Source organism: Argiope bruennichi, chromosome 7 (genome assembly GCF_947563725.1).
Source record: "Argiope bruennichi chromosome 7, qqArgBrue1.1, whole genome shotgun sequence".
Lineage (NCBI taxonomy): Eukaryota > Metazoa > Arthropoda > Arachnida > Araneae > Araneidae > Argiope > Argiope bruennichi.
The window spans coordinates 6918414-6986091 of record NC_079157.1 but is presented as its reverse complement, the minus strand read 5'-3'; the positions used below and the strand labels follow the sequence as shown (position 1 = coordinate 6986091).

At 31.6% G+C, this 67678-nt stretch overlaps 2 protein-coding genes across 3 annotated transcripts; both read right to left on the bottom strand.

Moving 5' to 3' along the window:
- Positions 1 to 15649: 15649 nt before the first annotated feature.
- On the bottom strand, positions 15650 to 31492 carry LOC129976577 (zinc finger protein 845-like). The gene is made up of 2 exons (XM_056090211.1): positions 31382 to 31492; positions 15650 to 19137 (listed from the first exon to the last, which is right to left on the bottom strand). The coding sequence occupies exon 2, from the start codon at positions 18552 to 18554 to the stop codon at positions 16371 to 16373; it is 2184 nt and encodes a 727-aa protein (XP_055946186.1). The 5' UTR covers positions 18555 to 19137; positions 31382 to 31492; the 3' UTR covers positions 15650 to 16370.
- Positions 31493 to 37093: 5601 nt separating this feature from the next.
- LOC129976234 (uncharacterized) lies at positions 37094 to 64098 on the bottom strand. Of its 2 annotated transcripts, XM_056089711.1 has the most exons (8): positions 64061 to 64098; positions 63869 to 63967; positions 63656 to 63752; positions 58920 to 58995; positions 46078 to 46129; positions 44443 to 44471; positions 40012 to 40084; positions 37094 to 37397 (listed from the first exon to the last, which is right to left on the bottom strand). In XM_056089711.1, exons 3-8 carry the CDS (start codon positions 63750 to 63752, stop codon positions 37188 to 37190), a joined length of 537 nt encoding a protein of 178 aa, XP_055945686.1. In that variant the 5' UTR covers positions 63869 to 63967; positions 64061 to 64098; the 3' UTR covers positions 37094 to 37187. The 2 variants fall into 2 exon arrangements, with proteins under 2 accessions (XP_055945686.1, XP_055945685.1); XM_056089710.1 differs by lacking the exons at positions 63869 to 63967; positions 64061 to 64098 and having other exon boundaries at positions 63656 to 63815.
- Positions 64099 to 67678: the final 3580 nt, after the last annotated feature.

Genomic DNA, 67678 nt, shown 5'->3' with positions numbered 1-67678 from the left:
CATAGATTTCTTCATCTCAGCCAACAGAGCCAGTAACTCACGATTACCGCTATCAGCTATTTTTGCTTGGGGTCTCGTCAGCACTATACACTATTAACCACTACCCCACTTCTGACACCGAATATTACGAAATTTCCGGGTTCATTTGGATAGTGGAAGTTATATGGTGTGAAGAACGCTCAATCAGCAGGCGGCAGTAGAAAATAAAACAACGACGTTTATTTACACGAAGACACACAGGACAGCAAAAAGACGACAACTATATACAGCATAGAAGACGATTATCTTCAGCCGAGACGTGCAGCATACAACAAGACTCTACTGCAGACAGTGGCGCACAGCTTAGTTCAGCACTAGCTTGACTCCGTCGCTGCTCCGCTAATACCTGGAAGACCAGTTCTTCACCGTCGATTCCGACTACTCTACTCCAGCAGCTGCCTCCTTTTATAGGTCTCAGGAGGCGGGGCTAGAAGCCTCTCAACCAATCAGGAACGTTCGAGGCGTATCTCGGTTCCTAATGGACAGATCGGGAAAATTCTCGATGTTTCAGGTATAATCTGTTTTGGTGCCAAAGTCGCCAAATTCGTCACCATGTCGCCAAACTCCGGGACCTCCAACGCAACACCCGGACTCCGTCCAATGCAGATGACTGTAAAACATTCTTTCTGATGATGGAACCAACTATGCTGGGAAGCAGCATTACAGATTCGTAACAATATATATATATAGCTTGTTCCTAAAACACGTGGACAAAATGACATGGCAGATCAGTCATACAACAAGGATCAAAAATCTCATAGGAACATGGGACCTATGCGATTTTTGTAGAGGTACATCGCAAACGCCTGTAGAGGGCGCGAGAAGCACGAGAGGGCGTTGGGGTGCAGACACGAGCCGAGCAAAAGGAGATGGAATTCATTCGAGTCGTGGATGCGTTGGGCGTAACATGTCTAGTTACACGCACCGCGAATTGGCTGACATGCATTTAGTTTACGGCATGACCAACTGCAATGGACGAGAAGCCTTGCGAATGTATCGTCAAAAATATCCTAGTAGGAAGATGCCTAGCCGCTCATTCTTTGCCACTATTCACCGAAGATTGTGTGAAACCAGCTCGTTAGACGTGAACAAGCCAGATTCAGGTCGCCAACGAATATCTCGGACAGTTGATGCTGAAAAAAGAGTTGTCCAAGCACTTCAGCGTAATCCTTCAACAAGTATACAAGTGGTATCCCGAGAGACCCATATTCCCCAAACTATTGTCTGGCGCATTGAACACGACGAAGGAATTTACCCATATCATTTACAACGCGTCCAGGCACTTCAACCGGGAGACTACAGCAGTCGTATGGATTTTGCGCGGTGGTATGTGCAAGAAAAGGCTGCCGACCGACATTTCGCTGCAAGTGTTCTGTTCACTGATGAGGCTGCATTCTCATTAGAGGGTGTGATGAATTGTCACAACTTGCATCGGTGGGCAGATGAAAACCCGCATGCTACACGTCCGCACGCCGCACAACGAAGATTTTCCGTGAACGTGTGTGCTGGCATTGTAGGAGACTGTTTACTTGGTCCGTACATTCTACCAGACAGACTGAACGGCTCCACGTATCTAACATTCTTGCAAGAGGGTCTGCCAGACATGCTGAATAATGTTCCGATGCCTATTCGTCGACGCATTCAATTTCAACACGATGGCGCTCCCGCACATTTCAGTACACACGTAAGAACACATTTGCAGGCTACTTTTCCTGGCGGCTATATTGGTCGCGGTGGACCAATTGCATGGCCATCACGATCACTAGATCTGTCTCCCGTGGATTTCTTCTTATGGGGCTGTTTAAAAGGACTTGTGTATGAAACACCTGTTGAAACGCCAGAAGACTTGGTAGGAAGAATCGTTGAGGCAGCGGGATGTGTTCGAGATACACCTGGTATCTTTGAGAAGGTGCGCAATTCCATGCAACGTCGATGCATCTGGTAAACACTTTGAGCACCTCCTGTAGGCGCAACGTTTGGCATGCATAAGTCGATTCTCAGTAGGTAATTATCAATAAAATGTTCTGTATTGATTTTGTTTCTTCTCTTTGTGCTATGTATTATTTTAGATGCCCTTTAGCGGCTCCGCATCGCAGTTGCGACCCCATGTTCCTATGAAATTTCTGATCCTTGTTGTATGACTGATCTGCCATGTCATTTTGTCCCCGTTTTTTCGGAACACCCATACAGTGTATATATATATATATATATATGATTTTTTTTCCTATATATGTTTAGCTTTGTTTTTGATAAAATAAGATTTATTCTCTGTTAAGAAAGCTTGATCACTAAACATTGTTCGGTAAATATCATAATCTAAATCTGTTAATAGACATATAGCAGGCGATTCCTTTTCAAACATTTTATAACTGCTAAGTTTTTATTTTGTTAAAATATTATTAAAAAGTAAAAGCAAACGATTTTTTCTTTGATAAACATATTTTGTTAATATTATTTCGTTTATTTTTTGTATAATAGCTGATGATCAATTATAAACCTTTTGGAATCTGGCAATGTTTGTAATATACGCTGTTAAGTTTAAAGAACAAACAAGCCGATGGAATTCTAAAATGCTTGGAGTATTATTTTAGTTTTAAGAATTTAAGATGCTCTGCAAACTATGGTTTGAAGCTTAAGAAAACGGGTAGTTTTCTAGAAGGAATATCACTTTTTTGTGGCATTCCTTTTTGTGAGAAAATGATGCTTTGGTTAGCGGGTTTTGAAGCCCGAAATCGCATAGGCAATGAATAAAGCATAAATGGCAATTCTTATTTACAATTTTTTCTTGGCTGGCAAAAAATTTTTGGAGCTCTCGTAAACCGGCTGAAGCGGGTTAATAAATGAATTAAGATAAATAATGACTTAAAAATAATAATGTTCTCACATGATAACTTGAAATTTGCTATCGTAGATTTCATTTTTAATATTATTGTTTTGTTATCTGTATCTTTCAGTTGTTTTTATTTGTATGTTTCTTCATTTTGTTCTTTCTGTATTTTTTTTCATTGAAAAATAAAATTCTAGTCCATCCATCCAAACCGTGAAAATTTAGTTAGGTTCTAAAAAGAGGAATGTAAATTGTGTGATGTGAGTACCAATTACAAACAATACTGAGGCAAAAATAATGTAAGAAAATACACAAAATCATATACAAAAACACTTACACGAATATATATTACAGTTCACCTACATAGTTGTTAAACGGCTTAAGAAATCTGAATTTTTATTGTCTTTGCCTGCTGTATGAGATATTTCAAAATTAAGTGATTGGAGGGCTAATGTCCATCGCACTAGTCGTTGGTTGGAACTACAGTTCTTTTGCAACCAGATTAGAGGGTTATGATCTGTTTGAATTTAAAAATTTTTCCCATCTAAATAATAATGTAATTTTTTAATAGCCAAAATGATACTAGCAGATTTTTTCTCAGTGGTCCCGTACCATTTTTTTTTTCGTTGATTATTACAGTTTGGGGCAGCATAGCCAACATCATGGCTCTTGTGCCAATAAAATCCACAAAATCGTTGATTATTAAACTTTCAGCATGTATTTTCCAACAATTTCTAAGGCAAAACAGTTTTAAAAGTAAAATAAAATAAAATACCGTCTAAATTTCGAAAATAATGTTCATTCAAGCATTTCAAAATCCTCTAAATCACTCTCACAAGTTTCAGTTTCTTCTGAATCAGAATCATCATTGGTATCAATTTGAAATGACAGTTCGTCCACTAAATCTTCTAACAGTCCAGTGGGGTTTTCGACAGTCGTATGATACGGTGCATTATCCATGCATACGACACTGTTTGGTTGCAAATTTGGAAGAAGTTTTTCCAACACCCATTTTTTAAAGTTTTCATAGTTCATTTGCCCGTGATAGTCGCCTCTTTTTGTTGATGCTTTATATACTAGTAAAGCACCCGTAAGGAAACCCGTTTATGACCCAGCATGAACAACTATAAGTCTATTTTTCGAATTAACATTTGCTGTAGCTCCCAAAACTGTGTCATCTTGCCAACATTTCTTAAATGTCAAATTGCTGTCTACCCAAATTTCATCAATATAGACAATCGGTCGTCCAGCTTTTCTGTGACATCTCATTTCTCTCAAATATCTGTGTCTCCAAAAAACAATATCTGGTCTTTCCATGAGTACTTTTCTATTATTCATGCACTTCTTCCATCGGAAATTCATTGAATGTAAGACTTTGCACAATGTGTCTTTTTGCCACGAAAATCCAATTTTTTCTTTCAACACGGGTAGTAATTTTCTGATGGATGGTACTTTCCTTTCTTTTATGTAAAAGTCTTGAATTGTTTGCCGTATAACACACTTGTCAAAGTCGTCTATTTCACAGTTTCGCTCACTAGGTCTTTTACGGTGTTTACCGGGTGATTTTAAAACTGTCGATGAGCCCGATGATGAAACTTCCTTTCTTATTTTTTTTATTGTAGCTTCAGAAATTCCAGTTGCTTGAGAAGCCCTTTTCAGAGCTTGTGGGAGTGGAATTAACGCAGATTTCGCTGAAGCTTCACTGGAACAAAATTCCGCAACATTATATACAATTTTATGTGCCTGTGATTTCAAAATTTCACCCTTCCTTAACTTAAAGGCCATCTTGCAAGTTTAGCAAATTAGCAAAATCAATTAAACCAGTAACGAACAAATAATTATAAAAGCAAAAGCAAAATAAACACAAGGATAAGATAACGCGCGCAACTCTTTTAAATCCGAGAAGACGAATGACGTGATGCAACCTTTAATTCCGCCAATTCCCTACACGCTTAATCCCCATTAGAATTGAACTAGTCTTGTTACTACAGCAACCGCCACTAGACAGACTTCTTTGCGGGAGCTATTCTTGTGATCGATAGACAGTATGCATATTTTTCTTCACTCGATCAATAACTGATATAAACAAAAAGTTTCTCCCTTTACATTCATACGAAAATAAAATAAAATATACGTTCTCTTTAATCAGTATGTAACACAATTCAGCAAAATATTAAAAAAAAAAAAAACAACATCCTATTAGAAATAAATCAAAAATTTCTAAATGTATCTTCACGGCAAAAAAAAAAAAAAAAAAAAAAAAACCCTCAGAACATTAATTTCCGGTGATGGAAGGGATTATTCATTTGACTGGCGTCCAATGATCTCTTTAGAATTGCAATAAATTTACTCAGACAATTACAAAAAAGAAAAAAGCATAGCTCTTTTCACTAAACATATATGCAAAAACAATTTTTTCATCAGCAATAAAAGATTACTGCTTCTTTTAAATGATTCACACATATAAAATAATATAATTATGAATGTACAAAGAAAAATAAAGCCTAAGCAAAATTGCAAGTTTCAGTACCTTGATAAGCTTTTAGTGTTTACAAAATACTTTCGTTTCACAAAGCACTGGCGTACATTTACTTTTGTTTTAATATTACTTTAATTTTTCAATGGTACTGGCGTACTCAATATACATATTTCTAAATTGACAATTCAATACTATAGTAACATTTACAAAGCACTGGCGTACATATATATATAATTCTGAAAATGATCTTTCAGTTAATACTAATTTATATTAATTGAAATACAAAATAACTTTAACAAAGCACTGACGTACTTAATAATGTATATTATGATTTATTTTGTAATTGTATTGCACTGACGTACATTTCTATTTCAGAAGTACTAAACTTCTAACAACACTGACGTGTTAGTTTATAAAATAACTTGAAAGTGACCTTCTAAAATGTGTACTGGCGTACAAACAGAAAATAAGTACTTCGAAATTTTTCACAAAACAAAATAGAATCAATCTACAATTGATATCACTTTTACATAAATTAATAATATTTTATTCAATTCGAAATAACAACTAGTACTTCAAAATTATTTCTTTTGCATAGTTTGAAAATTAATTTTAATTTTTGTTAGGAATTGACATATCCCAATGGGGTCAATTCATGTGACGTAAAAGTCACATGTCATGAGCTATCCGCGCATGGCATTTAAGTTTCATCCTCCCCGCTTTCTTCGATTAGTCTGCCATTAACGTTCTCCGCCGAGTATGAAGCGGATTTTTTTGTTTATATTTGAAGTTATAATTTTTGAGTCATTTTCTTTCCTCTTATTATGTGTTAAAAGAGGAAATACTGGTGTACTGATGGATGCTTTAATGCGCAACACAAGAGTGACTGTCATGATAAAATTTATTCTTATTTTCCTTTCAACAATCCTGCCAAGGGTTGGTACCTTTGGTATAGATTTTTTCAAGCCTTCGAAGTCGGTTATATGCTTCGATCATTTTGAAGAATTCATTCAGTGTGTGTTCATTTATTAAGTCGTAAATGGAATTCCAGTAATCGCAAATGTTTCAGTAATTTTTTAGAAAATATCTTCGAAAAAAAGAAATCGGTAAGCGATTTGCCAACACAAACAATCAAACAAAATCGTGAGAGCATTTCTAATTCACTTAATTCACATTTGATGAAATTTCCAATAATTTGAAATATGTGTAGAAGGTTTTAAAATGTTTACATGAATATCACATTGCATTTTCTAAAAAATCTTATCTAAATTTAATTAATGTAAGTAAACAAACTCCTGCTGCAAAAATAACCACTGCTATAATGCTAAACGTAGGTGGAAGTGAATAAATTTCTTAAAGATTTATTTAATAAGTGAAATTTTTACTAACTACTGAAAATTGAATTTTCTTATTGACTGTTATAGTATATATATAATTGATGTATTTTATTAAACGTGTTCTTAATTTGATAAATTGAATGCTATATATAAGAAATATATATATTAAATATATATATATAAGTTTTGAAAACATGTGTCATTTAATTAAGTATGTAAATTAGTTAAGTATAAAAACCATTAATTAACATCAAATAATTTTTTGCATTTGATTTCTAGTTTTTGGCATTATAATAAAATGCATTATGAGGTTTTACTTTTTTATTATGAACCTTAAAGTTTTCTTTATCTCTTAGTAATTCATGTTATTCAGTTATTGCTGGGTAATCATGTCTAATAACAAAAGAGCAAAATGGATGGCTCCAGAAAGCATTATTACTAGTTTTCTAATTACATTTACAGATTTGTGATGGATTCAAAGTGAATTTATATCAAACAACTTTTCTATTGTTAAAAATGAAATGTCAATAGTTTATTATATTTAAACTCAAATTGACTGTTATCATAATATCATGTTATACCATTGTGCACCACAGTGATTTCTGTTTTAATAAATACAGGTCTTTTCATTGAAAATCAATTTCCATATCAGCATTTATTATATAATTTTTATTCCCAACTTCATTGCTACATGCATGTTTCACTTTTTTTTTTTTCTATTTCTTTAACCTATCAATTTTGAATTATAAAATTCTGTGAAAGCATAAAAGTGTTTCTTTCAACTCCTCTTTATATCCTATTTAACTTCTCTCTCTCTGTATATATATATATATATATATATATATATATATATATATCATGGCCTTATTCTTGTTTATTAAATTTACTGTATTGTATGTTTTATTTTATGTTATTCATTCAATGTAATTTTTATCAATGTAACTTTAACATTTAAAAAAAATTTCATAAATGTTCTGCTTTAAAAGTATATTGTTCAACATAATGTTTTTATTCGTGATAAAAAAAAAAACTGTTGTTTAGTATTTAGAATGTTTCTGTTGAATAAAATTGATTTCATCATTTACATTGACATTCTTGTCATACTGTGTTTATATTTTTTCTAAGTGTCTAGAAAAATAAATGTTGATAAATAGTTTTTTGAATTAGTGAGTACATTGAAACATCCATTTGATCACATTTTTTTCAAATAATTATCATATATATATATATATATATATATATATATATATTTGTAATGTGTAAATAAAAAATATGAAAGTGTAATTTTGTTTGTTTTCCTTTAATGATCTCTACAAATTAAAATGAAATAACTGATTCATAAGTTGTATAGATTTAAAAAAAGGTATCTATACCTTTTATATTTCATAATTTGAAATTGTAAACATAATTTATTCAATATATTCTAATTTGAATTTCATGTTCTTTCCTCTGAGCAAATGGAAAACACTAAAGTCTCAATATTAATAAAAATCATTACATAAGAAAAAAAATGTAATAATTTTATTAGTAAGCTTTAAAATATTAACTTATCTAAGAGTAATAATTTATTTTTAAAAAGAACTACATTTATAAGATTCAACATTCAATAATATTTAAATAATATGTAAAAAAAAGAACATATGTAATTTTTCAAAAACACTGCCATAGTCATTTGTCAACATGTATCCTTTGGATAAAAAAAAAGGGGGGGAGGATATGGTAAAGGAAAGAATAAAGCAGCACCAAACGAATTAAAAAGCGACGTTAATTAACTATGCAAAAACAATAATTCCATTGAAAATACTAATTAAAATTTTAATATAAGAAATAAATTATATAACTACGAAAATTTGGAGAAAATAATTCAAAATAATATCTTTTAAAAAAAATCAGAAGTTTTTAATAATTGATCGGCTAGCGTAACATTTACTAAACAATGGTTTTATCAACGTTATCAGCAGACATCCCAACATGCGCAGAACGGTTGAAAATTGAACACAAACGGTTTGTTTGGTACCTGACACGTGACCGTAAATTGACCCCATTCTTGTTTTTTTTTTTTTTTTTTTTTTTTTTTTAGAACAAGAATATGAAGCACACGATGTTATTTCGTTTTGGTTTTGCCTCAGTACGAAAATTTTTGGCACTCACCCATTTAGCCGAAACACAACTTTGAAGATAATCCATACGTGGATCTTTCATTTTTTTATTATTTATGGAATCCGAGGGCTGCCACCGTTTATTAGGTTGTGACGTCTCTTAAGAGCAATAATGGTCAAAAACCTTTTAGTGCAATATTTTTTTAATAGGCAATTACTTGCACACATCACATACACATATATAAAGTGGTTTCCGCATTTAAATTTGTTAACAGGAGGCCATATTCCTCGAAACACATTACAGACACCGTTTACCACACAACACATTTTCACATCACTCCATCATGCCGTCTTTCGTCCTGGTCTTTTTTAGATTTCGTTCATAGAGGGTGCTAGTCAGTACACTACCTACAAATAGAGACATTGCTGGGAAAAGGCTCGTTTCTACTAGCATGAAGTTGTTAAAGGGCAATCAGTTCGAGTGTTATGATCTTCGAAGAATGGAAGAAAGAAGATTCTGATAAGGGTGGTCACTACCTACATCATCGAGGAGTATTTAAGAATGATTCTACCACCGGCCAGTTTTTGACGCTTCTTGCAAGTCTAGATGTAATCTCACACTGAATGATTGTTTGATGAAAGGATCAAATTTTATAGAGACGATACCTTCCTTACTTATGAAATTTCGGAAGAGAAATTTTGGTGATGTATCAGACATCAAAAATGCTTTTCTTCAAATATCTGTTGCTAAAGAAGATAAAAAAATACTTGAAATTTCTGTGGTGGAAGAATGAGAGCAGAGATGCCATTAAGGTTTATCAGCATGCTAGAGTAGTGTTTGGTCTGAATTTCAGCCCTTTTCTGTTGAGTGCTGTCATCCACCGTCATTTGGGTCTACTTATCTTCTCCTTACCATGATACAGCTGTGAAGTTAAAGAACTCATTTTATGTCGATAATTGTGTGAAATCTGTAAATTTAGAGCAGGAATTGCTACACTTTATTGAAGATTCAATAAAGCTGATGGCACAAGCCAAGTTTGACTTTAGAGGTTGGGAATTCACAGCAGAGGCAATTTCATTAAAAGATCCCAAACCAATTCCTGTTTTAGAACTTTAGTGGGAAAAAATCAGAAGATGTGCTTTTTTTGTGATAATTCTTTACTGGAAATGCCTCCTGATACAATTACTAAACGTGTGATTTTATCTTATGCCACTAGAGATTTTGATCCGATTGGTTTTACTTGCCCAATCTCTTTGAAACCTAAAATATTATTGCAAGACAGTTGGCGATAGAAGAAAAGCTGGGATTCGGAAGTATCAACGGATATAAAGGAAAATTTTCTTAAATGGATAGAAGATATAAAAATGTTACATCTTGTGAAAATTCGAGGAAAATTTTCAGCAGTAATATTTCTTCCTTTAGCTTTCACGTATTTTGTGATGCTTGCGGCATTTCATATGCAGCATTTGTATTCATCCGATGCCAATCAGTCTATGGAACCTCTGTACAATTACTAGCTGCTAAATCTAGAGTAGCTCCATTAAAATCCATTACTATACCGAGAATGGAACTGCTTGCCTGTTGCATTGGTGCAAGACTCAAAATTTGTAAAAGAGAGTTTAAATATTGGAAATGTGAAAACACGATTTTGAGATCGATTCTACCACAGCCCTTCAATGGATCAGACGAGACGATACTTGGAGCGTTTTTTCCGCAATCGAGCGAATGAAATTCGGAAGCTGTCAAATATAGACGACTGGAGACATATTCCGGGACCATTAAACCCCGCCGATTTTCCCTCTTGTGGATGTTCTGTTTTGAAGCTTCTGAGTTCTAAATGGTGGGAGAGATCCAAATGGTTACTCGTACGCGAGGATTTAGGGCCAGAATGGAATCATCATACTAATAAAGAAATTGTCTCTGTAGAAAAATGTGGCAAATCAATTAGTCTTGTAAACCACTCACCTGCTACTGCAAGTCTTTTCTCTCGTGTTTCTAATTACTCTAAAATCATAAAAAAATTGGGTTGGATTTCAAGATTTCAGCATAATTCTAAGACCGAAAAGGAATGCAGAAGAGAGGGATGTTTGACTACATCTGAAATAAATGAAGCAAAATGTCTTTAGAGATGAGGTTTGAAGACCCTCAATGTCGTAAGAGATGAGGAGAGTATTTTAAGGATTAAAACACAATTAACTGAGAAGGACGCCTTGCGAAATTTTAGATACCCCATTCTTCTTCCTGGAAAACATAAGTTAGTAGAGCTTTTTATCAGAGAAGCTCATATGGAAAACTCTCAAGTTGGAGCGCAGATTCTATTATCAAAATTGCGAGAAAATTTCTGGATTATAAAAAGAGAAATTATCAAATGCTTAAGATGCAAGAGATACAATTCCAGGAACATACAGATTCAACCTATCAGTTTGTCTCAGGACAGAGTAAATGAATCAGCTGCGTTTGAAGTGAGCGGTGTAAATTTCGCTGGACCTCTTACGCTTAAGGGAGGTGAAAAATGTTGGATTGTTCTTTTCACGTGTGCTGTCTATCGTGCAATACACCTCTAACTGACGCTGTCATTTCATACTAGTTCCTTTCTCCATTGCCTTCGGCGGTTCATAGCCAGCCGAGGCCGATCAAATATTATTTACAGCGATAATGGCACAAATTTTGTAGGCGCTGAAAATTTGCTGCAAAAACTGATCGAAAGAGAAACTTCTATCCAAAGAATAACATGGAAATTCATAGTACCCTCAGTACCTAGGTGAGGTGGGTTTTGGGAACGGATTGTACAAATAGTGAAAAAACTTCTCAGACGTGTTCTAGGGAATTGCCTGCTTGTACTATGAAGATTTAGTTACTATCTTATGTGATTGTGAAGCGGTCATTAACTCCAGTCCTCTTACGTACTTATCCGAAGATCCCAATGACATCGTTCCGTCAATGTTTATACAAAATATTCCGACGATAGGAGTGCGCGCTTTAGATAAACTCGACACTACCGATGTTAAAAGGCCTCTGAAATATTGATGTGAATTATTATGAAGTAAAACCTGGAGAAATTGTCTTAATTCAAGATGAATCAAAGAAAAGATTTATGTGGCCAATGGTTAAAATTCTTGAGGTTTATCAATGTAAGGATAAAAACGTTAGAGTAGTGCGATTGAAAACACCACGCGGTGAGATTGTACGTCAGCACCTTGTACGTCAGTTCATCGGATTTATCCACTTGAGATAAAGTGTACAGAAGATGAAAGCCCTCTTAGTGAGAAACCTCTTACAAGAGGTAGAATTGTAAAAGTGCCTGCAAGATTTTTGAGGACTTGAACAATGCTAATTACTTTGTTATCCAATGCTTATTTACCTTTTTTGTTGTTTGATTATTAACGAATAATCAAAGATGGGAGTGCTCGGTAAATATCATAATCTAAATCTGTTAAAAGACATTTGGCAGACGATTCCTTCTCAGACATTTGATGACTGCTACTACTTTTATTTAATTAAAATATTATTAAAATGAAAAAGCAAACGATGTTTTCTTTGATAAACATATTTTATTAATATTTTTTCGTTTATTTTTTGTATAATAGCTGATATCAATTGTAAAACTTTTGGAATCTGGTAATGTTTGTAAAATATGCTGTTCAGTTGAAAAAAATAAACGAGCCGATGGAATTCTAAACTGCTTGAAGTAATATTTTAGTTTTGTAGAATTTAAGATGATCTGCAAGCTATAGTTTGAAGCTTAAGAAAACGGATAATTTTCTAGAAAGCATGCAAAAAATAACATCTTCAAATGAATCACTAAAATTCCCAATACTTTCAATTTATAAAAACTAATTTTTTTTCTTAAAATAAGATTTATATTGAATTAAAAATCAATATATATATTAGCTGATTAATATTATGTGATTTAAAAAGGTACTTTTTTTATATGCGTAAATATCATATTCCAAATTTTTTTGTTTCATAAATGTTTAATATTTTAGATTTATTTATGCATACCAGAATTTAATTCCTCTATTAATCTTATATCAAAATCAGAATTTTGATAGAAAGAAGCCAAACTAAATCTGTAAAGGTAATATAATGAATTCTTTATAATTATACTCCGGATGCAATAACTTAAAAGAAACTTGTACTAAAAATTTCTTATATCTTGGATATTTTAACTATTTTCCCACATGCTTATAAATTTGCTCAAAATGCTGAAACTTCCACTCTTATCATGCACAGAAGTAAAATCGTTTAAAGACAATTTGGATTTTAATTTAAAGAGAAAAATTATTTTTTAATTTAATATAGAAATCTTTGTTCATTCTAAACTAGTGCGATGGAATTTTCAATTAATATTGTAAAAAAATCAAATGCTTATTTTTGTATAGTATTTATGTCGTATTTTTTTCAACACTGTTACATTTTCTCAAGAAATTTGTCTTTTCTCAGTTTTATGGAAGCTTAATATTTTCTCATTTTGATTTTCCAACAATTATTCAAGAAATAAAAATAGTCTGTTCATAAGCAATCATTATTGTAATATACTAATGTATATTAGTTAATCAAACCGTTAACAAAATGAAAGACATTGCTCCAGCTTAAAAAAAGGCTATAATATTGTTTTAAGTAATTAAAATGATGCCAAGTCAGTGGTGAATATTTTTGGGGTATTGTGTAAAAAGAAAAATATTGAGGATGATGAAAAATCTTAAAAACCTATAGAATTTATAGTTTATATAATAGATTATATAACTATATACTATTATAAAATTTTATAAATACATTACTTTTTAATAATGTCGATCAAATTATTAAAAAAAGACAAATTCTATGAGAATATAGAATAAAATGTAGAAAAATGGAATGGAAGGATAAATGTTACTGTTTTAAAATTATGATAATTACTATGGATGAATATCTTTTTAAAACAACTTCCATTGTCTCCATTACAAAAATATGAAGAAAGGTTAATTTCTAAAAATAATTTGGTATTGATCCAATTTCCCTTCAGTAAAGGTTTTAAGACTTAATTACACAAGTAGGTTGAAACTGTCTGACCGACTTCATGGTTTAACTTACATTTATCAATTATGTCAATAAATGAAAATAGACAGCAATGAATTGAAGACAGATTTTATTTATTAAAGAAAAAAGGATGAATGGGGAATGAAAAATGTGAGAAGGATTATAAAATATATTTGTAGGAAAAAAACAAGTATTTTAAAAATCAAAGCAATTTTGTACATTTTAAATGCAACTGAAAGAACTTCCCGTGCCATTATATTCATAGAAGAAAAAAGTAACCATTTCGCATATCAAAGACCAGTAGAATTTGGATATGCATAATATAATTGGAAACTTCTAAAGAGATGAAGACAACTTGGAACATAGAAACTGAATTTAAAGAACAAAGAAAATGCAAGATAATTTTACAAATTGAATATATTATATTCCACACGATATTTATAAAAGCAGATAATCTGCACATTCTGATAAGGCCTTAAAGGGGATGAAATGGGAGCAAAGCCCTTTTAGATTTTTCTACCATAACTTCAGAAAACATCTTTAGAAAGAAATACCTTATATCATCTTAAATTTTTTTAAAAATTAGTCTTTCAGTCAAATCAATTATATGCATCTTCACGTAATTTTTCATTCACTCTTAATTTTTCAATGTTCATTAGAATAAAACTTAAAATAATTCTATTCTTTCGCCAAAATGTTAAACATATAACCTTATTTTCATGTTTATTTTTCGTATACGTTTTTGCCAGTGTTAAAGTTAAGTTGCTGTCTATTGACTTTTTCCATATTTGCTTTTATTATATAGAACAAAACAAAATAATTTTAATATACTTGTAAATTAATTCACTATTATACACTGTATTTTATAATTTTAATGTGCCCAGATCATCATTATCACATATCATTTCTTTTTTCCAGCTATTGTTATAGTTTTTTGCTTGATGGATTAAGAGCATATTGATAGCTTGCAAGTGAGAGAGGAGTATTGAAGATAACATACATGAAAATTTAAGTTTTTTTTTTCTTTCTCAAGAGTTAAGTCGAACTAGGTATAACTTTGTAAACAATGGGAACTAGGGACGGATGGCACATTTTCAATAACAATATTTCACATATATTACTTTGTACTAGCATGTTCAATATTTACAATTATAGCATAACTTGAAATATTACAATTTGATAGTAATTATTAGGGTATTAGTTTATAAACTATTTAAAATAGAAAAAAAAATCCACTCTTTCTTTAAGTAAGGAAGAAATGAGACACAGCTTTAAAAGTTAACAGAATATAAGCTTAGCCTAAAAGTAGCATGTTTGTATTAATAAGATTTTATAGAAATAATCTGTTGAAAATATCATAAGTGGTTGTTTGTTTCCTGTACAAGTTCGTAATTCCTAACCAGTAACTTTAGAAATGATACATCAATATTTCTATCATTTGCTTAATTGCTGAAATATAACGAGTTTGCAAGCAATATTAAAAAACTCAAAACGAGACATTTTGCCATTTTTACCAGACAATAGTTTATTTAACTTATCGTTTTTAAAAGCTGTTTAATAAAGTGTATCATAAGGAAACTTTCTTTTCTTTTCTGAAAGATGCCACATAAATGGATGAAAGTTGACTTTGACAATAAAAAAGTTCTACATCATGTGTATATGCAATACGAATCGTCGTGTGTGTGTGTGGGGGGGGGGGGAGTAAAGAATTGGCAAAGGTAATAAATATTTTTAAATCAGTCCTGGAAAGAAACATGATAATGGATCCAATAAAAATACTTATGCAAAGTTACAGATGTTACTTTATTTAAAAAAAAATAATAATAATAAAATTACAAGCATGTAAAGTTCGATGCATTTGTATACGTCAGTAAAAGCATAATTAAATAAGACTTCGGGGGAAAAAGTGTACGAAAAAAAAAAAAAAGTCATCATTTATATTACAGATAGGTCAACAAATTTTTCTTTTAAAAAAATTTATCATATCAGATGTTTTACATTTTAAAAAATATAGAACATCCCGCTGGCTTACAATTTCTCTTTCGTATGCTCCAGTAAATGTCTTTTCGAATTTCCCAGTTGAGAAAAGGCTTTATAACACAGGTCACAGATACACGGTCTTTCTTTAACTGTTTGCTTAAAATGCTTTGATGACAAAACGCTTTATTTCATATACACAAACATGGGTTCTTCTTCGTGTATGTTTTTAAAATTCTCATTAGAGAAAACGCGTTACTGAAGATACTACACACAGATTTTTTCTCATGCATCAATAAATGTTTCCTAAAAGTGTTTCGTCAAGAAAATACTTTATTACACACATGGTTTTTCTTTTGTATGGGTCAGTAAATGTTGTTTTAAATTTCCATTCATCGAAAATGCTTTATTACACATATTGCAAACATACGGTTTCTCTTCTGTATTGGTCTGTGAATGTCTGTTCAAATTTATCAGTAAAGGAAATGCTTTATTACACACATCACAGACATAGTTTCTATTTTATATAGGACCGTAAATGATGCCTTAAATTTCCCTTGCGAGAAAAAGCTGTGTTGCATACATCACAAACTTACGGTTTCTCTTTTGTATGGGTGAGTAAATGTATTTTCAAATTACCCTTTAAAGAAAACGCTTTATTACACAGATCACAGACATACGGCTTTTCTTTTGTATGGGTCAAAAAATGTAGTTTTAAATTGCCCTTCCACGAAAATGCTTTATTACACATATTGCAAACATACGGTTTCTCTCCTGTATGGGTCACAAAATGTCTTTTCAAATTTATCAGCAAACGAAATGCTTTATTACACACATCACAGACATACGGTTTCTCTTTTGTATGGATCAGTAAATGCTGTTTTAAATTTCCCTTCTGAGAAAAAGCTTTGTAGCACACATCACAAACATACGGTTTCTCTTTTGCATTGGTCAGTAAATGTATTTTCAAATTACACTTCTGAGAAAACACTTTATTACACATATTGCAAACATGTGCTTTCTCTTTTGTATGGGTAAGTAAATGAGTTTTCAAATTGTTTCGGTAAGAAAACGATTTATTACACACATCACAGACATACGGTTTTTCTTTTGTATGAGTCAGCAAATGTTGTTTTAAATTTCCCTTCAGCGAAAATGCTTTATTACACATATTGCAAACATACGGTTTCTCTCCTGTATGGGTCTGTAAATGTCTCTTCAAATTTATCAATACACGAAATGCTTTATTACACACATCACAGACATATGGTTTCTCTTTTGTATGGAACAGTAAATGCTGTTTTAAGTTTCCCTTCTGAGTAAAAGCTTTGTTGCACACTTCACAAACATACGGTTTCTCTTTTGTATGGGTCAGTAAATGTATTTTCAAATTACACTTCTGAGAAAACGCTTTATTACACATATTGCAAGCATGAGCTTTCTCTTTTGTGTGGGTCACAAAATGTCTTTTCAAATTTATCAGCAAACGAAATGCTTTATTACACACATCACAGACATAAGGTTTCTCTTTTGTATGGATCAGTAAGTGCTGTTTTAAATTTCCCTTCTGAGAAAAAGCTTGGTTGCACACATCACAAACATACGGTTTCACTTTTGTATGGGTCAGTAAATGTATTTTCAAATGACCCTTCTGAGAAAAAGTTTTATTACACATATTGCAAAAATGTGCTTTCTCTTTTGTATGGGTAAGTAAATGAGTTTTCAAACAAGTCTGTAAAGAAAACGCTTTATTACACACATCACAAACATACGGTTTTTCTTTCGAATGCATCTTTAAATGTGACTTTAAATATTTTGCTGTAGAAAATCCTCGATTACATACATCACAAACATACGGTTTCTCTTTTGTATGGGACAGTAAATGTACTTTCAAATTACACTTCTGAGAAAACGCTTTATTACACATATTGCAAACATGTGCTTTCTCGTTTGTATGGGTCAGTAAATGTCTCTTCAAATTGTTTCCGTAAGAAAACGCTTTATTACACACATCACAGACATACGGTTTTTCTTTTGTATGGGTCAGTAAATGTTGTTTTAAATTTCCCTTCAGCGAAAATGCTTTATTACACATATTGCAAACATACGGTTTCTCTCCTGTATGGGTCTGTAAATGTCTCTTCAAATTTGTCAGCGCAGGAAATGATTTATTACACACATCACACACATACGGTTTCTCTTTTAAATGGGACAGTAAATGCTGCTTTAAATTTCCCTTGCGAGAAAAATCTTTGTTGCATACTTCACAAACATGCGGTTTCTCTTTTGTATGGGTCAGTAAATGATCTTTGAAATCTCCATTGCGGGAAAAAGCTTTGTTGCACACATTACAAACATACGGTTTCTCTTTTGTATGGGTCAGTAAATGTTGTTTCAAATTATCCTTCCTAGAAAAAGCCTTATCACACACATCACAGACATACGGTTTTTCTTTTGTATGAGTCACTAAATGTCTTTTCAGATATATCAGCACAGGAAATGCTTTATTACACACGTCACAAACATACGGATAATCTTTTGTATGGGTCAGTGAATGTATTTTCAAATTATCCTTCCTAGAAAAAGCATTATCACACACATCACAGACATACGGTTTTTCTTTTGTATGGGTCACTAAATGTCTTTTCAGATTTAGCAGCAAAGGAAATGCTTTATTACACACGTCACAAACATACGGTTTATCTTTCGTATGCGTCAGTAAATGTGTCTTTAAACTTGCAGGCTGAGAATACGATTCACTGCACATTTCTTTCATGAGCTAGAAAAAATCTCACCTTAAATTGCTTTGATTAGTAAATGACTCACTGCAAGTATAAGAAAGATAAGACTTCACTTTCACTTGTGTTAGTAAATGACTCTTTAAATCCTGCTTTCAAAAAAATCTTTGGCTTTTTTTTTTTTTTTTTTTTTTTTACTAATCTACATGCGAGATTTCTTTTCCATAAGTATAATGAAGCGTTGTTTCTGAGAAACGATCTGATTCACATTTCACAAATGAATTATTTTTATTTATCTAGTTAATACATTATTCTTTAAAATCTGAATTTGATAACATATTTCTATTGCATGTATAGCATAAAAAATTTTCATATCAAATATTCATATCGATGAAATTGTACTTGTTGTACTTGCGTTTAGATCATATAATTAACATTAGCTATTTCAGGCGACTGGCTTGTTCTCTAGAAATAGTAAGAGCGCTTATCTTTTCTATCTATATTTATAACTCGATTTTGATGGTGCCAAGATGAAAACTCTTTCAAATTCATATCTTTTGGAAAAATTGCTTTTACTATTTCAGAAACGGCATACTTGTACGGTTCATTGCTTCTACGCACCTAGGAAAAAAGAAAGAAAGAAAAAAAAACATCAGTGTTTATACTTGAAGTAAACAATAAGAATAACAAAAGCTTTTACAAATTGAATAAAAGCATATTTCACAACGGAATGCACTCATTATGAGAACAACAAATAGCACTTGTAGTGAAGAGAGAATCTTGGTGCTGTGTAGATGAAAACAACGGCCTTTGAGAAACATATTTTATTGAAATTAGTGATGTGGAATTTAGAAAGATTCCACATCACAAGACATACAAAACAACAAATTACACATACATGCTTAACATGGAAGAATAAAACATCACCCAGTTTCAAGATGGCTAGCGAACTATCACAAAGTAGTGATGTCTTACTTACTAACTGAAAGGTAGCATAGGAACTTTACAAATACTGCGTCTCCAAGTGCCATCTAGGGGCAGGTGTCGAGAATAGACACTAGATACCACTGGTCATACACTCTCATTTTTTACTTTTAGCGATCTCAGAAAAATCTAGTATTAATGTGAAATAATGAACAAAAAAGTTTTAGATGAATTCTCCACGGTAAAGAAATACAGCATTAAATAATTTATTGAAAATTATTTATAAAAACGGTTAAATTTAAGAGTAAGAAGGATATGTCATTTAATTCTAATATTTAAAACATGAATAATTGAATTTTAGGATGATATAAAAAATCATTTAGTTCGATAACATTTTCTAAAGTTAGAGGCGAAGCAATAAGAATTATGAAATATGCTTCAATCAAATTTAATAGTTCTAGAATAAATGATGTCCCCTTTAAAGCATTTACATTCAATTTCATTAGAGATAAAGAATTTCATTTAACACTAGCCGCCTTTGGCGACCAGTTGATTCGCAAATCTTAATATTCGCTTAAATTTTCAATTCAATATTTTATTAAACTAATTTTTTAATAGCTTCTTCATGAAAATATTTATAGGCTTCAAATTTTGATAGTTATATAATTCACCCAAAGTATTATAATGGCCTTAAGCCATAATGTGCTATATATCTTTCTAATTTCCTGTCAGCTAGTGAAAAATTTCAACTTTAAATTAAAGTGGAAATGATTAAACTGTAATTAATATAAAAACATGTCGCACTGAAGCCATGCATTTTTTTTTTTTAATATGAGAACTGAAAACAATGTCATTCAGCATCTAAGTCTTACGGTCCCTACAGAAAAATTTTCATAATTTTTAATATCAAAGAATTATCCTAGAAAAATTTCTCAGATACATCAAAAAATTCTGTTTTTAATTTTACTTTCAAAAGGATTTAAATGATGTTAGTAACAATATTTTATTTTATTTTGTTCTGTAAATATTCTTCAAAGAATTATGATATAAATATACTTCAAAAAATTATGAAATTTAAATTTTATACAGGCATTTGTTCTTAAGGAGTCATATTCTGCGACATATTCTTGACACTTCAATATTTAAATAAGTAAATGAAGTTTCTATGTTCTGCTATCAGATCAGATCGATTTCTCAAGTTTTGAATAGAATGAATATTTTCGTAATTTTAAGCCAAACACTCTTGAGAAACTCTGGGTGGGGGATATCATCTTTGAGACGGTCGATGAGGTGGTCTAAAGTCGCCGGTTTTTATTGGATAGTGATATTCAAATTTTCATATATAATTCAGTTTCAGCGACTGATTTAATTGATTGGAGTGTAACTCTTTTTATTTAAAATATTACCGCCTCAAGACTATTTTGTTAAATATGATTCACAGAGCAAAGGATCTAGATAAAAGCTAAACATTTCAAAATTTATTAGAACATTCAATGACTAAAGATACATAAAATATTATTATTTATTTCATTTAGACTATTTAACACATGTATTTTTATTATTAAGTTTACAAATTAGCCGTTGGGCAATGAAGTGAAAGATTATGTGTTAAAACGCGTTTGTTAAGCAGTATCCCCAGATTCTTCTCCAATCTCTGAAGCTTTTTAATATCTATTGAATGAACACTTTTGGCATTAGGGAATAAAGGCTTTGTTGCCAAAAATCCCTTCTCATCCCATTTTAATCAATCAATTGCTGAAAAAAATGGTTAAAATGATTTTTTTAATTAATTGAAAATAACTTAATTAATACAAAACATTGGTATCATTAAAAAGATAATTTCTGAACTTTAATTTGATATAAAAATTAATTGTTTTGCAGTAATAATTCCAGAAATTATTGCAAAAAACACCGAAATTTCGCTTAATTTTTAATTAATTAAACATAGTGGGTATGTTGTGATTTTTAATGAACTGCCCGGTTTTAAATACACTAGTTTTAATTTCCACAAACACAGCTACACTACAAAATTTACAAAACATAGACAATTGGGTAAAAGAAAACAGTATGGTGGAGGGATTCCACAGTTACCAGCCGAACGCATTCGGCGTTAGCGCAAGGGAAAAAAAGTCGACCTCAGGATGCAGGTCTGCCGTTCAACTACTTATCTTCTGTAAAACGCCACAAGGGGGCGCTCTCTGCTCAAGGGGAAAAAGAGGTGCTACAAACTTCTAATTAGAAATTCCAAAAAATCGCTCCGAGGTGCAAATTCCTGACCTCCAAGGTATACATGCGCCAAATTTGGTAGCTATAGGTCTTACGGTCTGGCCTGTAGAGCGCCAACACACACACACATTATGCTTTATTATAAGTACTGTTCGTCAACGGATTCTGAGCGACCACATTTCAACGATTCCATCTCATTAAGGGGTGAGACGCGGAACGATGAGCGCATTTCTGGTATTTCTTTTGACCTTGGGTTTCCCCCATTAGATACTTTTTAGTTCAATTTTTTTGCACGTATATGTGATTGTTGTGTTATTTTTGACAGCATTTTATTTTAACTCAAAATTTCGTATTGATATGGCTAGTTCAAGAGGTAAAAAAGCTTTCAGGAGTGGTGATATGAAGAAAATTTTATATAATATCATTAAATATTGTGACCAAGAAGCAGAAAACGGGGAATTATTTTTTTCTGTCGTACTTTCTTCGAAATGAGCCAGTCAAATTGCTGGCATTTCAATTAGCAACATTAAGAAGAACCGACGGGAAGCAAGAGATGAATTTCATCCAATTTTTGTTTCAACTGAAAAAAAAAAAAAAAAAAAAAAAAAAAAAAAACGTGAAAAGAGATGTTCTTGAAAAATCATCAACTAACGAATTCGATTGTAGCATCATAAGACGAACGGCGCATGATTTTTATATCAAGGAAAGAAAAATCCCTTCTTGGAATAAACTTCTTCCAGTTTTGAAAGAAACAATGAACTTTAAGTGGAGTAAGGAATATTTAAAGAAAATTCTACATAAAATTGACTTTATATGGAAAGATGTCAGAATAAACGGAAAATATTAGTTGAACGCTTAACATATAAAAAGCACTTTAATATAAAAAATATCATTATTATTTTGTAAAAAAAAAAAAAAAAAAAAACCTACCAAATTTTAAGAACAGAAAATTTTTATTTATTTTTCATAATTTAATGTTTATGCCTCTTCCATTAAATAACAATTGCTCTGAAATATTTTACTGTGCATTAGTACCTCTTTTCTTTCTGTATTATTATCTGTAATGTTTACGTCTCATAAAACCGCTATAGCCATAAAGAGACTTAACTTTCATTTTAAAAGCATGTAGTTCAGAATTTAGGAATAAATTTTGGAATCTAATAAACGAAGTACAGTATTCTCATTAAAAAAAAAAAAGTTGCATATCATTTTACATCGTTCTTTGGCTTTACCTACCTGTGTGAATCTGCATTTTCAACGATGAATGTAATTAAGACAACATATCGTTCCCGTTTCACAAACGGCCACTTAGAATCCAGCGCAAAATTAACAGTTAGTAATTGCATACCGAGATATTCAAGATGTGCGGATAGTATGCAGACTAAAAATTACAAGAACTAACTTTAGTTAAAAATGGTTTATATTCTAATGCATTTTGAATTGCTTGCTATTAAATGCAACATTTGATATCATTATATTTTTGGCTATTATTATTATGTTTGTAGTTATGTTGGTAAGTACATATTTCGTATTTATTATTAAGCTAAAATCAACATTGTCTGTTTTTTAGTCAACAGATTTACACCACTGGAGTGGACCAAAGCAGATTGAAAAAATTAGAAGTAGCCCATACCCTGGAACTGAAAAAGTCTGCAGACCTCTGTTCAAAATAGTTGATGCTAGTTTGGAGAAACTATATTACATAAACCCAAAAATAGTTTAAGTTTCATGTAAGGGGGGGGGGATTATGCAGATTATTTTTTTTAACAGGATAGTGCTGGATTGGTGTTTCTCTCGGTGCTATTTTATACAATTAAACTTTAGGTTCCACCTTGAAATTTTTTCTGATTCATTTAACACAATTCTTGTTACTCTATACATTATTACGCAATCGCCCAATATTGAAATATTAATAGAAACAAATGAAATATCCGCGTGTCTGTGACATTTGATATACAATCTTTACACAAATTTCAGATTTAAATCCAATTTTGAGCAAAATTTGTTCAGGGGAAATCCATCCGTCTGTTCATTATATAAGCTAACAAGGTAGTTCAAAACAAAGAGTCAGATAGATAAAACTGGGTATACAGATTTAACATCCATTTCGTAGACATCTGTCTAATTTTGAACTACGGGTCAAATCCAACTACGGGTTGACTAGCTGTCGGTCTGTAGTTCCAGAAACAAGTAAACGCAATCAACTCAAGTTCAAATACATTTTTAAAAATTTGTAGCAGATTACACTTGATGTTAATAGTATTTTTCAAATATTAATTAATTAATTAAATTTATCCAGTAATTTCTATTTGGTCAAGAAACTCTATATTGCCACTTAATATTGTAATTCTGTCATATGTATATACATATTTATATTAATTGTAATCTATACTTATAATAAAGCTCAATGTGTGTGTGTGTGTTGGCGCTCTACAGGCCAGACCGTTTGACATACAGCTACCAAATTTGATACATGTATACCTTAGAGGTTGGGAATGTGCACATGGGGTTTCTTTTTTCGAATTTTTAATTAGAATTTTAATAATTAATTAAAAACTCACTTTCCCGCCAAAAAAAATCTTCCATTATCCCCAGCGCCAAACGAGAAGGGCTTCAGTTTTTTTTTCTCCCAACAGTAATGAGGCTAGGGTTAAAATTTGTCGGCGGATTATTTCAATCGCTTCTGTTTATTTTCTTAATGTTTGATGCATTTAAAATTAAACATTGTTAATGAATCAATCTTTCAGATTCATTCTGAAGTACTTTTGAATTAAAATAAAACAGAATAAAGGAAATTAAAAAAGTCTAATCCGCATAGCGTTACCCCAACTGGCGTAGAAAAAATCACGTATTTGCGTTACGTAACCGGCGAAGAAAATTCATGCATGCGCATTCTGTTCTGATTGTTGCCATGACAACGTTATCAATGGATGATTTAAATTATTTTTGGGTTAGTTGCATGCTTTTGTAAGTAAATTGTATTTATGTTAGTTATATATTTTTTGTATATGCTTATAGTTTTAAGTACATTGTTTTTTAAGTAGTTTTTTTAAAACCTGTTTTCAACCGTTTATTTTAAACGATTCGTTTTATTTTCTTAGTGTTTGATGCATTTAAATTTAAACATTGTTAATGAATCGATCTGCTCATAATGAATCTAAGAAAATTTTGTTGACTAACTCTTGAGATATTACATAGATTTAAAAAGATATTCTTTAGTGGCCATAAAGTTTAAACGCTGAGTGACTCTATTTTCAGTAATCAGATTATAAAAAAATGCTTTGTTTCAGTAAAAAATATTATTATATTAATTGAAGATAAATTCTTTCCACTTTAATTTAAAGCATAAATTCTACGGGTGCTAACAGAAAATGAGAGAGATACATATTACGTTATGACTGAAGGCCTTTATAATATTATGAATGAATTATATGATAATCAAAATTTGAAGTTTTAAAATATTTTGATGAAGAAGCTATTAAAGTAGAAATTGCATAAAATATTTAATTATTAAAATTTTAACGAACATTAAGATTGGCGAACCGGCTGGTCGCCAAAGGCGGCTAGTTATTTAATAAAAAGTAACTAAAATAAATTTTTTTGTTAACCTAAACAGGAATTGATTTAAATGTTTTTTTTAAAAATATATTACTTGTTTTTCAATCAGTTGACAGAAAACACATCTAAAACACAAATTCGATTTTTTTGGATCTATTAACGCTTGCAAAGGATTAACCGCCAAATAACTCGCGAAGGATGACACGATAGATCAGAAAAAATGCCAAATTCATGCCAAAAGTTAATATTTAGTGCTATTGTTCGCCACTGCCATGGAAGGCGCTTCCTTGCATAACAAGTTTATTCGAGAGTAGACGAGAAAGTTTTGGGGGAACCATTCCCTCTGGTTTGTTATTCTTTTAAGCTCGAAATCATTATTTCTTACTTGATAAGTTTGTCAGTTGATATCTCATTATTATGTGATAAAGGAAAAAAACTAAAATTGGCATGTATCCCAAAACATTAAAACAATAATTAATTAATTACTAGGGTTTAGTCTTAAAGGGTCGTGTATAAAAATTCGAAAAATGTAACACAGATTTTTTTGTTTTACTTTGTTTTTAGAAACAAATAAACAGAGCTAGAACTGCTTGAACTACTACTAAACGTTAAAATATTGTAATACACATGATTCTATTAAGGTCTGCATCTTTATATTTGTTTAAAATTAGAATGTCAGTTTTACTGAATAAGTTTTAAATCTCGTAACTACTTGCAAAGTTACAATGATTTAAAAAAAGAATAAATGCACACTATTTTTTAAAAATATTGATAAAAAATTTAATTGATTAAAATTAAAAAAACAAACAAACGTGGTTGTATTTTACTTCATAAATTTACTCTTATATTTAGTGTTAACATGTTTAATTCTGTTGAAAAAGCACTTACATTTTTAAAGTCATTCATATTATTATTATTTTGTTACAAAACAGTAAAATAATATTAAGAATTAGTGCAGTTATCAACAGTTCTGAATAATGTATATTTAGCATTAATATGTGTATCATTGAAATATTTCATGGTTAATTTGATTTAATCACATTAATAAATTAGTGTTTAGTCTGTTATTGTCAAATTGTTGATTATGAAACATTTGCATAACTTTGCAGATCCTGTAATAAGAATGCATTTTATTTCAAACTTAATTTGATGGTCCCTTTTAGTGTTAATTTAAAGCTTCGAATTTATTTGTTTTTTAAAGTAAATTAAAATGAGAGGCTAATTCATATCTCAATGAAAACAAGTCACTATATATTCTAAATTTGCATATGATTTAATTACTGAAAATATGATTTGCAATTGCATTTCAATATTTGCTAATCTCTGTCTAATGCAACACAATTATTAATGTGCAGCATTTATACAATTGGTGTGAAATGAAATTAGAAAAGTGAAAAATTCTATATTCTAACCAATAAAAGAAATAGGACTTAATTTTTTAAAAATGTATTCTTATAAACATATATATATTAAAATTTGTATGAAATGTTTGTATAATTTTAATAAAATACCAAAAAAATGACATAAACTCCTTTACTTATTAATTATTTTCTGCACTTAGGATGAAAAACAAATTACTAAATGTAGAACACTAAATAATAATAATAATTTTTGTATATAGCAAAAGTAGTGGTAGTAGTAATGATGGAAATAATTTGCATTGTATACAGACAGCATTTTTTATGAGAAATTTCAAAAAGGTGCAAGTATACATTTATCATACAAGTTTGCATATTCTGTCATTGATTAATTTTAGAAAATCAAGGGAAAAAATGCAATCATATAACTCATTCATTTTTAAACTACCATACGTCTTTCTCTCAAAACACAAAATAAATATGATAATGTCCGGGCCACAATAAATATGATAATGGTATAGTAGCCAAATAATTAATCATTTCACTGAGTAGCTAGTATTTGAATTAAAAATCCAATCAATAACATATAAAAAAATAAAGCCAAAATTAATTGTGGAAAATGACTCATTAAAAGTACACATAAATAAGTCTTTATGACTTGATATGATGATGGTCTTTTAAGAATCATTAAATAGAAATCTTTAGTTAAAAAAAAAAAAGATTTATCTTTAAAAAAAGTATCAGATGTAATACATTTTAAACATTTTATATATATATATATATATATATATATATATATATATATATATATATATATATATATATATATATATATATATTATCTTTCTGCCCAGGTGTAATAATTAATATGAAAGACATGCTTGCAGTACCTTTCTTTTTACCATATAATGAAATTATTTCTCATACAGAATAAAATGACAAGTAATTTTAAACATGCAATCCCACTCAACATCAAGCATTTTTTGTAAACATTTTCAATTGCAACAGAGAAAAGGCATATTCTTTAAATTTTCTCATAAAAAATTCTGTCATAAAAACACTTTCACCTTACTTGAATAACGTTCACAGTTCAACAAATACAATTTAAAAATTTTAAAGAAATGAAAAGCAACAAAATTGCATATTTTAATGAATGTTTTTATCTAGCAGAATGCAAGATGCATTAAATTCCTGGTTTTTATGTGGGATTTATTTATACAACTGAAAATAATCTCTTTTTTTAATGCCATGTTTACCACACTGCATAAAAACCACAAATTATCATTTGATAACTTCATTAACCACCAATGAAATAATTTTATATTATAGAAATAGTTGCACAATACATTTGTCACTAACATAAGTAAACTTCAAAAATTATGTGGCCATAATATTTCAGGTGAATAAAGTAAGTTCTCAATGTACCTTATATGTTGAATAATTTGAAAAAAGTGATGTGGAGGAAATTAAAGAAAGATATTTTGTAAATAAAGACAACTGGAAATATATCTAATCTTATGCCTGCTTACTAGACATGAACAGCTTCACAAATAGAAATGTATGATAAATTGTACACAGTTCAAAAGATTTGAAAATTGTGCCAGCCACGTTTGAGGCACAGACTGCAATGCTTGCATCCATACTTAATATAACACTTAAAAATTCTGTTTAATGAAAATACAGCAATTAATTGTAACAAAAATGTATACCATATAATTTTGTGATGCATGCTAAAAGTAAAGGTTAAAAGAACTAATAAAACAGATAAAGAAAATAACGTGTTATTTAATTGCATATATTCAAAAAACTAGCATATTTAAAAATAACTGGATATAGATTCAAAATATACCAAATCCATACGATTAATTCAAAAACTAGTGTAAAACATTTTCTTTAATAATAACACACTTTAATAATATTTATAAACAATTAAAAGCAGGTTTATGATTTTTACCAAATTCAGACAGTCTCATTTGAAAATGACTGAAAACAGACTTTAATTTTTTAAGTACACATTAAAATTATATTTATAAATTACAGAAGAAAAAAACTTAAAAGGTTTCAAACTGTTATTATGAAATCATTAAGACTTTTGACATTGGATTTGACACATTAATAAAATATAAATAGTAATTTTTGCTGGATAGTTATGAAGTTACTTTTTTTTTTCTTCTCAATTACTATATCAGTTTTCTCAACAGATTGAAAGCTTTGCATTATATTTGTTAGTGGAGGCATAGTAATATTATTGCATGATTTTTTTTTTTTTTTCTGAAATAAAAAGGCATTCTGCTGCTTGAGATTTTTTTGAGAAGCATGAATGTATTTTTTTCTCTTGCATCCTTCCTAGATGCATATTTGTATTCAGTCCAGCATGAATTCTTTAGCAATATGCCCATAATGTACAACAATTCATATAAGAGGCAGAAAAATATTTCACATAACCTGCAGTTACAACAACAGTTTATAAAACATTCTCAAAATTTTGCAGAAGTATTTCAAATGTTGCACTATCTTTCACAGTTAAAACAGTTCTCAACATCTTATATACTAAGGCTAGATTTTGCATACCTTTGATTTCGTTAAAATTTTGTACCACACTTAGTTAAAACATGCCAAATTTAAAAAAAAAAAAAAAAAAAAAAAAACACCATATCATACATCTGTCTCTACCATGCATTACAGAAAAGATGTCCCATATCAGACATAAAAATATTTGGTTTTAAGACTTCTATCTTTTCTTTAATTTTGGAAGAAAAAAAAAAGAAAAATCGTGTTTTTATCAGTTATATTTGAATTACAATATACTGCTGAAAAACATACTTCTGCATCAACGGTAACTAATAAAGTCAATAGTTTAAAACTATAGCTATTCAAGTCGTGTGTCAGTGCAACTATCATCAATATTTCTGTGTCAAATTTACAATAAGTAATTTTTAACAAAGATTAATTATAAAAGAATTGACAAAAAATTTCACAATTATGAAACAAAATGTTCAAGTTGCGAATCTTCATGTTCGATGAAAAATGAACTTGAAAACATTGAAATAAATTATAATGAAGAACCTATTCCCCTGCCAGTCCAGTCATTGTTAACATATTCATGTGCACATCATGAAGCAACATTTAATGAATTTGTTGCTCTTTTAAAGCATAAGAAGATCCATGCCAGATCCAAAATCCCCAAGCTACTATTCCATCTGCAGAAAATACTTCTCTATTCAATATTTCAGAAGGAAAGAAAAAAATTGTTGTCCAAATTTCAAAGAAATATTTCACTGTGGTGAGTGTAAAAATGTATTTTTTATTAAAAATCAACTGTATATGCATATTAAGAAAATCCATCCTAATTTAATTAAAAGGAATGAAAGTTTAACTTTCAGCTTTTGGAATGATTTTAAAAATTGGAAGATAAAAACTGAATTACAAACTTCAGCATCCTATATAAGAAAGCACTATTCTTCTACAGTACAATGTATATGTGTTACTGTAATGGATATTTCAGTTTTAAGGGAACTGAACCATATAAAGAAGTAACTATACCAAGTTGGTAACTATATAAGTAAGTACAACTCTATAAAGTTGGCTGGATCATGCAAAATAAATTTATATAGCCCATCTTTCCTATCTATTAAAAGCTGTAAAGAGTCAGACGAGTTACATATTAAATATTTTTTCACACACGTAAGACACAACTTTGACATTCTATGCTATGTGAAAGAGAAAAGAAGAAATAGCTGGTCAATTGATTACAGGTGTCTGACTTTCACATATTTTAAACAACAATACAGACACATTTTTTAAGAACTAAGCGTTTAGTCGTAACAACAGCTCAGGATATCGGAAATATTGTATCAGTATCAAATAAATGGAGACACCATTAGAAATGAAAATAATATTCCATTTGTGGAAACATGGATAGATGAAGTGTTGGCATTAGATCAGAATCAAATATTAATGCATAAATTACCATTAATAAGGGAAGAAAGCTCTGAATTTCCTGATTTAGGAAAAGATTATTTTAACTTGGGCTTATGAATGAAGCCCAGGAAGTAAGTTTTAAAATATATGGAAATGAAGCGTTGTGCATTGACACATGTCATCAATAAATATAATACACAACTGAGCAGCCTGCTAATTAAAGATGATAATTTGGAAAGCTTCTCTATTGCATTTTTGCGTTGCAACAGGCAACATGAAACAGTTTTCATGTATTTTTTTTAAAAAGTAAAAGTTTGGATTGGTAACATAAAAGTTAATGCCTTTATGTCTGATTATTTTAAAGCCTTCTTTAATGTTTGGTGTGCTTTTTTTCAATAAATCTGAACTTCTACATTTTGTGTGACTGGCATGTAATAGAGCACAAAAGGAAAGTTTAACATCTGGAACAACTAAAATAATAAATGAAAAAATCCCAGAAATTTTAAATAGATTATACGAGCTGATTAATTAAACTGATGAGGCCACATTCAAAACTTTATTAAATATATGTAAATCTAAAATCTTTTCGGATGTCGACACATATACTATCGGTTATTTCAAAAATAACTTTTGTAACGGAACAGGGCAGTGGGCAGCTTGCTATCGTATTGATGACAAAATCAACATTAATATGACTGTGGAAAAATGGCACAAAGACGATATACAATAGCGATCTGTAAGGAAATTGCGGTGGACGATTAGGTAAAGCTAGATATAATTTACTTAAAAATAGAAGGCTCAAATTATTATATAGACTGACCTTTGTTCAAAGAAGAAAAAACTATAATAAACAGAAATTAATTAGGAACACTTCTTACCTTAATGTGGATTACCAGGTTGCCGCCAATATGTTTATTTTTCGTCTTGCTAAATCTAACTACTGCTAATCTCCGCACACTTCTCTCTGGCAAACCATGCGTGAAGTGGTATGCGCAATAACGTAATTTTTACGGCGTACTGATGTATTGTCACGGATGTCTCATGACGCAGTTTGGAAAAGCTGAGGGTTTTTTTTTTTTTTATCTAGAAATTATTTTCGCTTCTGTTTCTAAAACTAACTCTCGGCCTAGGTGGCAATAAAAAATTGTCTGAAAAAAAAATTAAGGACAAGAAATAATGCATGGCAAATATAAATTAATGAATTAAAATAAACCAAGAAGGAGGGTGCATGCACGATTTGCTTATAACTTTAATGCTCTCTTTTCATGCAATTTTGAGTGAAAATATGAAATTACAGAATAAATAATGAAAAGAAAGTGATAATTGAGAAATATAAAGAAAAAAGATTATGTGCGAAATTATATTAATAATTAATGAAAAATTTGCTTAAAAGATATCAAATTGAAAGGAAGAGATAAAAAAAATATTACTTATCCTTTTTTCTCATTTATTAAAGCTTAATTGTAAATTTATTTCCTCGAATTGTACATTTTTTTTCTAGAAATCGTCAAATAATTGATATAATTCTATACTTCTTTGAAGACAATACTGTAATCTTATAATTAACAGAAGCTTTAGTAATTTTATGTTACTGAATAGTTTCATTAACATAAATATTATTCATCTTAAAAATATTTCTTGGTATAGGAATTATTTCCAGTGAAACCAAAGAAATATTCTATAATAATTTTCGAAATCCAGAGAGTTTTTTTTAATTAATTATTTCATAATTCTGTATTGAGAAATAAGGCAATCCTTTGAATATCTTTCCATTCCATTCGCATCAACAGATCCTGGAAAGATTCTTAATAGAAGATAATAATGTATACAATTTATGTAAAAAAAAAAAAAAAACTATAAACAGTACTGAATATACACTGTACAATTGATAAATTTATAATTTTTTTTCTCTCGCTCGAAATACTTTCTTTTCGAAATTCGAAATACTTTCTTCCAATCCAGAAGAAGAAAAAGTAATAATAACAATAAATTGATCAGATGAAGGAATTCCCCTTCTCTCTCTCTCTCTCTCCTTTTTTTCTTTTTTTTTGTTGGCCCAAATTAAAGATTATACTCTATGTAGGAAAAGAGGATGGGAAAGGAAGTAGAATTTTCAGAAGATTCTTCTAAGAAACAAAATCTAATATTTTCTCCATAAACTTTTACTTTTAAATAAAAAAGAAAAATGGCATTTCATTCACATTTTTTCCAAATCTAATGTAGGCGATAATAAATTAATACTCGACCATTAATTTCGTGGTCTCATGCTGATCTGTTCATTGGAAGCTGATTTTCACCTATTTTCCCGCCAAATAATGAATGGCATTGATTACATACATTCTGTGGGTATCCATGGAAGAAAAGACTCTATATAAAACTCTCCCTCTCACTTGAAGAAGGTGGAATGTTTATGACTCTATTTCCAGCTTTAATTGGTGTAAAAAATGGCTCCTTGTATACATTCTGATTTCAGAGTCGATAAGATGTTTCGAATTCGATTTTGAATCCACATTTCATTTTCTAACCTAAGGGGGCGAAAATGGGAAATAGATTTGATTTAAAAAAAACATCTTATATAAAAAACTATTATTTTATTGAATTCCTATTAACATATCAGGGAAATTAAATTCTGTCAAAATAAGAATTTCATTTCAATAGATTTAAAGTTGTTAACTTTTATTTATTATTTAAGATAAATTTTTATTTAAGTGTACACTATCATTTAAAAGCTGCGCAGAGGATTAAAGTTTTATATGTGTTAACTAAATATTTTACTTCCTAAGTAATTAATTATTAATGATTTCCTCCAATTATATATATTACAAATGAAATTTCTTACGAGTGAAATAATCAACAATTCAAACCTTTTTCTTTTTTTTTTCGTTAAATGCTAGCCATTTTTGTCGACCAGTTGGTTCTAAATGGTTCTAAAAAATCTTGCTTAATTTTTTTTCACTTATGTCTTTCCATGCTTCCCCAGGAAAAATCTTCAAACATTGATATATATATATATATATATAGATATTTTAAACTCTAATTTCTATTCTAATTAATTTACAAACTTTTATCGTAATTCAGCCCATATTACATTTGCACTTTCACACGCTCCGCGTGAAGGGATAGAAAAATGTCCAGCAAGCACATCCATTTAAAAGATCCCATAATTCCCTTGATTCCTATGTTTCGCTTATCGGAGTCGATATGCGTGAGAAATCCGTATCAGAATCTTAATAGTATATAAGCACTGTGAAAAAAATATTTTCCCTATCAATATCTCATGTTTCATAAGACCAGGGATGAGGGAAGAGAATCGAGCTGCACAGGAAAGAATGGCGGCTGCAAAAGAGAAAATGCGGGAAAATATTCGAGCTTGGTGAGAAGATATGCAAGAGTTCAATGCATTCGTCAAAAGAAAATGCGATGAATTTAAAGATCATATTGACGACAGTTGTGTGGGAAGAGTGAGAGATGTCCAAAATGTGGAAGAAGACGTCCAAAATGTCACAGAGGAAATTGAAGGAAACGGCGTGAGCCAAGTGGAAGAAGAAAAGGCAGAAGTTCGAATGGAGTCCGGTGTTTGCGAAAAGGTGCCTAGTGATGCTGAGGATGAATGAAATTTAATAAGGAGAAGCACGAACAGGGAGATTGTCAAATAATTGCAGTGCTGAAGCAGTCTTCTCCGAATGAGTCCCCTGATAATATTTAAATGAAAATTTTATTCCTAAAAATAACTGGCTAGAGTTATATAATTTTAATATTACTGAAAATTACGTTTTTAATGGTATTAATTTTTATAAACAAGTCAAGGACATTCCAATGGGAACAGCTTTCTCAAATGCTTTAACTAATATTTTCCTACATTACTATGATAAAAAAAATAATTAAATATAATTTAATAAACGGGTGGAGGTATATTGATGACCTACTTTTGATAAACTTCTTACTAATTGCTATCCAAAAGATTTAATTCTAACAGAAACAAATAAAAATCAACTTGAGGCTACCTTTCTGGATTTAAAAATCGAAATTGCTAATGATAAAACAATAGTTCGTATCTACAATAAAAGGGATGAATTCAACTTTAAAATAACAAAGCTTTGTAACTATCATTCCAATCTAAACTCTAAAATTTTCAAAAATTTAATTTTCTCACAAGTTAACAGGATCAAAAGGGTTTGCAATAATAAAAATTCCTATATTGAAGCATCAAATAACCTCATTAAAAATTTAATTAATAGTGAATTTCCTAGAAATAACAGTGATGTCAACTTTTTGATTAAACAAGGTATGGTTTGGGATTAATCCTTTACCTAAGATAAATAATAGAACTTTCCTTGCCTATTAGATCACGCAATAGATGGCACTGAGACCATACAATTGTTTTTTTACCTTAAATACGTTAGCTTGAAAGTCTTAAAAAGAGAGAATCACAATCGATAGCTTAAAATTTCTTTGCCTGCTGCTGTTATGTGCTTTCCTATTTGTGGTCATTACTGGTTTGAGTGTTATTATATGATATTTTTGTTATTTTATTTTTACTTATTAGTGAATATATTCTTCTAATTTGTTGTTTTGTATTTTCCTTCCTGTTAAAATAGTATATCTCTTGGGCCTAATTTCAGGGGATTTTCGGGTCACGACGAATCATTATTAGACTATCTTGTCTGTATTCCTTCACAGAAAAAAATCCCTTTTTTGAATCCCTGCGTGAGCGTGACCCTTGAAAAAAGTCTTCCGGCCGGATTCTTTTTTTATTTGGTTTAACTACTTAACTGTTTTATTTTCTTTACTATCTAATAAGATGACACCTGCTATTTTGAGAATATTTTCTTATTTTGATTCAAATGGAAATCCATTGAATACTTGATTTATCTATGTATTCGAAATAATTTTAATATTGAATTATAATGATTGTGAATGGCCTATTTTTTGCTTACAACTATCGAAATTCGATAAATCGATGCACGTATGGCACTCGGGCAAAACAGTTAAGAGGTTAATTTGATTTTTCCTATTAACTTGATTTTATTACTTTATATATAATATATAATCATAATTTTCCCAGTGCATATATACTATAAGATTATGATAGAGATTTCTTACACGTGTCGAGTTTGATAAGGGAAGCGTAAGGATCTTTTAAAAGAATGTGCTTGCTAGACATTTTTTTATTCTTTCACTCGGAGCGTGTGAAAGTGCGAATGTAATCATTTTTACAAAGGTTCTCTTGAATTCATTAAATGGAAAAGGTGGAATGGGATCAGGAAATAAGAGAATATTTTAGAATGAAATTATGGGCTGAATTGAACTAAACATTAGGAAATTAATGAAGTTTTAATTAGATTTTAAAATATATAATATCTCTAAATCTAAATTAATGTCCTAATTTTTATCTTAATTTAACTCATTTTAACTTCATTCTTATTTTCTGATCCAATTCCAACTTTTTTTATTTAATTATTGCTGCAGAAGCTCTCTAAAAATGCTTAAATCAGCTGTTCTCACGCTCCGAATGTAGGGATAAAAATCTGTCAACCTATACAAATTCTTTTAAAAAATACATATGTTTCTCTTATCTAAATCGAGCGTGTAAAGAAATCCCTATCAAAATCTCAGGGAGTATATCACGGGGAAAAATATTTGTGTCGCTCTTTTCTCTTTCCGCTCTTGCGTTGTGATGTAAACTGACGTATATCGTCGCTTCTTGCTTGTAAATAAATTATGCTTCAAGGGATGGAATAAAAGCGAAGTTTAAAAATTCAGGATGTCTTCTCTCTCTTCGACCTCAAAACTGCATTAAAATATATGTTTTTACATTATATATATATATATATATATATATATATATATATATATATATATATATATATATATATATATATATATATATATATATATATATATATATATATATATATAGTAGACTGAACAAAAATCCGAGTTTTTATTTTTACGTTAAATAAGGTATAATTAACACATTGTTTTTACTCTGGAAAATCAGCGGAAATGATAGTTTAGGTTCCACAGAAATGAGTATACGGCAGAAATTTTAGTGGCAAGAGCTCATTTGAAAGAATTTTCATTTTAAATAAACAAATAGATATAGATCTTCATTGTCTTTTATTAGTTCTGAAAATTAAGATAGGAGAAGTTAAATATCCGAGATTCGTTGATTGACCGCAGAGTGGATTATAAAGTGTCTGAAACGGAATCTTCTGTGTTGTTTTTAATTTTAAACGCTTTTCTAATTATTCTTGCATCAGCACTACCTCAAATAGAATGGGATATCCATTTTAACCTAAGAGAAAAATTTATTGTGATGCATTTATGCGCTTGTTGTGTTGCATTTCATTTTTTTGTTTCTTTTAAAACTAGCACAGTTTTCCCTTTATTAACTTCACTAGCGAGAATAACTATTGAACCCTTTGAATATGCTGTTTTTCTTCAACTTTGTCTGTAAAAAAAGTTTATGAAATGAGCAATGTTTACAAGTTTCGATAATTTTGTAACAAATAAAAAAATGCAATTAAAAAAAATTCAAACATTTTTATAAATTCAAAAAAGAAACTTACATGTCATAACTTCTGCAGTATTGTTGTGAAATACTGCACAAACACACGGTAAACTTTACCATCTAATCGTGCGAAACTTTTTTATTAATAAAAAAAAATCTATATAAAAAAATCAGGAAACTTTAATAATGTGTACATTGTTCTTGCGTGTTGAAAAAACAGTACGTTGTGCTACAGAAGATTCTTTAAAATTTCGTTTGATATGCTCCATCCATTGAATCGCTCTTAGAAAAGCATTTTCTGCTATTCCAGCGAAAGCCCACATCGAGACTCCCAGCCAGCAACCCATCAGACCTCCAATATAACTGAAGAGGTAACCAGTCTGAAATGTAGTAGAAAGTTATTGCATTTTTGTTTAACGAAACAAACACAAAATGAAATAAAAATAATGGACCCTCTGTTAAATTTACCAATAGTTGTTTAAGAAAACATTTTAGAGAAATATGTCTCAAATATTTGATTTACCACAAATTCAAAATTGAAGTAATAGGGAAATGCAGTTGCCATCAATTATTATCATATATTTTTAAAAAATTTACACTTGCTCAATCAAAGTATATTTACCAGAGATAAATGCTTAGTGGATTAAGCAAATGGCAATTTTAATATGGTGAAAAAAAAAAAGACAACACTTTATATTTTTCAATTAATCAGTCTCGATCTGTTTTAGATGTTTGTTTTTTTCCTCAAAATTTACTTTAACATTTTATGATTATAAAGCGGTTTTTTCAAACGGCTGTAATATAATTTGTTTTTTTAATGAGGGAAAAAATCCCCCAGAATTTTCTATCTACAGGCATAGGCTTAAAAAGCAGCGATCTTTGACACAAGAGCTGCATAAAATAATATCGCTTTCATGTGACGTTATCTGGATCCTAATACCCTTCTAGTTACATTAACGTCCCGTTTTAAAGCAACACTAGAGTTAATTGTGGACGGACCTCGTGATTTTGAATCGCAGTCAGATGACGAGGACATCACATGAGCTGTCACTCTCTTTCCAAACTTCCACACCACACCAGTGGGAAGGCATTTAGCCTCGACGTATTTAGCGTGCACCAGACCCGCTAACACGACGGTTATTCGGTGAATTCGGAAGCTGAAACCTTACCAGAAAAACTAGACCACCGTGGCCTTAATACTCATCAAAGTAAGCTCTTTGTGTCTCCACACACTTAGTTCATCAATTTTTCAGTTGCCGAAAGCAGCCGTGGAAGATTACTTTTGGAATGATGTTCATCTCATTCGCTCTACATTTGCTCTTCGAAATCCTTTCAATGTCGAGTTAACGTGTCGAGTTAAAATAGAAGAATCTATACTGGTAGTTTATATATGTTTATATACTGCAATGCAAGAATTTATTTGAGAAAAAGTAAATTAAAGGATATAAATTGTTCGCATTGTTACATTAATTCTGTATACTTCACTGTGCTATACTTAAAAAAACACTAAGCATACCCCAACAGCAATTTACGAATCTTGTACGCACTGTACAGATAATAAGAACCGTGGCAACAATCGAGGTCCGTTATACACTGACGAAACAATGAACAACGAGCAGGATGCAGCTCTTTTCTTGTCACAACTTACAAGGGGTGTTCAAATGAAAAGGTACGAAACGTCGTAACAACGTAATCGTTAACATATTTGCCAATGCCGCTTTGGGCGAACGTAACAAGACATCTAGGGATGCTGTTGGAGGCTCCGACTTAGATCGGAGCATGCGCGGGCGCCCGCACGCGCAGGAGAGAGCAGAGACTCTTATAAAGAGCGCCGTCTAATTGACGTGGCAGAGCATTACGCAGTGATGACAGGATGGTGTTCACAGTGCGAAATTCAATGATTGAGGAGCAGCGTGGTGTTCTGACAGTGGAAGGTATTACACCGACTGCTATTCATTGCCGGATGGTCACCGTTTACGGGAAAGATTTGGTGTCAGACAAGGCAGCGAGAAAATGGAATGCCCGTTTCCGTGATCCGAGACCAGACCAGGCAAGACAGTCATCACGGCCGATCTCATCGACAAGGTGTACGACCTAGTGAGAAGTGATCGGCGTGTCACATTGCGAATGTTGCTGGTGAAGGTGGATGTTAGCATTGGTTCACAACAGGTTGCGTTTTCTGAAGATGTGCGCGTAGTGGGTTCCGAAGTAGCTGACCGACCAGCTCAAGGAACGGCCTATTGGGCTAGTACTTCAACATCTGTTTCGGTATCATGAAGACCCCGCTTTCCTGGAGCGGATCATCACAGGTGATGAGAGCGGGTGCCATCACTAAGAGCCAGAGACAAAGCAGCACAGCATGCAGTAGAAGAGTGGACTGTGAGACACTCTGAAGATTACGCAGGTCCATCACGAACAAAACACCGGGGTTACTCACAGAGGGTGTGGTTCTGCTCCATGATAACCCGTCCACACATTTCCAGGGTCATATACACGGAACTGGTCAAGTTCAAGTGGGAGCAGCTCGACCATTCACCCTACAGCCCAGACCTGTCGCCCTGAGATTTTCATCTGTTTGGTCCCCTGAAAAATATCTGAAAGGGAAGCGCTTCAACTTGAACGGTGAACTCAAGGAACTATATGAATAACTGTTCCATTTTTTTGGGATCATCTAAGAAAAAAAAATCAATTACTTCTTTATTATTCATGTTGAACGCATCTAAAGCGCAATCTTTCGTTAATTCCCTTCTAACCTATTCTATTACATGTAGCATATGATATTACAAATGATAATAAATTTCGCCAAAGTAAAGATGAATTAACGGAAGTCAGAAACTGAATGAGGATTGAAAATTCATTGTATCTATTAAATGGCTTTATTAATGATGTATCAAAGTTTCAATTCACTCACATCAGCATACAAAATGCCTAAGAATCTAAAATATAAATATCTAATATTCTTTTTTTTTATAAGACGATGGAAAATTAACTTACAGTATATTCAGGATCATGGCGCTGTACTACAACTTGACGATCTCCCAACGAAATGTCTACTTGAATTTTGTCTCTGTGAAGAAAATGGTTTAACGAATATAAAAAATGAATACTTTACTTTCGATTATTTTTACACAGTTTTATTCAATTTGATTTGCTTCGTGTTTTAAATCATATTGCAAACACTAATCGATTTTTCTCTCATTTCATGGTGTAGTAGGTTTGTGAAACTTTTTATACTTGTTTGTTTCCCATTGTATTGGAATCCTTTATTTTTCGAAAATTTTATCAAGGTATAAATTAATTTTCACATAGTTTTTATTCCATACATATGGCGGTACTTAGTTGAAAATTAAAAAAAAAAATTATTTTAAAAATAATATAATGTATAATAATCAATACTAAAAAAACTGGAAATAGCAATTGTGATTATAATTAAATTTCTCCTATAAACAGCATCGTGCAACGCAAACGGATGAACCGATTGCAACGAAATTTGGTGTAAAGTCTATACACAAAATGCGCTCACGGAATTTTTGGGGGAAAAAAATTAATTCCAAAATGTCCACCAGAGGGCGCCTTTTTCCAGAAAATATTAATTTCAACACACTAAACGACCAAAACGGAAAACAGAAATAATATTAACATTTACTGACTAGTTTCTGATCACCTTGTCATTGAACCATATTAAGTAATGGTAAGGAAAAAATAACAGTATGCAGTTCGAGAAAAAAAACAAAAACAGTTCTGTTTGCAGAAACAAGGACAGATTAGGACGAAATTGGCAAGAGGAGCAGTTGTTAATCGTGTCCAGAATGATGTAGGGAAAGTTGCTCCATGTGATCCCCCTCATTCACCCACAAAATTTCAAGTCGCTGGACAATATGTTCAACAGCTTATCGTCACTGATCAGTTATGATGCTTCGAATATGAAGCTTTATGGAGTTCTTTAAGTCATTCAGCGTCCAAAACCGTCGCAACAAGATACTGTCACATTACAGCAGGAAATGTCGACATAAAACATGACAACGTCTGCAAACGTTTCTTACCCTAACCTGTTTTGCATAAAGCTTCTTCTTCGCAAGCAAGCAAATCTCGACATTTTTCCTTGAACTGACAGATTCTCCCGATTTTAATTTTATTCTTGTTCTGTATTGTTTATATTGTTTCTGCATTCCGTTTTGGTCGTTTATTGTGTTAAATTTAATGTTTTTCCGGAAAAGGCGCCCTCTGGTGGACTTTTTGAAACTGATTTTTTTTTCTTTTTTTCCGAAATTTCATGAGCGCATCTCGTGTTTAGTCTATACACCAAATTTCGTTCACCTATTTGCGCTGTAAGATGTTGATTATAGGGGAAGTTTAATTATAACCACACTGTATATTTTATTAAAACGCACTTTAATTAGCGTCTGAAAAAATAGAAAATTTTGAAATTGTTTAATCTAAACTGAGAACTTGAAAAATTTTGAAAGAAAAATATAGAAAACCTGACCTGCCTTAATTATTACAATTAAAATGAAAAAAATGAATATCATAAAAAATGAAAATTACTAAACCTTCATAAAAAACTAAGATTTATTGCAAAATAATTCAGAATTAAATGTGTTTAGCATATTTTCAGCGGAAACTAATATACGGTTATAGCATATATACAGCAGTGTATACGATTTCCATCTGATGTTTATATATTTCTTAATGAAATATTTTTTAAGAAATAAGAAAAAAAAATAACAACTATATAGGATCAATTGATGGGTTCTGTCTGGTCAATAAGAGGGCCCTTACCATGCAAATATTTCACAATGGAAAATTCAGTGTTCGTAAATCTTTTATAATGCCTATTTTGTGCTGTCTAAAATGAATACATGACATGTTGCAAATTATATAAAACTGATGTGTTTTGATATACTTCAAAAATTTATGGAGCTTACGAAAATTTTCTTTATTATTCTGTCAATTATTAAATATTAGTTTAAGTTATGAATACATTCCTCATTCGTGTTAGCACAAACGATTTAGACAATTTATTCTGAATTAAAGATGACATGTATATATTTTTAAATTATATGTGCAATTTTTATTGCTAGCCCTATATTACTGAAAATTCATCTATTTTGATGTTAAAATCTTCGCCTTAAATATTTGGGAAAGCGAGATCGTCTAAGTTGTACAGAATAATGAAAGTCAAGAGTTCTGTGCATATCTTAGATAAAAAGCGTTGTTAGAGCATAGTTATAAAACAATGTACATTTAAATATTACATGATGTATTTATTACATTAATCATGTGATTTGTATGGCATATGAATCGACAGGAGAGCATTTTAAATTAATTCTTCTTTGAGATGCAGAATATTATTCAAGATACAGTACAAAATACATACGTAAATGAGCATTCCAACTTTGCAGGGATATTAAAAGAAACGAGAACAAAGTATAGTGAGATTGAAATTAAAGCTGTAAAAAAAATCACTTGCCCTGATATTTAATCTAAATTCGCGTGAAGCATTGCAGATTTGCTTGACACAAAGAAAAAAGAAGTTCAAAAGTGGGCCGTTATATGGAGCCATAAGACGAGAAAATGTTATTTTTAAGATGCAAATTAAAAGGCATGAAATACGCTCCGTGCATTATACTGGTGATAAAAAGGTGGGAAACATGCAATTCCTGTTATTCTGCGTCTGAGAAGATCATTGAAGGATCGGGCTCTTCTTGTGAAGCGTTTTCATAAGAGCGAGGATCATGAGTGTATTCCGATACCGATACGTCGTCGGTCTAATGAGTGTATTCTTTCTGAAGAAGACGATTGACAAATCTGAAGAGACGGTTTCATCTGATATGAAATGAGGCAGACAGAGGAAAGTTGCTTTCCTCCGTCAGTAGTAAACATCGACATCAGTAGAGGACGTGGCTACAGCACTGCAGGATGCGTCGAGTAGTGCTTTGGGAACATCCAGTGAAGAGTGAGTTTCTGGAACTGATATTTTTTTCAGCAGGGATTCAAAACTTTACAAACGTCTGTAGCATTTCGTAAATATTTGCGAAATGTCCTGCAATGTTTTCTGAAATGAGAAGCTTTTGCCCTGCAACTTCTTGCCTCGAATGGAAATGGACAATGCATGGACATGGAACATTTTGTGGACAGACGAAGCCCATTTCAACTCAAAGATTTTATTGATATTTAAAATTGCAGAAAGGGGGCAGCCATTTCTGCTAAAGAGATTGTTCCTTCGTTCCTGTAATCTGTATAATTAATATAACAAGTTTTAAATCTCTTTAGCGCAACTAGATCATTCCACCACCTCGGTGGAGCGGAAGTGTTTCTTTTGTAGAATTTTTATGCAAGATAGCCCTCCTGCAGCCCCACTGACGCAACTGGGGAAATAACCTTTTGGAAATGATAGAATTATCAGCCACCATTTCCAACAGCATGGGCATATGGATCAAATGAGCTGAAACGCTGCAACTTCTGACTGTGAGATTACTTAAAAGATATTGTGCACAGGGTTCTGAGTGTGAACTTGGGTGAATAGAGAACATTCAGAATATCACAACTAAAAATCTGTTGCGGAAAAAGCTGTTTTATACTTTCAGTTCGTATGAGGAAACAGTGGACAATAGATTGAACGTTTTTTAAGCAAATCATCACCGACTTCTTATTCTTAATAGTTTAATCAGTTTTTGCTTCTTCCACGGTTTTTGGCTTAAGGACAATTAAAAACCGATTTCATGTTTGCTCTTTCTATGGTTTTCGGTCTAGAGATAATTAAAAATCAATTTTTTTTTCCTATTCAATACGGCACCCGCTTATGGCGGTGGATGGGTTTTGTACCACATGTCACATCTTTAAATGAACATCTCAAGACGAGTTTCTGTCAACTTTTGAACTATTTTGTTTTCTTTATCAAAACAAATTCGCATTGCTCCATGTATACTGAATATGTCAGATGAAATATCAGTATTCTGAACTATTGATAATTTATTACAGTCTTTTGAAAATGCAACTTTAATTATATTCACTCTTTACAACATGGTCGCTTATAGAAAATCAAAAATAATCGTTAAACGCTTAGATTCAAAACAGTTATAAGTGTTCAATATGAGCATGTTCGTTGACGAGCAATGTATACGCATATATACATCCTGTTTAAACTAAGTTCAAAAAGTAAGGAATAAATTATAATACCACCTCAATATCCTTCGCGGTTCTTGATATGCTTCCTCTAAACACTTTGTGATATGTAGAATTTAATCTTTTGACTGTTATTCGATTAACAAATAATTGTACTTAGTTTAATTTTCTTTTATTAACCCCACGTAGCTGGGATTCTCATTTATGCGCATCATCTGTTTTGAACGTAGTGATTTCAATCATTTAGATTTTTTATAAAAAATAAATATATACTTTACATTTAAGTTTTGAATAACTTACTTTTGAGAATAGTAATCAATATTTTCTTTCTGCAAATAAATAAATAATGGATTTTTAATGATATAAATAAAGTGTATATAAAATAAAATAAAAGTATTGCTAAACATAAAAATAGAAATTCTAGGAATTTAAAACAAGTAAATGCAGGACATAAAGAGCAAGAAAATAATTCTATCTTGCGTATAAACTACATAAAATTGGATTTTTCATAGTTTGCCATTTTTTTTCTATTCGCTTCCAATCCTTCTTCAAAAGAAGTGCCTCTTCAAAGAAGTGACTCAACCTTTTAAAGCAATTCTATTTCTTAAAAAACTCACATCTACTGCATTTTACTCCAAACGATTGTACGGTTTAAAGTCATTTTTTTTCTTCTTTCCACTGTCTTTTTTTTTTACTATTGTTTACATATTTTTGAGAAAATATTGCTTCATGTTTCTTTGGCTTTATGGAGTGTGAATTTTGCAAAAGATTTTAAACTTGTACTATAGGGAAAGAAAACAGTTAATCATCAGGATATATATATATATATATATATAAATAATATAGATAGACAGATAGATAGATAGTGTCCACTCTTATGACATGACTCAACAGCTATTTTTTAAATTATTATAACTAGATTGAAATATGGATCAGAATGATATTGAATTTCAATAAGCTGGATAATACTAATACTACCCAATATCAGTTTATTTATAATTTCTATTATAATTATATTATCTGTTATAATTTCCTTATGGCATGCATGGTTCATAATAAGAGCTAACACCCGAAATTCGATAGATTATGTAATGTCAGTTTGATCGGAATGTAGTCCAAAACTTTATTTCTACCCATATGTCTAGACGATCCGTGAACTTCTCGAACAAAGACGTTTGTTTTTTCAAATAATTATTTAAATAAAAAATAATGAATCATGTCTTTAAACGGGTTAAAAATCTGAAATATTTCTCCTAGTCTCAAACAGATTTATAACATCTAGAAGATTTTTAACCCATATAGATTGTCCTGAAACTTTGTACCTGTCAATTATAAAAATTCAAAATCACAAATTTTCAGAACAATATGTGTGGGGATAGGAAAAATTATTTTAAGCTCGTTTCAAAAACACGTTATATTATTTTTTTAAAAATTTCTATGAAAAATTTCTATTTCTATTCTATTTAAAAATTTCTAAAAATTCTAAATGGGAGGGCTTCCTCTGTTGGATTAAAAATATGCAACCGATTGTAAAATTTATGCTAACTTTGCAAATAAACAAATAAGAAAGCGAATTAATATTGCTTTGTTATCTAGTTTTAAACTATGTTCAAAGTGTCAAAGCTATAACTCATAGGGAATTTCAAAATCAGTTAAAATATGTGCACTGGAAAGTCACGTGGAGCAGAAAGCGAGTTAATGGAAACGAGTCAAAATTAAATAATTTTTGACAATAAATATTTTAAAATTTTCTTTAAAGAAACCTTTCTTTCAAACCTCTAACGTTCGAAAAATCACATCAATCATATAAAAATTAATAATGAGTTCATCTATTTCAATTTTTATATGATAAAAGTATTTATTTGCTAAAAATATATTTATAGTCTAATTAAGTGTGCTATGAGTAAAGTGGGTAAGATAAAAAATTGTTTTTACCTTAGAATTTCCTAGAAAAGTTTCGTGTACTGTAAAGATGTACTTCAGATTTCTAAAGGATAGATTAAAAAAAAGAAGTTTGTTTTAGTAAATTTATTGAAAACGATATCTGAAAACACTTTTTTTCACTCATAGAGTTTTTCTGTTTCAACTTTTTAATTTTTTTTTATTCTGAATTTCTAATCAATTATAACAGTAACATGGAATCTTGAAAGATAATTCTCAACCAAGTGGCTTAAATAATAAAAAGCAATTTTTCAAAGTTATCTGTTAAATGATAATGAAGTTCTGAAATTAAAATATTGTTGCGAAAGACTTGCTAAATGCATCTTTCCTTCTCCTCCAAACAGAAGAGCAGTAGTAAATGACGTAATTGCTGACTTTTTTTTTCTGTATATGTCTTCTTTTCATTCTAGCTTATGTGATCGTACAATGCTGTATTGCTTTTGTACTCTTGGGTATTAAATGTGCTTTTATGTGTCACATGCCTCCTTTTCTGGTATATAATTAATCAGCAATCACACGACATCGGGTAGATGTCAACCCACTGATATTTTGAATCAAATTTCTGTTAGGTTTCGTTTCATATTTTTGGCTCCCAAGGTGGGACTGTGGTCGCTGATAGATAATTCGAGTTCAAAATAGATGTGACACCACTAAAAGCACAAAGAAAGGCACTACAGACATCGTTTAAACAAATCGGCGAAACAAATCGATGATGAGTTTGAGAAAGAAAATCATGATACTAAACAACTTTTGGTTTTGATGGCAGTTAAATGATAAATTTCAACGTCTGGAAGAGTGCCAATATGAAATCGATGTTCAGATATTCAAAGATGAAAATGCTGAACGAGTGTTTGAGGCTGATTTTTTGAGTGCAGAAAATTATCGAGACCGATATACCGCACTGTGCACAAAAATTGATGAACTGTCGCTATAAGAGACGACAGAATAGTATCGCCACAACGCAAATTTAAACTTCCAAAATTCGATGAAAGAAGTTTAGTGAAGATTCCAAGGAATATCTTACATTCTGGTCTCAGTTTCGTAAGATTGATGAGGACAGTTCTATGCTGCCTGAGGATAAGTTCCAATATCTTCTGCAAGCAATAGTTCAAAAATCGAAAGCTGCCCGAGTGGACTAGAGTTTTCCAGCTACAGAGGATAAATTACCCGAAAGCAATTGCCCAGCTCAAAGACAGATTCGGACGAGAGGATCTATTGGTTCAAATTTACGTGCTGGACTTATTATCCATGGTTATGAAAAATGCTATATTTGGCCGTGCGACGACAGATCTTCATGTCCTTTATGACGAATTCGAATACAAAATTAGAGCCCTGGAGAGTTTAGGTCGAACTCAGGAGAAATATGGTGATTTTCTGAGCCCACTAGTGAAGTCCTGCCTGCCCGAAGAAATTCTCATTGCATGGGAAAGACGCAGGAATTTGAACGAGAATTCTGATGGAACACGATCAATGGAACAATTACTTAATTTCCTAAACAAAAAAGTGAGGGGAGAACAACTCATCGAACTTGCCCGATCTGGTTTTGCTTCTGGTTCGCGCAGAAAACGGGATACGTGTCCAAAATCTCTTCCGGATTATGGAACTGCTTCCATGTTGGTAAACGCGTTTGATAAAAACGATCTGGCAAGCGAAATTTACTTTGCATTTTTTTTCCGCTAAAAAACACCCCTCCAAGCTAGCTTCAAAACAATCTCCCTGTTTTGAAGCTAGAACTATGTCTTTAGAAGAAAAAAAAGAACATTTTGTTAAGCAAAAAAGCTTGTTTTGCCTGTTTCATTTTTTAAAATTTTGTAAAGTTAAGAATCAATGTGTATATTGCAAAAAACCCAATCCTTATTTAATGTGTGAATTAAGTTTCATCAGTCGATGATTCATTTTCTTTTTCTAATAGTTTTTATGTGGAAAGTAAGATTCGTGGCAGTGTGCCAAAATTAACTGATCACAACCTCATAAACCAACTAAAGCAAAAAGGGATTATTTTAACTGACTTGAGAAATAGCGATTGCGAAATCAGCTTATTACTAGGTGCAGTTGTTATCCGAAGATTGTTTATGAATGAATCCGTCCAAATAGACTCCGGTTTGTCTATAATTAATACGCGGTTAGGATATGTTATAACAGGGAGCAAGAAATGATGTAAAGGGTTCTAATGTAAACTACGATATGACCTTAAGTGCTCTTTCTTTGTATGTTAAAGCTAATTATGGGATCTTGAAACTATTGGAATTAATGACCCAATTGAGAAAATAAATAAAAGTAAAGAGCCGTTGAAAGCCTTAGAGTACTATTTTCAAAACAATACGAAAATTTTATCGTATGGCAGATATGAAGTTAGTTTACCTTTTAGAGAAAACGCGAGTGAATTGCTTTCGAATAAAGAGCTAACCTTAAAGAGGCATAAACGAATGTGTGAACGCATTAAACAAATGGGTCTTTTCGATGATTACCAAGCAGTATTTAATGAGTGGGAAGATTTAAAAATAATAAAAAAGGCTGGGAGTAAAACAAAAATTTATTTTTTGCCGCATCGACCAGTGATTAAAAATGATAGTAATACTACAAAAATTAGACCAGTTTTTGACGCGTCCGCTCGAGAAAGTGGAAAAAGTTTGAATCAGTTATTGTATACAGGTCCAAATTTAATTGAACAAATACCAGATATTATAGATAGGTTAAGAAGTTACCCTATTGGAATTTCGGCAGACACTGAAAAGGCTTTCCTTCCATTAGGGATTGCTCCCGAGTATCGAGATTTTTTCAGATTATTTTATCCTAAAGAAGATGAAGAAATTATTCACCGACATTGTCGTGTAGTGTTTGGGGTATCATCAAGTCTTTTTCTATTAGGATAAAAGAATCTCAGAATATTCTGAATAGGTGCTTCTCCGAGGTGCTTCCTATAGAATATTCTGAAATTGTTGATAAATTGAAACTCATTTTGTGTAGACAATTGTGTTACAGGGGTTAGTAATGTAAAACAACAGGAAGAATTTATTGAAAGGGCTAAAGAAGTTTTATTACGTGGTTGCTTTAATTTGAGAAACTGGGAAAGCAACTTTAAGAATAATTATGTTTCTAAAAGTAGTGGAGTTACTAAACTTTTAAGAATTTTGTGGGATCTGGATAAGGATACTTTAAAATGTAATTTAAGTCTAGACAATTTTATGGAAGAGCAGCAAGCATTTACGAAAAGGCGTCTTTTGAGTATTATTCAGAAATTTTTTGATCCGATTGGGTTACTAAGTTCTGTAACTTTACCTCCTACAATTTTATTGCAACAAACTTGGAGACTGAATTTAAATTGGAATGCTATTTTGCCAGATGATATTATCAACTCTTATAAAAAGTAGCTAAAAGGAATTAATGTTTTAAATGATATAAATTCCTCGTTATTTTGAAATTAATGATACTACTCAGATGCATGTATTTGCCGATGCTTGCAAAGAAGCATATGCTACATGTATATTTTTAAGAACAGAAACTTCGGAAGCTATTAAGATTTTTCTTGTGAGAGCTAAATCGTGGGTAGCTCCCCTTAAAACAGAAACTATCCCTAGATTTGAATTAATGGCATACTGTATTGGTGCCAAATTAGCACATTCTGTTCAACTTGCCCTTAATATTACTAACATAGAAACAATATTTTGGAGTGATTCTATAGTAGTTTTGTTTTGGTTGTGGGATAAAGGGGAATGGTCAATGTTCGTTGCAAATAGAATTAAAGAAATAAAAATCCTTTTTCCTAGAAGTCATTGGCGTCATGTATCAGGAAATATGAATCCCGTTGATTTTATTTCTCGAGGGTGTTCCCCCAGTCATTTGATTGAATCAAGTTGGTGGAAAGGTCCTTCTTGGTTACTAGGGCCCTCTCATACTTGGCCTGTAAATGAATTAATTAATTGTGAGACCCAAAATTTTGTTAGAAAGAAGAAAGGTTAGATTATGCAATTTAAATTTGTCAGAAAAAGAGATACCTTGGTATGCTAGGAAATTTTCAAAATTTCCTTCTATTATTCGATTAGTAGCACGGGTCTTAAGATTTATTCATAATGCAAAAAATAGTTATGAAAAAAGAAACTTGGATAAAAATTTATTCTTAGATGAGATAAAGAAGGTTGAGATCCGACTTATTCAATCTGTACAAATTCTAAATTTTCCTGATTTAAAATCGATATCAAATTTATGTATTTTTAAAGATGAGGAAGGTATAATTCGAGTAAAAACACGACTTACGGAACGCATAGATACTCCTAACTTTTTAGCACCTATTCTCTTGCCCGGCGATTCACAAAACGGCTTATTGAACATTTTCATATTGAAAATTACCATGCTGGAACTCAATTGCTTCTAAGTTTAATTAGAGAGAAATATTGGATATTAGGTGGAAGACGAACAGTTCGTGAAGTATGGAGTAATTGTGTCAAGTGTCGTCGATTTAAAAGTAAATCATTTGTTGTTGTTGAACCATCTTCCTTACTTGATGACCGTGTTAAAGATGCAGCAGTATTTGAAGTGGTTGTTGTGGATTTAGCTGGTCCTCTGTATTTAAAGAGAGGTGATAAACCTTGGATTGTAATCTATACATATGCCCTTTTTCGAGCTGTGCATTTTGAACTAGTTTCTTCTGTCCCTACTGATTCATTTTTGTTATCATTTCGACGCTTTGTAGCCAGAAGAGGTAGACATCGAGTAATATGTTCCGATAATGGAACAAATTTCCGAGGTGCTTACAACGAGTTAGCGGTTGTGGATTGGAATAAAGTTTCACAATATGCTGAAGTACGACGTATAACCTGGAAGTTTATTCTCCCTACTGCAGCTTGCAGGGGTTGGGAAAGAATTGTTAGAAAGTTAAAAGAGCTACTGAAAAGAACTCTTGGTAAAGCTACATATATGCACATTTGAAGAATTGACAACAATCTTATGTGAATGCGAAAAAGTAGTTAATTATCGTCCATTGACTTATCAATCGGAGGATTTGCAGGATCTTACACCAATCACTTCAGCTATGTTTTTATGTGATAACTCAACATCTGAAACAACAGATTTGGATGGTAATCATCTTCGTAAAATATTGAGATTTAGAGCAAAAACGATCCAAGTACTGAGAGAACACTTTAGAAAAGAATATCTTGGTCAGTTGGTTCAGCGCCATCGACAACATCCACAGTCTTCTAACATACATATAGGAGATATTGTATTAATTGGTGATGATGTGAAAAAGCGTCTTCAATAGCCTTTAGCCAGGGTCATAGAGTTGATACCTGGAAAAGATGGAAATGTGAGGACAGTAAGAGTAAAAACTCATCATTCCACATTAGTTCGTCCCATACAACGAATATTCCCTCTTGAGGTGATCGGTAATGATTTTCAAAAACAGCTAGGTCCATCTGCTGACTCATCTGTGGAGACTTTTGTCAACGATGTGAACTTGCCTCGAGATTTCGCCGTGAAATAAAGAGACCTAATAGACTTAATTTTAGTGACTCTTAGACTTAGTTTTTGAGCAGCTATCCAGCTCCTCAAAAAAGCGGGAGGATGTTGCGAAAGACTTGCTAAATGCATCTTTTCTCCTCCTCCAATCAGAAGAGCTGTAGTAAATGACGTAATTGCTGACTGTTATTTTTTCTATGTCTGTTCTTTTCATTCTTGCTTATGTGATCGTACAATGTTGAATTACTTTTGTGCTCGCGGTTATTAAATGCGCTTTTATGTGTCACATGCCTCCTTTTTTTTGTATATAATTAATCAGTAATCACACGACATCGGGTAGATGTCAACCCATTGGTATTTTGAAGCAAATTTCTGTTAAGTTTCGTTTTAAATACGATGTTGTCATCAAAAATACACGTATGAGGAAAATTTCATTTTACTTGAGCAGCATTATGGAATGAGTAAAAATTCAATAACAAAATTCCAGCCAGTCTCGAGAAATATGAAACAAATTATACAAAAATGTATAAAAAAAATGTTGACATAAAAAGTTTTATATAGAAATTACGCTATTCAAGTTGATATCTCAGTTCTTGATATAAAGCAGTAATATATACTATATATCAACGATATATCAAATTTAATGAGTATTAATGGAAGTATTCGGTCTTTGACTTTCGCGTATGCATTCTCCTTGTGACGTTCTTTATATTAAACATATAGCATACTGAAGAGAATTAAGTTTATATTTGGACCTCTGATCCTGGGCTATTGCTCCCAATGTGGCACAAATTATGCTGCAGATAGTATTTATTAAAAATAAGTGAATCAACACTGAAGTAAGCAATTTTTCTTTTTATACATAGCCTACATGCGAGTTTTATTTTCATGTTTTTCGGAAACATTCAGATGGCGTGATTCTCTAAACTTAGTCACTTCTGATGAATCCATTATGCAGATTGACAGTAAGGATATAAGGTAAAAGAATACGGAAGAAAAAGCTTTATTAAAGATCTTTCGCCCCTTTAGAATTCCTGGCTTTCAAACCGATTATAGATATGACGTTAAAATGCAGTTTTAAAATAAGTGCTTTCGAATTTATATTCGTGGTAATAACGCAATATTTTTCTCTCTCATACCGATCGTATGTTCTCTCAGTTTTTAATATTTCGCTTTTGTAGGCAGAGGAGAAAAGATATCATGAAGTGAAATATCTTATGATTGATGATACATTTTTGATATATATTCGGACCTCAGGTTCCATTTGAGTTCCATAATAGGTTTTGATTTCTAGAACCAGACCTCAAGCTCCAAAAACTAAAGTATTCATTCCAAAACTGTATTCTTAACTCAGAATAGAGAAATCAAACTCACTTCAAAACAAACTATTGAATACGTTCCGTTCAGCGCACTTTCACTAGATGCCTTTCATTTAACATTTGAACCGCCATATTCCATTTTAAAATATTTTATCTATATAGCACAAAACTTTGCATTATTAAGTCACCAATTTGTTGATTATCTAAACAGACAATATTTAAAAATTCATGTAAATCTACATTCCAAAACAACAAAAGGTTGGCATGTATCAAAACCTGGTTCCTTTTCAAATTTCAACAAAACCTGGTTCCCTTTTCTTTACTTCATATACGAGAAAATAAGAAGGAATTGCACTTCTACACTGATTAATTTGGTCATTAATTTGATCTCTATGAAAGCCATGAGGTTGGCTGTACTGGATGTTTCAACGCCAAAATTCTAGAAGGAATTACTTCTAAACGTCTTAGAATCATACAGCGATATTGGGCAGGAAATGCTTCCCAGATACGGTCGATGATGTTGAGGGTTCATGAAGAGCTCCTAAATTCACACATTGTTGCAGAGGTAATAAGATGATTTATTATACTAAAGTACAACGAGCGAACATGCGATTGTTGCATGAGACAGCGGAATGAAATGGGCGACCGAATTCTGTCATTGTACGTGCAACTCGCTTTGCACATTTACACCAGCATTTATTATATAGGGGTCTTCCCAGAGAACAGATATGAATCAGAACTGATAACAGTGAGGAAACGATGGGATTGATATATATATATATATATATATATATATAATCATTACAATTGGAAAAAATTATTAATTACAAGGTATAATAATTAAAAAAATATTTTTTATGTCCAATTTTGCGTTTTTTACTGCTATATCCTTATAGATTACAAATGTTACAGCTGCAAAATGTTTATTTCTACTTCATTGCCACATTAAACTGTTTTTTTTATATAAATTTTGGCATATTCACATGTGAGTCAATTTTTGCTCCTTCTCTTGCAATTGAAAAACAGACATTTTGAACCAATTCGGTCACCAGTCTCACAGCTCTTTCCACTGCTTGCATGCGACAAGGAAGCCGGGGAAAGTCGATAACCAAGTCCCTTATACTATTTGAGCCGGTTTTTTTTTTTTTTTTTTTTTTTTTTTGAAAATGGGGCAGGTCTATTTTTAGCTATTTTAAGACATTAAAAGGTTTGTGTTTCAATAAATTTAAAAATAGTGGTAAGTATTAACAGATATATTTTTTGTATTTTGTAGTACTAGATAATGTAGGTTTATAGTCCAATATTGTTTACAGTGCTGACTAAAAAAATGAGTTCATTATAACTAAATAATCTTGCCTCCATTTCAAAATTTAAAAAAAATATTGCAATCATTCCTTTAATTGGGAATAATATTTCTGCTGAATCAGCCTTTTTTTAAGAATAAAAACACAATACTATTCAAATTTTTATAAATATTTATTCATTTGATAAAAAGGGAAACAAAACCAAGAATATTCTAGTAGAAAATATAACATAACAACAAACCATTCAGTTTTATTAACAATTTCAATGAAATTATATATTTCAGTTTATATGTAGGTATAATCAATTTGAATTTTATTCAAGATTTAACATTTTAAAAAATTCATAATGAATGGGAGGTATATATGGTAATAAATCCATCATATCCTTGCATTTTTCAGATGTAATAAATCTTTTTTTCTTACATAAAAGATAATTTTATATTTCTAAAATTACTTGGAATTATTTTCCTTCCTCGTTGTGTTGACAAATCGATAATTTTAAATTCAAAATCTCGTTCTATCGAAGTTTTATTGAACATTTTGTATGGTACATCCCTTGTAAATCTGATCCAGCATATAGTTAATCAATTCACGGTTTCTAAATAGGTATTTTTTTTTTTCTTTTTAAAACCACTTTTTCCAGAGGTTGGATCGAAAATAAATTTCCATGTTTAATTTCATGTACTAAAAATTTATTATGTTTTCTACAATTTCGTATTACTTTATAGTAATCCTGGGGAATATGCAAGGAACTGGTTTCTGGATTGAATAGTTATTGGATAGTTCCACTCCAAAATCACGATTATTCGGTAGAAATGAATGTCCTGACAATAAAAATTTGTGATCAATGATATTTATTTCGTTGTCACTGGACTGAATAATCGGTTATGGAAGTAAACATTATTATCGACACACAAAATTAAGATATACTTTTTATTATTTATAAAATACTGTACAACCACCGATTTTCAATATCAAAAATAGATAAATAGAAACACCCTAGATTTCAGACATGATGTCAAACGGTCACATTTCCTTCACCATAGAGCAACCGGAGCTAAATTTTGCCGTAATATATTTGACCGAATATATTACGGCAATCTAAGATGGACTTGCACCACTTTCAAAATAAATAGATTTTCAATACTGTTAAGAGCTAAAACTTCCATCTCCAAAATACTAGATTCTAAATATTTTTTACTATCAATTTTTTATTCATAAAAAGATCATAACAAGTTTTATCTATAACTGCCATTATCTTCATTTTTTTCAAAAATGGATTTGCTCTACTTTCAAAATAAACGGCTCATTTGGTTCAGCTTAAGATGCCTTCTGTATAAAGTTTTAACTTCATATTAAACTTGGTAGTTTTATCTCTTCTTGTCTATTTGATGGATCTGGTTGGCTTGTCTCTCTTTGTAAAAAACACCGTTGTTCTTCAGCGTTGTCATTGCCGCCAGTAATCTTTTCTGATGCACTAGTATTTTTTACCCGTTCTTGATTAAACTTAACTATTCTCTCTAATTCTTTACTTTTCCTTGCTTCTTTCTTCCTCAAAGCGCATGTGGTAGCAATATCAATACTTCCTATAACCATTTTCCTATTAGAGCATTGATCGTTTAGAATCTTTTATTCCATAACTAGCACTTTTTTTCTTTTATACAAGTCAGCAATATGAAATAAACATCTAGCTTCTTCTCTAAATTCTGTGAGGTTGGAATTAAACTTATCTGAACATTTTCTGCTTTTAGACTTCAATAAATTCCTGTATTTAGCATGATAAGCTTTTAACATTTGCGAAATTCTTTTGCTAGAAGCAACGGGAATAGAAGCTCTTGACCATATTTGTTCTATTAAGGGCACTAAAATGTTACATATTTCGTTTACAAAAGGATCCTTGTCTGAAACAATTTTGAGGTTATATTTAATATAACAGTAGCACTAGATTCGTCAATAGTGTGTTCAACTTTAAGCAATTCTCTAAATTTCCCAAAAATAGAACATTCCGATATTTGTCTTGTCTTTATTAATTGAGACTGATCCATTTTTACTCACAGCAAAGCACACAAGCACAAACTAACAAATCAGTTACACAGCAAGACGGAGGGGAGACGCCCTCTCAACTGAACTCTTGGCAAAGCTACCGATTTGAAGCCAGCTCTATCCTTGTCACCGGGAGGAGACAAATCTCCACCTTACCTCAACAACAACTGCTCCGGCGGGCACACAGTGCCATGCCAGTGCAATAGTTAAATTGTCTTTATACTTTTATTCATATGACAATGCCTAATGAAAGATTTTTATTTTATAATCGAATCACGCAAAAAACCTTAAAAAGTTGCAAAAAGTGTGTTTCTTTGAAACTTTAAGGACCTTGTGGCACCTCAAGATCTACACTAATATTTTTTATAATTTTTGTTGTTTGTTTCTTATGGCACTTGCCACTGACAAGCCCGCTGTTACGAAGACAGCGATTTAAGCCTGAGGGGGAACGTCTCTTATTTTTTATAGCAGCGCCAACTAGGGCCAAGAGTACGACTTTGCCACTCACGCATCATTCATTCGCTTGCACAACCCCTTTTTACAGGAGGGCACATTCACACATCTCACAGATAGAACAACAGAAGAACAACCATGCCCAAACCGGGACTCGAACCCGGGACGCCCAGATCACGGGGAAGACGCGCTACCCTTATGCCAGGACGCCGGCTTTATAATTTTTATTTACCTTATCTATACCAAAAGGCAACTTTTCCGTGCTATTACAAATCAAAAATCAAAAGTTGCTAACTTCGTAACAAAAACTTTAAAATATAACAAAAATTTCAATTTTATGAAACTTTAACATCCTTGCGGCATCACAAAACCTACTCCGATATTTTTCATATTTATACTATGTTTCATCTACACCATAAGGCAACTTTTCCGCGCTATTACAAATTAATGAAAAATTGATTTTTTCCTTCCACCCACCGTAATGCCCATGTATGGTCGATGTTAATCTCTAATGCGACACAAGTAAAGAGGCACCTTATGGTAAATTCTTTGCTCTTTTGTGTTCAAGTTTTACTGCAACTGCTGGATGACACGTACGTTTCTACCTCGATGCGATCTTTAATACAGCAAGATATAATACCACCACGATGGGTCCTTGCCATTTAATTCTTCATTACTACTTCGAAGTCATATTTGTTTAGCAGTGAATCGGGAGGCCGAAATTGAATGTTTGGGCTTTCATGGGCTGAAAATGTGAGACCTGCATCACAGTTCAAGGAGGTAATTTTAATAGATTCTTTAATCTGTATGTAGTTAGATGTGTTACTTTTAATGCACATTGAATAATGAGCCGCCTATTCCCCTACGAATTATTTTTCTCCTTTCTTGTGTTACTTACATACTGTTCCTCATGTTCATGTGGTTTTTGACTCAGTATTTCACTGCAATTCAGAGTCGTCTAAACACACCTCATCTCTACTAGAATTTTGTAATCCTGGTGCTTACATGCCCTGTATAATTTTAATTTAATTTTTATTATATACTAGCCGCCTTTGGCAACCAGCCGGTTCGTCAATCTTAATGTTCGTTTAAATTTTAATAATTAAATGTTTTACGCAATTCCAACTTTAATAGATTCTTCATCAAAATATATTAAAACTTCAAATTTTGATAGTCATATAATTCACTCATAATATTATAAAGGCCTTCAGTCATAACTTAATATGTATCTCTCTAATTTTCTGTTACCTCTCTTAGAATTTATGCTTTAAATTAAAATGGAAAGAATTAATCTGCAATTAATATAATAATAATTTTTACAGAAATAAAGCATTTTTTTATAATATGATTACTGATAACAAAGTCACTGAGCGTTTAAACTTTATGGGCACTAAAGAATATCTTTCTTAATTTATGCAATATCTCAAGAATTTGTCAACAAAATTTTCTCAGATTCATCATGAACAGATCGATTCATTAACAATGTTTCATTTTAAATGCATCAAACACTGAGAAAATAAAATGAATCGTTTAAAATAATCGGTCGAAAACAGGTTTAAAAAACGACGTACATAAAACTATAAGCATATACAAAAAATATATAACTAACATAAATACAATTTAGTTACAAAAGCATGCAACTAACCTAAAAATAATTTAAATCATCTGTTGATAATGGTTGTCATGACAACATTCAGAACACAATGCGCAGGCGTGAATTTCCTTCGCCAGTTAGGAGAACGCAAATGCGTGAATTTTTCTACACCAGTTGGGGTAACGCTATGCAGATTATACATTTTTAATTTCCTTTATTCTGTGTTATTTTAATTCAAAAGTACTTCAGAATGAATCTGAAACATGGATTAATTAACAACATTTAATTTTAAATGCATAAAACATTAAGAAAATAAACAGAATCGTTTGAAATAATCCGCCGAAAAATGTTAACCCTAGCCTCATTACTGTTGGGAGAAAAAAAAACTGAAGCCTTACTCATTTGGCGGTGGGGGAAATGGAAGATTTTTTTGGCGGAAAAGTTGGCGGTGGGGAAAATGGAAGATTATTTTGGTGGGAAAGTTAGTTTTTAATTAATAATTAAAATTTCAAAAAAAGGACCCTAGGTGCACATTCCCGACCTCTAAGGTATACATGTACCAAATTTGATAGCTGTATGTCAAATGACCTGGCCTGTAGAGCGCCAACACACTCTCTCACACACACATTGAGCTTTATTATAAGTATAGATTATTAGTTATTTTCTCACCTGCAAGATGCTTTGCAATTCCTTTTGCATCTCTCTAGGATTTCTTCGTCTTCTGAAGAAGTCATACAATTCCTACCTAAAATGAACCAAAGTGATCATGACTTCTCAATTTAAGCATTAGATACTTATCAACATACAATACGAAATCAGTGAGATTATTTATGCTTGAATTCAGTGAATCAAATTAGTAATATTTGTTAATATTTCTTTTATAATTTTTACTCTTCTAATTGGTATTTATTTTTCTGTAATTCTGAATGCAGAATTTCAGTCTCCAGATTTGATGCTGAAATTTGAAGCCTGGATTTCATTAAAGTTCCATTGTAGATACTGACCTTGTGTACGCTTAACCAATCGAGGGGAAAAACGTCCTCAAGATTTTGTGGAATGGAAATTTGGAGAGTTGATGTAGGCTCAAGCATCACCATCATCATCCAACATTTATTTGAGATTGAGACCAAAATTAATTTAGAGCCAGTTACTTATTTAACAGGTTGTATTCTTACTACTAGATGAAACAGAATTTTGTTTATTCCTACTTAAGTGCTGTAGTAATAATTGGTGAAATGGATATTTCAATCAATGTTATGACCTTCTCATAATTGTAATTAATCACAAACTTGAAGACTCGAAAGATGAATATGTAATGAAAGGGTATTAATCTGGAATTTTTTATATCATCTGTATACTGTAGAGATTTAGCTCTTAAAAAATAATAATGCTGATAACTGCTTAATTTCCTAATTAGGTTTTTCCGCTGTGGAATGGATTTGATTTAAGAAAAACCTGAGATAATATCATAGAAAAATTTCATGAAGTGGGACCTGTTACTGGCTTTGTACTTTGAGGATTTTCTTCAATTTGGCAATGATATCAATTTCAAAAAGAAATGTATTATAATTGCTTCAGAGATTGTTTACTGATATTGTTGCCGTTGTTAATGCTAGAGGGAAATTTACTAGGAATAAAACGTGCTAGATGGATGCAATTAGGATAAGATTTTTGTCAACAATGCAATCATAACATTCATAACGTGATGCAGTTCCAATTCAAATATTCAGCGCCACAGGAATTGTAATATGCAATGAAGTTTTTACTTTTGGTTCAGTTGCCAAATCAAAAGTTATCCACAATACCCTTTTGAAGGTGGTGGTTTATAAATTAAACAGATTGAAATGGTTGAACGTACAAACTTATTGCAAAAATGCTCTTTTAGATAGTGAAATAAATTCAATAAGATAGGTTGTGCTCACGGCGGTGAAAGGACAATATCAATAAAAGAACTTAGTCTTAATTTTTGTTTTATATTTAAATTCATTAAACAGAATTTTTACATACGATTGTAGTTTCTGCATTACGCGGCGTTTAGCGGACATTGTGGAAAATAGGAAAGTTGGTGACGTTTTATATTCGGACATGCATTTCTTCCAGAACGAAAATATCAGGTTTACAGTCTTCATAAAAATATTTAAATTATTTTTATGTTCTTTTGATGTCTTCAATGTCCCACCTCGGATGTAGTTTGAATTCAAAATATTGTATGTAGAAATTACAGTAGCATGTGTTTGAAGTGCAAACATAGGTAGCCATTTCAAAACTTTTAATTTATTAGCTTTTAATTTAATTATTTAGTACAATCATGAGGTTCTACACATTTTCAATGGCTACTTTTTCGGTATTTGTCATGGTTTTTCAAAAATGTTTTTTTTTTTTTTTTTTTTTTTTTAGATTATCTGTTGGGTGCATTATTATTGGTCTCATATATTAGCGCATTTCCGTATTATAAATTATAGATTTTACATGCTGACTTAACTCGCAGTCTTCAACAACAAACAAAAAAAAAGGGACACCAATAACATTTGGGTTTTTACAAAACTCCGATGACCCGAAAAAGACTTGGAAATTATTAAGGTGACAAATTGGAAAACTTTAAACATGAACAGGATGGCATGGAATGGAATGGCATTCTTTGGAAGACCAAGGCCCATTCTTATTCCGCTGGTAAAGAGCATTTTCATAAAACTAGTGTCAATTAAAATGGTTCAAGAGTAGAAGTTTATTCAGATAGACAAATTGATGAATCAAGTTAATTAACATAGTTAAATAGAATCCCGAAATTTTATCACTACACCAACCAAAATTTTGAATTCAATCGATTTCCAAACGTCTTCCGAAGGAGATAGGCGCCATCAAAGTTTAGGGTCTTAAATTTCAAATGATGATAAAAAACCGAAAAATGGATAGATTCATTTGCGGTTTTTGCTAAAATCATTCTTTAAATTAGTATTTTCTAAAAAAAAATTTTTAAAGACAAAGTTTAAAAAATGCCGATAGAAGGCGCTTTAGGCTTTGGAGTACCGAACAACTACTTTTTACCAGTATTTTTTTTTTATTTTGTTATATGTTTACTAAAGCTTAGACTTTAACTTAGCCCAAACATTTATGGAAAATCGTCGCTGATATGCAAGTGTAGAAGATGCATGTGGATTTACATCTGCCCATTGGTGGGAATTGTGGGTGTTAAATGTACCCTCACGTGTAAATGTACATTCATCTGTAAAAAGCACAGTTGCACCAAAATCGAGATTTAGGGTGTTCTTCTGCAGATACCAGCGAGCAAAATCCATTCGACGAGGAAAATCCTTTTGAGTCAGTTCCTGGACTCGTTGGACATGAAAAGGATGCATACTTTCATCCTTTAGTACTCGCCATGTCGTGGAGGGTGATACTTCAATTTGACTAGCCACTGCTCGCGTGCTTGTATTTGGATGATCAGCCACCATATCCAGAATTTTTTCTTCCACAGCAAACGTTCTGTTAGACTTCGCACAGCCTGCATTTGAACGTGCACCAAAAAAGGATCCTGTCTCACACAACTGCCTGTGCAAGCGCACAAATGTTTTATCGTTGGGAAACTTTTCTCCGTGCAATCGTCGCGCCTCTGCACTATTCCCATTTGCAGTTCCGTAGATGAAGTGCATATCAGCCTTTTCTTGATTAGTGAAGGGCAACATCTTTCGTTACGTTTCTACCGTGATTTACACTTGCACACTCGGGTCAGTAGCTTTTATCTTAATAACAATTTGCATATGCGTTCTTGTTCTTCCCCATATCACAATTTCATGTTCTTCTTCCAGAAACTTGCAGCTATAACGCTTGCATGGATAAAATTTGAAGATGTTCTAACACGTTTGCGTTTGAATTCAAATCATGCATTTTTAAATGAAAGTTGATTGTTTTGGTGTTTTACTATCACCTATTAAAGTTTGCTTCATCATTTATTATTTTGCTCATTAGATACAAGCGTTTAAAATTTAACCCCCCGAACGCGGTTAAATTTGCGCCACTTAACCGCTCCCGATGGTTTCAATTTTGCGCTCAAAATTTAAGTTAAAGTCTAAGCTTTAGTAAACATTTAACAAAATAAAAAAATACTGGTAAAAAGTAGTTTTTCGGTACTCCAAAGTCTAGAGCGCCCTCTATCGGCATTTTTTAAACTTTGTCTTTAAAAAAATTTTTAAGAAAATATTAATTTAAAGAATGATTTTAGCGAAAACCGCAAATGAATCGATCCATTTTTCCGTTTTTTATCATCATTTGAAATTTAGGGCCCTAAACTTTGAAGGCGCCTATCTCTTTCGGAAGACGTTTGGGACACTTGGTTTCCTATTTACTGTTACTCGTCTTGATGTGTACTATCACCCCTTAAAGTTACTCCCATCATTTATGAAACACCCTGTATATTTGCAGTTCATATCCGATACTCTCCTGCTAGTTGTGCGTATTCTGGTTCTGCTTTTTATGGTAAGATGTATCGAATGGAAAGCTCCAGTGTCGTATAATTCAGATGTAAATTAATGGCCATTTCATCCTCTTCTTGAGTTTTATTGTTTGTTTATACAGGGTAGTCGGGAAAGTCCTTTAAAAACATTTAAATTCAAAACGGCGCCTTGTAGAGCCAGGGAAGTAAATTATACCTATAGTAAAGTGACTATACTGAATTTCTTGAGACCGATTTTGCCAGCTCTAATGGTAAAATCAGGAAATTAAGAAATTATAGGAGATCGCCCCAAAAGTCAAATTAGAACAATGTACGTTATACCATAATAAAACAGAAGGAAAAGTTTCATAGAGTTGCCTGTAAAATTGGCAAAGATATTTGCAATTAAATTTTTGAACTGTCCATGACTTGAAAAAGAGTTCGCTCCAAAATTGGAAAATGTGTTTTTCCGAAACTGCCTTTACTATTTTCCGGTACTGCTTTTACTCCCGTACTACTGCCTCCAAATACATATTTCATATATTTTCATAATCTTCGTTTACTTTCTCCCTTATTTAACTCGGAAAAACTATGAAAGTATCGGAGAAAAAATCCAACAAAAAAAATCATATATAATTCAAAAATCATACTGAAGACTAGACGGAAGTTCGTTGTATAAATCTGATATAGACATCCTGTATGACAAAAGTCAATCACTTATTTCTCAAAAGTTCATATTGAGGGTCAACTCAATATACATTCAAGAAACATAGTGTAAACTTCCAGAAAAAATTATGAAATAAAACTTAAAATTAATAAACAGAAATAGAAATGAGAATCAAAATAAATTTATCGAAGTGAAATATATTATAAGATACTTTTTATAAGGAAATGAAATTTTGCCGAAGCAAATAACATGATAATAACAGAAAAATAGATCACAAATTTTTCCTTAAAAAGAACTACAATACTTTACCAAAGCACAATTCTAGAGGGTACTCGAGCATATGAAATGGTAGCGATACATTCTTATTTGGTTCAAACCGGTCATGGAGGCACAATTCTTTGCACATCTGAAAAATCATGAAATAAAAGTTTTATTTGATAAAATGTTTAGTTGTTAGAAGCATCAACAGCATATTTGAAACTAAGAAAATGCGCTTGCGCTTTCACAATAAAGCGAAATTACTTCTTGAGATCTAGGACTTTGATGTTTATTTAGTTTCCACAAAACTTCGTAATCGGTGCAGTTGGTTTTGTAGGGAGAGGGAAGTAGTTTATCTTCTTCCTGAAAGAAAAATGACGTTCCTGTATATGTTTTATGATACTGTAAAAAATTACTATCTCATAAGTTATAACTCCTTTTGTAGATAAATTTCACCTCTACTCAGCTGAGAATTGAATTCAAAATTAGATACAAATCTACAGTTTTGGTTTTAAGATAAAATATCACTAGCAAGTTCCAGAACTGAATATTGCGTTCACATACAAAAGAGTAAACAGATAAGAAAAGAAGTCATCCAGAAGTCAAAAGAAATCAGTCACATATAATAGTAAAAATATGTAATAAAAACAAAAATAGGTAATATAATAGAAAAAATATGTAAAATTGACACATATCTACAATCTAACATATAAAAATGAATTTTTGCTTTTTTGCATTATATGCGCTACCGTACCGTTCATCCGACTGCGATAAAGAAGCTAACTTATTGCTTGCACTTTCGCGGTGGTTATAAACATAGTTAAATTATTATATTATAAGAAGGAAATTTTGTCTGTTCGTATTTAAGCGCTTCCGTACCGTTCATCTGATTGCTATAAAACTTTGTCAACTTATTGTTTTGAACCTAGAAAGTTCATGTTTATCACATGGCCAATTGTATGTTGGATGCTCACAAGCCGGACAGCCAAGAAATTTATTTGTTTTTTCTGAAGACGGAAAAACAAAAAAATATCGTCTACCCTAAAGCACTTGAATAATAAAGTCAAAAACTAGAATAAATATTACTTGTACTTCTCCTTTATATATCATTAAATTTCAATGAATGTTTTCATTGACGACAAGAAAATAAATATCATTCTTCCTATCAATCCTAATTAAAGAAGATAACTATTTCAAATTTCAAACGATATCTCCAAAATTATTTCTTATACGGTAACAACGAACTGAATTCCAGCTAGTCAATTATAAAATCCTATGTTAAATCAAATTTCATCGAAACTTAAACCATATATGTTTTTGAGTTTCTGTACTCAATGCTTACATATGGATAACCATCGCAATATTGGTCTGTGTCCAAATTTTAGAGTGGTTCTACTATTTTAGAATTAATAACCTCATGCCTTTTGTGTCCTGAATTCCTTTTTTTGATATCGTATTCACAGGCAGATATGAAACAGACCTAAAATTGAGTACCCAGGAATGCCTAAAGCGTAGAGTTTTCATTATAGCATAAAAATATATATTTAAATTATTATAAGTATATTATAAATTTTTTGATGTTGCTTTCACTTATATATCTCTTATATATATATTCACTTCACTTTATATATTATATATATATATATATATATATAATATCTAAGTTGGAAAGGCAACTCTTTTAGTCACAATAATACTAACAAGCAAAATCAGGTTTCAGACCGAGTTTCGGCGGCTTATATTTCTAGCAAACAAAAAAAAGTCAGTAACAAAATTTATTCTATGTACATTCAATTAATTCCTTTGCTGTGACATTCTATAAACGATTACTAGAACATCTGAGAACCAGCTGGTGCGTCAAGAATAATGATAGTGTGTGATTTCAAATAAAATGTTATGTTCATGTCATGTTTTGTCTCAACAAAACATTTTTCCAATAAAATATCCCCAAAATATTTTATTGGGATATACATTAAAACCTTGATATTTTTATAGCCACTCGCCTGTAGTGTTTATTAGAAATGGATCTTCATAATGGAATCCATTGCATCATAAGGTCGGTTGAAGCGAATCAAATCATATATGGGGTAAGGCAACGACCAGCATTAATATGTGAAATATATTTATTGAGATTAAAGAACAAAACATTACTAACATAGAACATAAAAAGATGCATGAGCGTGAGCTGCACGTCTTGCAGTCTCACTGCCCAACTCTCGTCTGTCAATAATGGCGGGAAAGCATCACGTTATTAATGACGCAACATGGCGCCATACAGGATACGGATCTGTCAGCAGTTTCCATATTATATATATATATATTGTTACGAATCTGTAATGCGGCTTCCCAGCCTAGTTGGTTCCATGGGAGGTCTCAGAGCTTGGCGACAAACTTGGCGAGCATTTGACGACTTGGCGACGAATTGGGCGACTTTAGCACCAAAATAGATTATACCCGAAACATCGAGAATTTTTCCTGACCCGTCCAGTAGGAACGGAGATACGCCTCGAACGTTCCTGATTGGTTGAGAGGCTTCTAGCCCCGCCTCCTGAGACCTATAAAAGGAAGCACCCGCAGCTGCCAGGCAGTGGTGAGTCGATTGGTGAATTGAGTAGTCGGAAGCAACAGAGAAGAGTGGTCGTGGACCAGTGGAGTCGTTGTAGTTGTGAACCGACGGTGAATTGGGTCGTGGACCAGTGGAGTTGAAGAATAGTCGGAAGCGACGGTGAAGAACTCGTCTTCCAGGGACTAGCGGAGCAGCGGCGGAGTAGAGCTCTGTGTATACTGTTGTATGCTGCACGTCTCGGCTGAGGATAATCGTCTTCTGTGCTGTATATAGTTGTCGTCTTTGTGTTGTCCTGTGTGTCTTCGTGTAAATAAACGTCCTTGTTTCTTTTTCTACTGTCGCCTGCTGATTGAGTGTTCTCCACACCATATAACATCCACTATCCACTATCCCAAACGAACCGCGGAAATTTCGTAACAATATATATATATATATATATATATATATATTAGTCATGGATTATCATTGAGTATATATGTATATTAATAATACTTATGGAATAATTGATCATCCATGCACATCTAATTGCATTTTGTAATTCGTAGTTCTGAAGCTTAAGTTTGTTATTCCTTATGTAAAATAGCCAGATAATAAACAAAATATTTGCGACTTCCTCATTTCTGAACCAGGAAAGTTCGGAATAAATTATTTGATGAAAACGGTTTGAACTGTATTACAACAATAATATCTACATCTGGGTATTACGCTAAGTTTGTTTTAAAAAAATGGTAAAAATTCGAGTAAAAACTGCACGGTAACAACAAAAAAAATCATTATTATTATCTTAAAAATTTAACGTGGTTAAAAGTCATCTTTACATCATAATATTTTCGGAAATCATCGTGGCAATATCCCAAAATTTCGATTAGTTTTTAATTAAATTAATTTTTTAAAATTCGCTTTGAAATGAATACTTCAACAATTAAATCACATTTATCCTGAATTTCGTAAAGCTAAATCAAATTGTTTCAATGTGGAGTTAAACACACTCCTTCTCACTTACCATTAGTTGAAATTAAAGAAAATAATCTCTATGCGCAGATCTTACTATTTGTTTGACTCATGTAAACAAATATTACCATTCGTATGATTATCTGGTATTTATATCCCGGTTTCAGTAACCTTCCTTGGTGAGGTAGTGTGACTGGAACGAATGGAGAATGGACAGCGACATATACCCTGGGTTTATGAACAAAGTACATTTCTTCACTTGCTTCGATGTTTAAATCATAACTACTGAAGCTGTTTGCCTGGTATGCCACACCTGTAAAAGACCATTTAAGAAGTTAGATGAAGTCAATATTTAAAACGAAAAAAAATGGAATCATGGAATTTTGGCCTTTAAAGCAATTACTTCAGTTTGCTTTAAGGACAGAATTGCCTTCAATTTTTTTCAGTAATAGAAATAAAATCAGAAATCTAAGCATATAATAGTGCAGTGCATGACCCTTCCATTTCGGAATGAAGGATTGAAGTATTTGCATGAAATACACAAGTCTGAATTTTTC

Bases quoted from the DNA above. Each gene is read 5' to 3' on its own strand.
- LOC129976234 (XM_056089710.1), bottom strand. From the start codon at position 63,764: ATGATTTTTCAGATGTGCAAAGAATTGTGCCTCCATGACCGGTTTGAA. The intron at 46,130-58,919 runs GTGAGAAAATAA...TCTATCCTTTAG, and splicing joins AATTGCAAAGCATCTTGCAG to AAATCTGAAGTACATCTTTA. The intron at 44,472-46,077 runs GTAAAAACAATT...ATTTATTTGCAG, and splicing joins CTTTTCTAGGAAATTCTAAG to AAAGAAAATATTGATTACTA.
- LOC129976577 (XM_056090211.1), bottom strand. From the start codon at position 18,554: ATGAAAGAAATGTGCAGTGAATCGTATTCTCAGCCTGCAAGTTTAAAG.